Source organism: Aegilops tauschii, chromosome 4 (assembly GCF_002575655.3).
Source record: "Aegilops tauschii subsp. strangulata cultivar AL8/78 chromosome 4, Aet v6.0, whole genome shotgun sequence".
NCBI lineage: Eukaryota > Viridiplantae > Streptophyta > Magnoliopsida > Poales > Poaceae > Aegilops > Aegilops tauschii.
The window spans coordinates 49,019,526-49,090,864 of record NC_053038.3 but is presented as its reverse complement, the minus strand read 5'-3'; the positions used below and the strand labels follow the sequence as shown (position 1 = coordinate 49,090,864).

General features: G+C 46.1%; 4 protein-coding genes across 5 annotated transcripts; 3 read left to right on the top strand and 1 right to left on the bottom strand.

Annotated features, from left to right (window-relative positions):
* Nucleotides 1-30,475: 30,475 nt before the first annotated feature.
* Nucleotides 30,476-32,496, top strand: LOC109767318 (DIMBOA UDP-glucosyltransferase BX9). Its single transcript, XM_020326083.3, has 2 exons — nucleotides 30,476-31,364; nucleotides 31,527-32,496. The coding sequence occupies exons 1-2, from the start codon at nucleotides 30,848-30,850 to the stop codon at nucleotides 32,405-32,407; spliced, it is 1,398 nt and encodes a 465-aa protein (XP_020181672.1). The 5' UTR covers nucleotides 30,476-30,847; the 3' UTR covers nucleotides 32,408-32,496.
* A 2,854-nt stretch (nucleotides 32,497-35,350) lies between these two features.
* On the top strand, nucleotides 35,351-38,059 carry LOC120962732 (mitochondrial import receptor subunit TOM6 homolog). Its single transcript, XM_040386568.3, has 2 exons — nucleotides 35,351-35,683; nucleotides 37,883-38,059. The coding sequence occupies exon 1, from the start codon at nucleotides 35,482-35,484 to the stop codon at nucleotides 35,650-35,652; it is 171 nt and encodes a 56-aa protein (XP_040242502.1). The 5' UTR covers nucleotides 35,351-35,481; the 3' UTR covers nucleotides 35,653-35,683; nucleotides 37,883-38,059.
* Nucleotides 38,060-39,633: 1,574 nt separating this feature from the next.
* Nucleotides 39,634-41,825, top strand: LOC109767316 (type IV inositol polyphosphate 5-phosphatase 11). Of its 2 annotated transcripts, none has more exons than XM_020326081.4 (8): nucleotides 39,634-39,916; nucleotides 40,047-40,200; nucleotides 40,296-40,414; nucleotides 40,508-40,584; nucleotides 40,681-40,806; nucleotides 40,963-41,150; nucleotides 41,219-41,356; nucleotides 41,459-41,825. In XM_020326081.4, the coding sequence occupies exons 1-8, from the start codon at nucleotides 39,882-39,884 to the stop codon at nucleotides 41,621-41,623; spliced, it is 1,002 nt and encodes a 333-aa protein (XP_020181670.1). In that variant the 5' UTR covers nucleotides 39,634-39,881; the 3' UTR covers nucleotides 41,624-41,825. The 2 variants fall into 2 exon arrangements, with proteins under 2 accessions (XP_020181670.1, XP_020181667.1); XM_020326078.4 differs by having other exon boundaries at nucleotides 40,284-40,414.
* A 648-nt stretch (nucleotides 41,826-42,473) lies between these two features.
* Nucleotides 42,474-45,448, bottom strand: LOC109767317 (uncharacterized). The gene is made up of 9 exons (XM_020326082.4): nucleotides 45,107-45,448; nucleotides 44,915-44,976; nucleotides 44,765-44,826; nucleotides 43,828-44,671; nucleotides 43,642-43,734; nucleotides 43,444-43,545; nucleotides 43,286-43,345; nucleotides 43,028-43,194; nucleotides 42,474-42,895 (listed from the first exon to the last, which is right to left on the bottom strand). Exons 1-9 carry the CDS (start codon nucleotides 45,264-45,266, stop codon nucleotides 42,814-42,816), a joined length of 1,632 nt encoding a protein of 543 aa, XP_020181671.1. The 5' UTR covers nucleotides 45,267-45,448; the 3' UTR covers nucleotides 42,474-42,813.
* Between the last annotated feature and the right edge of the window lie 25,891 nt (nucleotides 45,449-71,339).

Genomic DNA, 71,339 nt, shown 5'->3' with positions numbered 1-71,339 from the left:
CCATGTTGCTCCACCGACGTACTTCTTCCTCCTATATATACCTACGTACCCCCAAACTACCAGATACGGAGCCAAAAACCTAATTCCACCGCCGCAACCTTCTGTACCCATGAGATCCCATCTTGGGGCCTTTTCCGGAGCTCCGCCGGAGGGGGCATCGATCACGGAGGGCTTCTACATCAACACCATAGCCTCTCCGATGATGTGTGAGTAGTTTACCTCAGACCTTCGGGTCCATAGTTATTAGCTAGATGGCTTATTTTCTCTTTTTGGATCTCAATACAATGTTCTCCTCCTCTCTTGTGGAGATATATTCGATGTAATCTTCTTTTGCGGTGTGTTTGTTGAGACCGATGAATTGTGGGTTTATGATCAAGTTTATCTATGAACAATATTTGAATCTTCTCTGAATTCTTTTATGTATGATTGGTTATCTTTGCAAGTCTCTTCGAATTATCCGTTTGGTTTGGCCTACTAGATTGATCTTTCTTGCAATGGGAGAAGTGCTTAGCTTTGGGTTCAATCTTGCGGTGTCCTTTCCCAGTGACAGTAGGGGCAGCAAGGCACGTATTGTATCGTTGCCATCGAGGATAACAAGATGGGGTTTATATCATATTGCATGAGTTCATCCCTCTACATCATGTCATCTTACTTAAGGCGTTACTCTGTTCTTTTGAACTTAATACTCTAGATGCATGCTGGATAGCGGTCGATGTGTGGAGTAATAGTAGTAGATGCAGGCAAGAGTCGGTCTACTTGTCTCGGACGTGATGCCTATATACATGATCATACCTAGATATTATCATAACTATGCTCAATTCTGTCAATTGCTCAACAGTAATTTGTTCACCCACCGTAATACTTATGCTCATGAGAGAAGCCACTAGTGAAACCTATGGCCCCCGGGTCTATTTTCCATCATATTAATCTTCCAACAACAAACTATTTTCATTGCCTTTTATTTTTCTTTTATTTTACTTTGCATCTTTATCATAAAAATACCAAAAATATTATCTTATCATATCTATCAGATCTCACTCTCGTAAATGACCGTGAAGGGATTGACAACCCCTTTATTGCGTTGGTTGCGAGGATTTATTTGTTTGTGTAGGTGCGAGGGACTTGTGCGTGGCCTCCTACTGGATTGATACCTTGGTTCTCAAAAACTAAGGGAAATACTTACGCTACTTTGCTGCATCACCCTTTCCTCTTCAAGGGAAAACCAACGCAGTGCTTAAGAGGTAGCATCGGGCAGGGCTCGGGGGCTTTCTTCTGGAGGGCCTCAGACCTTGCTCACATCACGAGGGAGGCGCTTGGGCACCACTTGGAGGCGTGCTTCGCGGCACGTTTCCCGTAGGAGGGCACAGGGCAAGGATTGCCCACCGTTCAGGAGTTCATCACCAAGACCACCCAGGAATTGCAAGACGCAAGGGCCATGCGCGGCGACCGCGGCTCACGAGGTGCAGCTTCCCATCCAGGCGAGGATGTCGGGCTGCGCGTCTGCATCGACGTTCCAGGGCTCAACAGGGCCGCTTCTCAGGAGCTTTTCTGGCCTTCGCGCGTGGGACGCTGCGAGGGCCACCGCACAGCTACGTTCGCATGCCCTTTGGCCTGCCGAGCATGTCGTCCGCCTACCAGCGTAACTTGCGGCGCATCCTAGCGGCTCAAGAGGCCAGGCACCACGCCGTCCTGACGGAGATGGAGACGGTCCTCAAGGAACCACCTGAGCCCCCAGAGCCTCCTGAGGCTCAGGGCCCCGGTGGCTCGTGAGGAGCATTCCTTTCGCCGCGCACCTTCAGCTGCCCCAACTCTCCTTCGTCAATAGAACCAGGTGACATTTTCCAAGTTCATTTAGCTGGGAGCGCCCCTCGGGATGCATCATTCCCAGGCCGCGTGAGCCCGTCCCTGTGGCATGTATCCCTTTTTTATGTCTTTAGATTACCTTGTTGGGAGCGCTCCTCGGGTTGCATCATCCCCAAGCCGCTCGGGCCTAACCCAGTGGCGTGTATCTCTCTTGCATTTACTTAAGCCTGCTACCTTCATGTTCAATCTACCTATGATTATTACCTGCTCGATCGCCACCCATCATGGGGACCGTGTGCCGACCGTCTTTCTTCAGGACCCTTCGTGTAAGTAAGTTGAGCACGGCGTCTGTGCTCGGGCCCGTCCCTGCAGCGTCGATAAATCCAACGGCTGAGCTCTGTCTGGCGGCCCGGCCCCGTTTATGTCACCTCCTGGAGCCGTTGGTGCAGGTTCGTTCGGTGCAGGTTGTCTGACCACCTCGCAGGACCAGCACAGCGAACAAGAACCAAGACCAGGCGTGACCCGCCTTGAGGTAGGGCCTCGTGAGTCCCGCGCTGGCTCATGAGTGCCCAGATACACCTCGTCTAGCCCTGTCGTGCAAGCCACGTGTCAGGGCGGGGCTGTACATGCCCCGGGGGCTGTCCGCGGAGGGAGCCCCCCTCCCACGCACAAGTGGAAGCACCATGCTTCGCGCTGGCCGTCGACACTGCCGAGGAGCGGCTATGCCCGTGCACAAGCGGAAGCACTATGCTCCACGCTGGTGATAAACAACTAAGGGTAGCTTCACGGTCGTACCAACCTCAGGGAGCCCCAGAGCTCAATGTCCGGCCTCACCACAACGCCTCCCCTCGGGAGAGCCGCACGAGGGGGCTGGGCACGGGGGCTGCGCTCGGGTCACGCCCAAGCGTACGCCACCCAACCAGGTCTCCCGGACCTGGTCGTCGCACGCCCCTCCCGAGCCAGGCCTCGGCGAGGGCAAAGGTATAGAGATTATTTGCACATCAAGGGGGACTCCTGAGCATCGCGACTCAGGAGCCCAACTGGTCACGTAGCTCCTCACTCCTTGTTCCATCCTGGTCTCCGGCCGGCCCAATGGAGGTTGAGGTATGCGCGGGGCCGGGCTCTGCCGACATAGAATGTCAACCTATCCTCGCGTATCCTTCCTATAAGCTGTTTGCGCGTCAAGGGGGACTCCTGAGCATCGCGACTCGGGAGCCTAACTGGTCACGTAGCCCCTCACTCCTTGGTCCGTCCTGGTCTCCGGTCGGCCCAACGGCGGTTGAGGTATGCGCGGGGCCGGGCTCTGCCGACGCAGAACACAAAGCAAATAGGAAGAAAATCGCAAAATCTCGAAACAAATATTACAAGACATATTGTTCTCACAATATCAAATGAAAGTTTAACGCCTCCACGAGGCCTGATGCATATTGCAGGAATGAAACAGGAAAGCAGCCGCAGGTCACCCCTGGACACCGCCATCGCCTGCAGAAGGTACTCCTCCCTTGGTAGCGTTGCCTTCACCCGCACCGCCAGCCGCAGGATCGGTGGCATCACCGGTCAAGGGCGCGAGGACGAAGCCGCGGAACTTCTTCAGCAGGGCCTCCATCTGACCTTTCACGGCTGCGGAGGCGGCCGCACAATGTTCATCAGCTACAGGCTCCAGCAGCTTGTCGAGACGAGCATTGGGGTCGCGAAGGTACAGATGGCTGAAGACACGCGTCAACGCAACTGAAGAGAGGACACGAGCCTCTGCCTCAGCCATGGGACCGATGCCCTCCACGACTTCCTCAAGCGCCTTCATCAAGTGGGGAAGCAGCTGAGCAGGGCCATCCTCGTTGGTGGTCAGCGGCTTCTCCAGGCCCTTCTCATACAGTGACATCAGCACGACGCTGGACCTCTTCTCAAGAAGCGAGAAGGCCACGCGGTCTTCGGCCAGGACCTTCGCCTTGGCGTCGAGCTCAGCCTCCCTCGCCTTCGCCTTCTGCTCCAGCTCCTCCAGTCAACTGCGCTCCGCGGCCTGCGCCTTCCTCAGCTCCCCCAGCTCGGCGTCGCGGCCCCTGATGGCGTCCTCCCGAGCCTTCATCTCCTCCTCCTTCGCTTCGCGGTCGCGTGCTTCTTTTGCACGCTCGTCGTGCAGCCTCTTCAGCTCGCCCTCTAGCTCTCGGCAACGGTCGCAGGCGGCCTCGGTGTCCTTCAGCGCCACCTCGCGGTCGGCCGCAGCTCTGGCGGCGGCCTGCTTCTCCTTCTCAGAGGCTGCTGCGGCCTGGCTCAGCGATGCTCGAACTGCCGAGTCGGAGTGAAGCCAGCCCGAGGCCAGTTCCAAGCACCCGGCCACTAGGTGCGGGTCCGCGCCTAGGAGGTCTTCCCGCAGCTTGGCCATCCCCGAGAAGACACGCTCCAAGACTGTGGAGGAGGCAGAAGAATTTGGGGCCAGAGGCGCAGCAGGAGGAGGAAGCGATGTCGTTACCAGAGCCTGGAAGATCGAGGGCTCCGGAGCCCTTGGGACCTCATCAGCCAAGCCTAAATAGGACTTGCGCTCACAAGGCTTCCATAATCAGGGTAATATCAACAAAAGACATTGCAGATTCTTTACACGCCCCCACGGGGTACTTCTTGATTCCTCGCAGGGAACAAAAGACAAGAACCTAGAAGAATCCTATCTACATACCCCCGCGGCCAACGCCATCATCAACAGTGGGCCGCGGGAGGCCGGCGCCAACCTCATCCAGATCAGCGACGGCGGCCGCCGGACGTTGCGGCCCTGCTCCGAGCACGGCGAGAGCTCGGGGGCACGTAGCTGTCGTCGCTCGTCTCCGGAGTCTCGTAGAGCTCAGGAGAGCCGCTGGACACCCAAGAGTCGCTGCTGCTGGAGCAGCCGCGAGCGGGGCGCGCCTCATCCTGGCGCTCCTCCTCGGGGCAACACTCCAAGCGGCGACCCTTTGTGTTGAAGACCTTGAAGAACAGCGTGGAGGCGCCGTCGTACTCGAAATGGATCGCGAGGGCGCCCTCCGCACGACAAACCCGCGCGACCTCGCCCCAGCTGATACGTGTCCGTCGTATCTACTTTTCCAAACACTTTTGCCCTTGTTTTGGACTCTAACTTGCATGATTTGAATGGAACTAATCCAGACTGACGCTGTTTTCAGCAGAATTGCCATGGTGTTATTTTTGTGCAGAAACAAAAGTTCTCGGAATGACCTGAAACTTCACGGAGATTATTTTTGGAAATAATAAAAATATTGGCAAAAGAATCAAGGCCAGGGGGGCCACACCCTGTCCACGAGGGTGGGAGGCGCGCCTGCCCCCCTGGGCGCGCCCCCTGCCCCGTGGCCCCCCTGGAGCTCCACCGACCTCAACTCCAACTCTATATATTCACGTTCGGGGAGAAAAAAATCAGAGAGAAGGATTCATCACATTTTACGATATGGAGCCACCGCCAAGCCCTAATCTCTCTCGGGAGGGCTGATCTGGAGTCCGTTCGGGGCTCCGGAGAGGGGAATCCGTCGCCATCGTCATCATCAACCATCCTCCATCACCAATTTCATGATGCTCACCACCATGCGTGAGTAATTCCATCGTAGGCTTGCTGGACGGTGATGGGTTGGATGAGATTTATCATGTAATCGAGTTAGTTTTCTTAGGGTTTGATCCCTAGTATCCACTATGTTCTGAGATTGATGTTGCTATGACTTTGCTATGCTTAATGCTTGTCACTAGGGCCCGGGTGCCATGATTTCAGATCTGAACCTATTATGTTTTCATGAATATATGTGAGTTCTTGATCCTATCTTGCAAGTCTATAGTCACCTACTATGTGTTATGATCTGGCAACCCCGAAGTGACAATAATCGGGACCACTCCCAGTGATGACCGTAGTTTGAGGAGTTCATGTATTCACTATGTGTTAATGCTTTGGTCCGGTACTCTATTAAAAGGAGGCCTTAATATCCCTTAGTTTCCACTAGGATCCCGCTGCCACGGGAGGGTAGGACAAAAGATGTCATGCAAGTTCTTTTCCATAAGCACGTATGACTATATTCGGAATACATGCCTACATTATATTGATGAATTGGAGCTAGTTCTGTGTCACCCTATGTTATGACTGTTACATGATGAACCGCATCCGGCATAATTCTCCATCACCGATCCAATGCCTACGAGCTTTTCACATATTGTTCTTTGCTTATTTACTTTTCTGTTTCTACTGTTACAATCACTACAAAACCCAAAAATATTACTTTTGCTACTGTTACCATTACTATCATACTACTTTGCTACTAAATACTTTACTGCAGATACTAAGTTATCCAGGTGTGGTTGAATTGACAACTCAACTGCTAATACTTGAGAATATTCTTTGGCTCCCCTTGTGTCGAATCAATAAATTTGGGTTGAATACTCTACCCTCAAAAACTATTGCGATCCCCTATACTTGTGGGTTATGAAGATCTTGCCGGTGGAGACTGCTTCAACCTCAGCTCCGGTCGCCGGAGCGTCGCAGTCGGCATGACCAGAGCTCGAGAAGCCCCCTCGGCGGTATCACGTCGGAGAAGAAGCACGGGAAGCGGATCCAGGAGCTTGGGGGCATCGCCGCCCACAGCACAAGCTCGCGTGAGGAGTCCGCGACATGGACTCCAGGAGCGACGGCGCTCGTTGTCACAGCGCGTCAACCTAGGCCACGGCGCCTGCGTCGGCGCTTGTTGCTCCTTACTCCCGAGCTCCCGGCTTGGGCATACAAGGGCAGTGGATACCCAGGAGGAGGCCACTCGCACCAAGGCCTCGTCACCACCTGCATCTCCGCGGCGTCGCGGTGGTGGACCGACCTCTTCTTTGGCGGGAGCAGCACTAGCACGTCGAGGGGAACCTTTCCCTTCTCCTCAGCTGAGAACCTACAGATCGGCACCATGGAAGTTGCTACTAGCAGTGAAGCGGAGGAGGAAGAAGCAGGCGGAACGGGAAGAAATGGGCGACGGAGGCTCCGCCCCCTCCCTCATTTATAGCAGAAGAAGGCCAACCAGCGCCTCCCACGATCACAGGTAATGATGGTTTTCCTTGCATGTCGCTGGGACTTGTCAAGTCGGGCAGTTGCCGAGGCAGCATGGGGAAGTGGAGACGCCCACGTCTAATCAACCGCCACGCGTCAACCGAGGCCGCAGGCTTTTGGGGCCCGCGGCGCTCCGTGCTTGACCTTTGGCTTCGCCTCGAAGCCAAGCCCGAGCGCACCTTGGGCCCGGGGGCTACTGCCAGCGTTCTGGGAATGGGGGTCCCCAGACTTGCCTGCCTGCGGCCCACGGCATGGCTGAGCTAGTAGACCCGTGCGGCCCATCTTCATCGACAAGGCATTCAAGACCCTCGCGAGGGGCCAAGCCTCGCGAGGCGGATGGCGCAAGACCTCCTCAGGAGCGGCCTCGCCAGGCAGGCTCACGAGGGCGAAGAGATCAAGGCAAGGCAAACCTCGCGAGGTTCTCGTGACGTGAGCCATGACGACCGAGACCAGGCAGGCGCCAGGTGGGCGCCAGCGCGCACAGCGTCCTTGTTTCCTATTTAGTGCCAAGAGGGAAAGCGCAGGCGCGGAGACCGAGGCATCAAGCAAAGGTTTCCATATCGGTGCAACGAGACCAAGACCAGCAGGACGGCAAGACGGAGGTCACCATGGAGCCCAAAACGGCGTCATCACTAGAGCCTTTTGTAGGCGAAGACCGCTTTTGTCAGGATAAGTTGTACTAGCTGTCCCCTTTCAAATTGGCCGTTGTTGGCTCCCTTCCCGCTCAATATTTGGGAAGAGGACCAGGGCCTATATAAGTAGAGCTAGCCACCACAGTAGGGGGCAACTGATTCGGGGACGGATCGAGAACTGATTCAGAGGCATCTCACCCACACAAGTTGGTCAAGCACAAGAACACCTCAACCTCAGGAGGCGGTTCTTCCCCTTGTACTGTTCATCATCAGCCCAAGAGGCAATCCACCACCACCACACTGGAGTAGGGTATTACACCACAACGGTGGCCCAAACCAGTATAAATCTTGTGTCTTTCTGTGTTGCAAGTTCGTCGAGTTCGTCCGCGAGATCTTAGAGCTAGGGCGTGGATCGGTAGGGAGGAAACCTTCGCGCGCACCCCAGTGTTCGAACCTTGAGGGTTTTGCCGGAACCCGTGATCCGACAGACTCAATCAAAGCCTGTATGAATGGAGCATAGATCAAATACTTGTTCTCCTGCACACACTGACGGACCTCATAGTACATGAAATCCAGAACATCCACTTTCTTCTTCTGATGAAGATACACAAAGACATCTAGCATGGAGCTCCGAATGTTATGAGAATCACCGGCCTTTGGAGTGAGGGTATACCTCAGGATATGGCGCATGGTGTCATAGAGGGGCAAGAGATTTTGATTGACCCAGTGACAAACGACTTCTCTTGCTTTTATGCAAAGGAAATCTCATCCTTAGTGCGCTGCCCACTCTCCCTAACTATGCCAAACTCATCAGATACAGCCTCTGCATCCATGAATGGGTAGGGAATGATCTCAGAGAACTTAGCCATAGGAGCAGAGCACCGATGTGTTCCAGACATCCACGTGAGGGTGCGAGCAGAGTAATTGGAGAAATACAAAGTGGCAAAGAACTGCATCACCAGATCTTCATTATAGGGATGATTGAATGTGACAAACGGAATGAGACCCAATCTTCCAAGAGCGGAGTACACACCGGGATACAGATGATCATTGTCACGCAAACTCTCAGTGTTGACTTGCTTGTGAGGAGCAAACTTCTTTGACTTGGTCATGAGAAGCTCATGATAGACCCTTTGCTGAAACTCGTTCTTGAAGCGGGGATCCACTCCCATACCAGTGGCAGCTGCATAAGGATGGCTCTATCTCTCAGCCCAGAGCTCTGGCTTGGTCCACTTGGCAAGAGGCATATTCCGGAGGTCACGCCCGCCCGGAATGGCTAGCTCGGGACTAGACACTTCTTCCTCCTCTTCATCCTCATCAACACGATCATCTTCTTCTTCTATCTCTGCATCATCATTGGGGTTGTCATAGTGAGCATCAACTTGCGAGTCATATTCTTCCTCAGAATCATCGGAGGCCTCAACAACCGGCCGCTTTGAGGCTGCACGGCACACACGGCCCTGCCCAGACCCAGACCCTGACCCATGCCTTCAGATGGCTGGCGACGAGCAATTGTGAATTCCTTGGATCCTCCTTTTGGGCGTTTGCGACAAAGCTCAGCCCTCTTGTCAGCGGAATCTGAAACACACGCGAACACCCAACAACACAAAGCATGAAACACAAATGAGTACAAGTGCATGATGGATGGCAAGGAGATAGACAGAAGTCAAGTAAAAAGTTCATGGATAGCCCGTGCGCACGGTACAGGACCGTGGACACGGGGGTCTCCCAGCGGTAGCCACTTCCAGATCGAGATCCGGGAGTGGGTGCAGCAGGGGGACCAGAGGATCTATGCACTTGAATTCTACCTAGATACTAGATGTGGCCAAACGAGTCTAGAGAGCAAAGAAACCCTAAAGCTAGAATACTTGATAGGAACTCAAGGAGAGAGAGCACGGGGATAGGACCAAGCGGAGGAGGACCCCATTTTGATGCAGATCCACGGAGCAAGAAGCCCGACGAAGCCCGAAGGAGCTCCGGCGAGCGGAGGTGACGGCGACGGCACTGGAGGTTTCCTGGGGAGTGGAGGGGGCGAATGGGTGGGAATGAACCCGAGCCCCCCCCCGCCCCACCTCTCAAGGGCCAGAAATCGCAGACCACGTGCGCACGGTACAGAGCCCGTGGGCATAGGGGGCCCGTGTGCACGGTACAAGCCCGTGGGCACAGGGTATTCAGGAATTTTGACATGAGTGCCTTTTTGAATATAGGCTGAGTGTAGACTCTCACCCCTTCTTCACAAGACACTCAGTCTATATTTCTGAATACGCCGCAAGGTATGTCCTATCACTACGAGAAGGGTATATGTGGAGCACTTGTACCAGAAGAGATGCGAGAAACACCCACCGGAAAAACTAGAGAGAAAAGACAAGAAAACCAACACACAACACACACGAAGCAAACACGGACACAACCCTCAAGAGCGGGCGGTGGCCGAAGCCACCATGTTTGAGTTTATTTTGGTATGGCACCACAAAGATATGAACCTTGGGCCCAAGACCAATACTCATCTTTGAAGCACAAGTACCACCTAAAGTGGCTAATGTGAAAGATTGTGTTTGAGTTATGCACTTCTAGGATAAGATAGCTCATGAGTTGAGCTAGCTCCCCCTAGACATGTGGCTACATTTAAGCAAGATAATACATGAGTATGTGTGTATGAGCAAGGATTTCATCCCAAATTACTAATGTCCACGATATTTAGCTCATGCCTTAACTTGCGGAATCTTGCTTCTTCAAGAGGCTTGGTGAAGATGTCTGCTAGTTGATTCTCGGTGTTGACATGGAGTAACTCAATGTTTCCCTTGGCCACATGATCTCTAATGAAATGATGGCGAATCTCAATATGCTTGGTCTTGCTATGTTGAACCGGATTCTCGGCGATCTTGATTGCACTTTCATTGTCACACCAAAGAGGCACTTTGTCACATTTGACACCATAATCCATCAAAGTTTGCCTCATCCATAATAATTGAGCACAACAACTTCCGGCAGCAATGTACTCGGCTTCGGCTGTGGAGAGAGATATACAATTTTGCTTCTTTGAAGACCAACTTACCAACGACCTCCCTAAGAATTGACATGAACCGGAAGTGGACTTGCGATCAACCTTGTCTCCGGCCCAATCCGAATCCGAGTAACCCATTAACTCAAATGATGATCCTTTGGGATACCAAAGGCCCAAGTTTGGGGTATGAACCAAATATCGAAGGATCCTTTTCACTGTCGAATAGTGGCTCTCCTTAGGAGCGGATTGAAATCTTGCACACATACACACACTCAACATAATATCTGGCCTAGATGCACAAAGGTAAAGCAAGGAACCGATCAGAGAGCGATATACCTTTTGATCCACTTCTTTACCATTGGGATCAAGATGAAGTTGACCATTTGTGGGCATGGGTGTCTTCATTGGCTTGACATCTTGCATTTTGAACCTCTTAAGCATGTCTTGAATATAACGTGATTGGTTGATGAAGGTTCCTCCTCTTAATTGCTTCACTTGAAAACCGAGGAAGAACTTCAACTCTCCCATCATGCTCATAGCAAATTCCTTAGTCATAAGATTCTCAAACTCAACGTTAATAGCATGGTTAGTGGACCCAAAGATAATATCATCAACATATATTTGGCAGACAAACAACTCTCCATTTACCCTCTTCGTGAAGAGAGTGGAATCTATTACCCCAATCTGGAACCCCTTCTCGCTTAGGAATGTCGTAAGGTGATCATACCAAGCACGAGGTGCTTGTTTGAGTCCGTAGAGTGCCTTATGGAGTTCATAAACGTGAGAGGGGTGATCGGGGTCCTCGAAACTGGGAGGTTGCTTGACATACACCAACTCCTTAAGAGGACCATTAAGAAATGCACTCTTCACATCCATTTGATATAATTTAAAATCATGACGAGAGGCATAAGCAGGCAAGATGCGAATGGATTCGAGACGGGCAACGGGGGCAAAAGTTTCACCAAAGTCCAAACCTTCAACTTGGGTGAAACCTTGTGCCACTAACCTTGCCTTCTTCCTTATTACTTGACCATGTTCATCTTGTTTGTTCTTGAAAATCCACTTTGTCCCAATGACATTATGATATTCCTTGGGTCTTTCCACAAGGGTCCACACTTTGTTGCGGGTGAAGTTGTTGAGTTCTTCATGCATGGCATCTATCCAATCGGGATCGTCAAGTGCATCTTCCACCTTAAGGGGCTCAACACAAGAGACAAACAAGTGATGTTCACAAAAGTTTGCCAAACGTCTACGAGTAGTTACCCCCTTTTTGATGCTTCCATAGATGTTCTCGGTGAGATGTTGAAGATGTTTTAGCTTGGCGGCCACTTTTTGCTCTTTGAGGTCAAGCTCTTCTTCACTTGGTTTTGGACTTGATGAAGAAGCTTGCCCTTGGGATTGTTTTAGCCTTGGAGACACCCTTCTCTTTGCAACCACAAGTTCTTGCTCATTAGGAAGTGATGAAGACGAAGACACTTGTGGTTGGGGTTGATCTTGATCTTGATCATGACTTTGAGCTTGATCTTGAGCCTCAATAATTGGTTCTTCATCATTTGGAAGAGCTTGCTCTTGATCTTGCTCAGGAATATGAGGGTCTTGATCTTGTTCTTGGATAGGTTCATGATCTCCCGAAGCATCATGTACAAGTGGTGTCGGTGATGACTTCCCTTGTGGAGACTCCACAAGAGGGGCTCTTACTCCTTATTCTACTTGGACATGGGGTGTTCCTTGTAGAAGAATGTGGCCTATCCCCATTGTCCTTATAGCTTGTGAAGGAGCCTCATCACCTACAACACTAGGAACAATTTGCTCCACATGGGAGCCATTATCTTCATCAAACTCCACATTTACCGTTTCCTCAATGCACCTGGTGGATTTATTGAGAACTCGGTAAGCATGAGAGTTTGATGCATATCCAACAAATATGCCCTCATAAGTTCTAGACTCAAATTTAGCTAACCGGGATTTCTTGTTTAAAATGAAACACTTACAACTGAATACCCGAAAGTATTTGACGTTAGGCTTTCTCCCGATTAGGAGCTCATACGGGGTCTTGTTTTTGAGCTTGCAAAGATAAAGCCGATTTGAAGCATGTCATGCGGTGTTGATGGCTTTGGCCCAAAGCTTGTATGGTGATTTGCACTCATCAAGCATGGTCCTAGCCATCTCAATAAGAGTCCGATTCTTCCTCTCTGCAACACCATTTTGTTGGGGAGTATATGGAGCGGCATATTGGTGCTTTATCCCCTCTTCACTCAAGAATTCATCCATTGTATAGTTCTTGAACTCGGTGCCATTGTCACTTCGAATTGCCTTGATCTCACAGTTATGTTGACGTTGAGCTTCTTTGGCAAAGTTGATGAAGGTTTCTTGAGTTTCATCTTTAGTCTTGAGAAAGAACACCCAAGTATATCTTGTGAAGTCATCAACAATGACAAGGCAATACCTCCTCCCTCCCAGACTATCATATGTTGGAGGCCCAAATAGATCCAATTAGATAAGCTCAAGGGGCCTCAAGGTGGTGATGACAGTCTTCACTTTATGAGTTTTTTCATGAAGCTTTCCGGCAATGCAAGCACTACAAGTACGATCTTTGGCAAAAGACACATTGGTTAGTCCAAGGATGTGCTCCCCCTTTAAGAGAGCTTGCAAATTTCTCATGCCCACGTGGGCTAGCCTACGGTGCCACAGCCACCCCACGTCGGGCTTGGCCATTAGGCATGTTCCAAGATGAGTTTTCTCTTTTGAGAAATCAACCACGCAAAGGTTGTCTTCAACATTCCCAACAAAGACCACTTTGAGATTGCTTCTCTTAAAGACGGTCACATGGAATTCACCAAAATGTGAATCATATCCGGCACGAGCCAATTGAATAGTTGAAAGTAAATTGTAGTGAAGGGATTGGACAAGCATGACATTTGAAAGTGACGAATCATTAGAGATTACCACCTTTCCCAAACCCAATACCTTGCCTTTGCTATTGTCACCAAAAGAGATGTTCGAGGAGGCCTTGAGTGAATCAACGAACTCCACAAGCATCTCCCTTTCTCCGGTCATATATTGGTGCATCCACTATCGATCACCCATTGAGTTCCACCGGAGACATAGTCCTACAAGAATCAAGCTTTGGTTATAGGTACCCATTTTGTAATGGGTCCTGGTGAGTTAGCAACAAGGGTCTTGGGAACCCAGATAGTCCAAGCATAATCATCATAGTTAGTCCCAACAAATTTTGCAAAGGTATAGCCATCATCTCCTCTCATGAGAACATAAGATGGATTGTTCTTGCCGGCAAAATTCTTGGGAATGGCCTTGTCCCTAATGACCTTTCCACTCCCAACACCCTCCTTTTCCTTCTCCTTCTCCTTGTGCCCTTCTTGCACAAACACTACCTTTTGGGGAGGGGAAGGAGTCGGACCGATCTTCTTCTTGTTGTTCTTCTTCTTTTTCTTACCATTCTTAGATGTGGGATCAAACCCAACTCCCTCCTTGGCAACACATTCCTTTTGGTTGCTCAAGAGGTTGTTTAGGTTTTTCTACCCTTGGATGCATGATACAAGCCCTTTCTCAATTTGGGCCTTCAACTTCTTATTCTCCTCTTGAAGGGAGGTGCAATCATGAACAAAGTTAGCCGTACAAGCATCATCATTTAAATCTATATGAGGTACGGAAGTGAGAGCCTTAATGGTTGTAGCTTTTAGTTGAGCATAAGACTCGGTGAGGGCAATGAGGTCACCTTTGACAACCTTGGAACTAGTCACAAGGAACTCATGCTCCTCAACAAGTCTTGTGTGATCAACTATAAGCTTTTCAACTCTAACGTTAAGAGCATCTTTGTTCTCAAGCGCAAGTTGCAAAGCATCATTGGTTTTAACAAAGTCAATTTGATGAGCTGCTAAGGCTTCCTCAAGTGATGCTCTCATGACACTCTCTTCATTAAGTTCGTGCTCGAGGAGATCAACTCTCTCTTTTTCCTCTATAAGGAGGTTTTCAACATTCTCAATAAAGTCATCGCGTTCGGCAAGTGACTTAAGGAGATCGCCAAAACGAGCACGAGCTTCACCATGAAGAGTTTTCATGAAAGCCATTAAGGATTCCTCATCATTATCCACGCCCTCATCACACTCATCCTCCACCATCTCACACGAGACATTGGGAGTGTAGTTGTCGAGTTTCTTGGATTTAGACTTTGTTTTTACCTCTTTGGCCATGAGGCACCGATGAGTGAAAGGCTTGTCCTCGTTTGGAGAGTTGAAGAGGCCGGTGGTGGAGGAGGAGGTAGCGGCATGCATGGCAAAGGCGGGCGTGCCCACTTGTTCATCAGCACCATCATCTTCATCTCCAGACATGTATTCTTCATGAACCAGAGCCTTGTCATCCTTCGTCTTTGCAAACTTGGTGAACTTCTTCTTCTTGAGCACAAGCTTCTCGGACTTGTCTTCACGTCTCTCATACGGACAATCATGTACAAAGTGTCTTGGGCTATCACAATTGTAGCATTTCCTTCGTCCAAAGGATCTTCCTTGAAGATTTTTTCCTTTGTTTGCCATGGTCCTGGAGTACTTCTTGACTAAGAGTGCCAAGTCTTCTGCAAAATCATTTGCCGGGCACGAGGTGTCAGTGTCCTCCTCACATATGTCTTCACTCACTTCTTCCTCCCTTGAGAGTTGGCTTATCACTTTCTTGGTCTTCAAAGCAAGATTGGAGTTCTTGGTTGCTTGAGCTAATGCAAAGGTTTTCTTGGACTTGGTTTCCAAAAGAACATGAGTAGAGAAAGTGGAAACAACTTGAGCCGCGGTCAACTTGTGATAGTCTGGACGTTGATGAACCATCATGACCATGGTATGTTCCGTGAGAACCATAGCATCTATGAACTTGTCCTTGATGAAATCATCATTTGCCCAAGTGCACCCAAAGGTTCTCAAGTTGAGCACAAGGGACTTCAACCTTCGATAAACCTCTTCTGCAGACTCACCCTCATTCCTCACAAAGAGATTGACTTCTTGCTTGAGCAAAGCCAAACGAGATCTTCGAATTGCTTCATCTCCTTTGAGAGCCTCCTCAAGGCAATCCCAAATTTCCTTTGCGGTTTTGAGAACAGCAATGGAGTCACTATAGTCTTCGGTCACAGCGGTGCGTAACATGTTGTGTGCAGTTGCATTGAGTTGGTCATCAACCGCTTCCCTTGGAGTGAGATTCATTGGGTCCTTGGGGTTGAATCCATTGACCACAATCCACCACAGTTGAGTTGAAGCACTTCGCATGTGAGACTCCATATCTAGCTTCCACTTAGCAAACGCATTAGCTTTCAAAGGGGGCAGAGGCCCAATAGGATTAATGCGAGGATGTTGCAGAGGTTGAGGAGGGTAAAAGGGTTCCATGGCATTGTACTTGGGAACTTGACTACGAGCCGGAGAAGCAAGAGGTTCCCTCGAGTCATCCGCATCATGAACGGCATTTGGATCAAACGAGTTTGATGCGGATGTTGATGGCTTCAAGCGAGCATCAATTTCCTCCTTGACCGAGGACCGAACCTCTTTCAACATAGAGGCTTTGAGGTCCGCAAACATTGAAAGAATATCGGCCGCGGTCAAGGGGGCACCCGGGTCAGTATGAGCGGCAGGAGCAACGACCGGGGCACCAAGTGACTCGTTCGCGGCGGGGGGTAGGTTTTGACCATCCCCTGCAACGGGTGCGCCACCTCCCTCATTCCCTAGATCGACCATATCCTCTAAGGTTGTAAAACCTTATATTAGAGCACGAGGCTCTGATACCAGTTGAAAGGATCGATACGGTCGACTAGAGGGGGGTGAATAGGATACTACAAATTTTAATCTTTCTTGTTGTTTTTAAGGCTTAGCGGATAAATAGAGTTCACTAGATATGCAACTAGGTGAATGCAACGTATATGACAAGCAAGCTCCAAGATAAAATGCTAGGCAACAAGCTAAGTGGCAAGCCAACAAGCATACAACAACAAAGTAAGGAGCGGGAAAGGATTAACCACAAGTGAGACGAGGACGTGGATTTTATCCCGAAGTTCACTCTTCCTTGGGGAAGAGCTACTCTCCGTTTGGAGCGGTGCCGGAGCCAAAGCTTGCGGAACGCCACTGAAGGCTCACCGTAATCTCCTTCGAGTCAACCCCAACGAATGAGCCTCGAAACCCTCGGGGTTGGTCTTGAAGGCGACCACCACACCTTTACAAACTCCTCCAGAGCACACCACAAGCAAGGAAGCTTCCGGAGGAACCTCTAGCCTCCTAGGAGCCCAAGATCCAAGAGTAACAAGTCAATGGGGAAGAAATATTGCGGGGAACGTGATTTGGTTTGGTCAAGTTGTAGATCGGGTCTTGCTCTCCCAATCCCCAAAGTTTCAACAAGTTTGAGTGGAGGGATTGAGAGTATTGAGCAAAATGGGGTGTAGCAATGGTGGAGCTCAACAAGACATTAGGGTTAGGGGTTGGAGGTGGAAGAAGAGGCTTTATATAGTGTTCTTGGCCGGGTGGGAGAATCTGCCCGTTGGACCCCGTGCGCACGGGCTAAGTCAGCCCCGTGCGCACGGGGTACTCAGAGAGTTTCACACAACCCCGTGCGCACGGGGGTCAAAAGACCCCGTGCGCACGGGGTACTCAGAGAGTTTACATAGTACCCCGTGCGCATGGGGTACTCAGAGAGTTATGCAGTACCCCGTGCGCACGGGGGTCCAAAGACCCCGTGCACACGGGGTACCCAGTAACTTTCTGTTACAAACTTTCTGAGTACCACAAGCACATTCACTAGGATTTTAGGTGGTACGAGTGGGTAGGCTAAGTGGATAAGGTTAGGCAAAGGCATTCCCACACAACTTCCATCCACACAAACCCCTCTTAATAGTGTGGTCTTTCCTATGACTCAAATCAAACCAAAAACTAAAACCTTCGAAGCGTCGGAAGACCACGCCTTTGTCCTTTTTGAAATGGGGGGGTCGCACATCTCCATCATGGAGCACTTGGAACCAATATCCTGAGATAAACTTTAGTAACCGATATTAGTTCAACTAACCACATTGTCATCAAACCAAAATATAGTATAAGTGCCACTTGCACTTTCAAACATCACTATGTTGATCATATCTACTATATGATTCACGCTCGACCTTTCGGTCTCAGTGTTCCGAGGCCATATCTGCATATGCTAGGCTCGTCAAGTTTAACCCGAGTATTTTGCGTGTGCAAAACTGGCTTACACCCGTTGTATGTGAACGTAGAGCTTATCACACCTGATCATCACGTGGTGTCTCGGCACGACGAACTATAGCAACGGTGCATACTCAGGGAGAACACTTGTACCTTGAAATTTAGTGAGAGATCATCTTATAATGCTACCGTCGTACTAAGCAAAATAAGATGCATAAAGGATAAACATCACATGCAATCAAAATAAGTGATATGATATGGCCATCATCATCTTGTGCCTTTGATCTCCATCTCCAAAGCACCGTCATGATCACTATCGTCACCGGCTTGACACCTTGATCTCCATCGTAGCATCGTTGTCGTCTCGCCAACTATTGCTTCTACGACTATCGCTACCGCTTAGTGATAAAGTAAAGCAATTACATGGCGATTGCATTTCATACAATAAAGCGACAACCATAAGGCTCCTGCCAGTTGTCGATAACTTCTACAAAACATGATCATCTCATACAACAATTTATAAATCATCACGTCTTGACCATATCACATCACAGCAAGCCCTGCAAAAACAAGTTAGACGTCCTCTACTTTGTTGTTGCAAGTTTTACGTGGTTGCTACGGGCTTCTAGCAAGAACCGTTCTTACCTACGCATCAAAACCACATCGAGTTTTCGTCAAGTGTGCTGTTTTAACCTTCAACAAGGACCGGGCGTAGGCAAACTCGATTCAACTAAAGTTGGAGATAGCCACCTGTGTGCGAAGCACGTCGGTAGAACCAGTCTCATGAACGTGGTCATGTAATGTCGGTCCATGCCGCTTCATCCAACAATACTGCCAAATCAAAGTAAGACGTTGCTGGTAAGCAGTATGACTATTATCGCCCACAACTCATTGTGTTCTACTCGTGCATATAACATCTACGCATAGACCTGGCTCTGATACCACTATTGGGGAACATAGTATTTCAAAAAAATTCCTACGATCACGCAAGATCTATATACGAGAAGCATAGCAACGAGAGGGGAGAGTGTGTCCACGTACCCTCGTAGACCGAAAGCGGAAGCGTTTAGTAATGCGGTTGATGTAGTCGAACGTCTTCACGATCCAACCGATCCAAGTACCAAACGTACGGCACCTCCGTGGTCAGCACACGTTCAGCACGATGACGTCCCTCGATCTCTTGATCCAGCAGAGGGTCAAGCGAGAGTTCCGTCAGCACGACGGCATGGTGACGGTGTTGGTGATGTGATCTGCGCAGGGCTTCGCCTAAGCACTACGACAGTATGACCGGAGGAGCAAACTGTGGAGGGGGGCACCGCACACGGCTAGGAACAATTGATGTGTGTTCTAGGGGTGCCCTCCCCACGTATATAAAGGAGGGAGAGGGAGGGAGACAGCCTAGGGCGCGCCCAAGTAGGAGGAATCCTACTTGGGCCCCTAGTCCAATTCGGCCCCCCTTACCATATTTGGAGAAGGGGGAAAGGAAGGAGGGGGAGGGGAAGGAAGTAGGAGTCCTACTTCATACTTTCCTTTTTCCTCCTCTCCTTTCCCTTTCTCCCCACGTGGCTGGCCCTATAGGGGGCGCACCAGCCCCTTGTGGGCTGGTGTGTTCCCTTACTTGGCCCATTAAGCCCATATCTTTGTCGTGGGTTGCCCGGAACCACTTCCGGTGACCCTGTATCACCCGGAACACTTACGGTGTCCAAATACCATCATCCAATATATGAATCTTTACCTCTCGACCATTTCGAGACTCCTTGTCATGTCCGTGATCTCATCCGAGACTCCGAACAAACTTCGGTCACCAAAAACACATAACTCATAATACAAATCGTCATCGAATGTTAAGCATGCGGACCCTACGGGTTCGAGAACTATGTAGACATGACCGAGACACATCTCCGATCAATAACCAATAGCGGAACCTGGATGCTCATATTAGCTCCTACATATTCTACGAAGATCTTTATCGGTCAAACCGCATAACAACATGCGTTGTTCCCTTTGTCATCGGTATGTTACTTGCCCGAGATTCGATCGTCGGTATGATCATACCTAGTTCAATCTTGTTACCGGCAAGTCTCTTTACTCGTTCTGTAATGCATCATCACGCAACTAATTCATTAGTCACACTGCTTGCAAGGCTTATAGTGATGTGCATTACCGAGAGGGCCTAAAGATACCTCTCCAATTCACGGAGTGACAAATCCTAATCTCGATCTATGCCAACTCAAAAAACACCATCGGAGACACCTGTAGAGCATCTTTATAATCACCCAGTTACGTTGTGACGTTTGATAGCACACAAGGTGTTCCTTCGGTATTCGGGAGTTGCATAATCTCATAGTCAGAGGAACATGTATAAGTCATGATGAAAGCAATATCAATAAAACTAAACGATCATTAATGCTAAGCTAACGGATGGGTCTTGTCCATCACATCATTCTCTAATGATGTGATCCCGTTCATCAAATGACACACATGTCTATGGTCAGGAAACTTAACCATCTTTGATTAACGAGCTAGTCTAGTAGAGGCACACTAGGGACACTCTGTTTTGTCTATGTATTCACACATGTACTAATTTTCCGGTTAATACAATTCCAGCCTGAATAATAAACTATTATCATGATATAAGGAAATATAAATAACAACTTTATTATTGCCTCTAGGGCATATTTCCTTCATCGTATTCCCTCTATTTCCTTTCCTCCTCCCCTTTTCCTTTCTCCACTTAGATCGGCCCATATGGGGGCGCGCCAGCCCACAAGGGGCTGGTCTGTCCCGCCCTAGGCCCAATAAGGCCCATATCTTTGCCGGGGGGGTGCCCGGAACCCCTTCCGGTGACCCGATACATACCCGGTACCCCCGGAACACTTTCGGTGTCCGAATACTATCGTACTGTATATGAATCTTTACCTCTCGACCATTTAGAGACTCCTCGTCATGTCTGTGATCTCATCCGGGACTCCGAACAACATTCGGTCACCAAATCATATAACTCATATAATACAAAATCGTCATCGAACGTTAAGCGTGCGGACCCTACGGGTTCGAGAACTATGTAGACATGACCGAGACACCTCTCCGGTCAATAACGAACAGCGGACCCTGGATGCTAATATTGGTTCCCACAAGATCTTTATCGATCGTACCGTAATGACAACATACGTTATCCCTTTGTCATCGGTATGTTACTTGCCCGAGATTCGATCGTCGGTATCTTCATACCTAGTTCAATCTCGTTACCGGCAAGTCTCTTTACTCGTTCCATAATGCATCATCCCGCAACTAACTCATTAGTCACATTGCTTGCAAGGCTTATTATGATGTGCATTACCGAGAGGGCCCAAAGATACCTCTCCGATACTCGGGGTGACAAATCCTAATCTTGATCTATGCCAACCCAACAAACACCTTCGGAGATACCTGTAGAGCATCTTTATAATCACCCAGTTACGTTGTGACGTTTGACAGCACACAAGGCATTCCTCCGGTATCCGGGAGTTGCATAATCTCATAGTCAAAGGAATATGTATATGACTTGAAGAAAGCTATAGCAATAAAACTGAACGATCATTACGCTAAGCTAACGGATGGGTCTTGTCCATCACATCATTCTCCTAATGATGTGATCCCGTTCATCAAATGACAACACATATCTATGGTTAGGAAACTTAACTATCTTCGATTAACGAGCTAGTCTAGTAGAGGCTTACTAGGGACATGATGTTTTGTCTATGTATCGACACATGTATCAAGTTTCCGGTTAATACAATTCTAGCATGAATAATAAACATTTATCATGATATAAGGAAATATAAAATAACAACTTTATTATTACCTCTAGGGCATATTTCCTTCACTTCATCACAATTTTCAGATTCACGGATTTCAAGCAAAACCTCATAAAGAAAATCCAATGCACTCAAATCACTAGGAATTGGTTCATCATAATTGGATCTCTTAAAAAGATTTAGAAGTGGGGGAGAGGAAAACGAGAGACGAATGGCAAATAATGTAACGCGAGAGATGAGAGTTTATGATGGGTACTTGGTATGTCTTGGCTTGATGTAGATCTCCTCGGCAACAGCGCCAGAATTTCTTCCTGCTACCTCTTGAGCTTGCGTTGGTTTTTCCCTTTAAGAGGAAAGGGTGATGCAGCAAAGTAGAGTAAGTATTTCCCTCAGTTTTTGAGAAGCAAGGTATCAATCCAGTAGGAGACTACGCTCAAGTCACCGAATACCTGCACAAACAAACACCAACCTTGCACCCAACGCGATAAGGGGTTGTCAATCCCTTCACGGTTATTTTTAGTATATGGAACGGAAAGTAAAGATTGCAAAGTAAAAGAACGGCGATGGAAATTAGCAAGTTGACGGGAAACTAATATGATGTAAAATAGACCCGGGGGCCATAGGTTTCACTAGAGGCTTCTCTCGAGATAGAATTTATTACGGTGGGTGAACAAATTACTGTCGAGCAATTGATAGAAAAGCGCAAAGTTATGACGATATCTAAGGCAATGATCATGAATATAGGCATCACGTCCATGTCAAGTAGACCGAAACGATTCTGCATCTACTACTATTACTCCACACATCGACCGCTATCCAGCATGCATCTAGAGTATTAAGTTCATAAAGAACGGAGTAACGCATTAGGCAAGATGACATGATGTGGAGGAATTAACTCAAGCAATATGATGAAAACCCCATCTTTTTATCCTCGATGGCAACAATATAATACGTGTCTTGCTGCCCCTGTTGTCACTGGGAAAGGACACCGCAAGATTGAACCAAAGCTAAGCACTTCTCCCATTGCAAGAAAAACCAATCTAGTTGGCCAAACCAAATCGATAGTTCGAAGAGACTTGCAAAGATATCAAACCATGCATATAAGAATTCAGAGAAGATTCAAATAATATTCATAGATAAACTTGATCATAAATCCACAATTCATCGGATCTTGGCAAACACACCGCAAACGAGTATTACGTCAAATAGATCTCCAAGAACATTGAGGAGAACTTTGTATTGAGAATCAAAGAGAGATAAGAAGTCATCTAGCTACTAGCTATGGACCCGTATGTTTGTGGTAAACTACTCACGCTTCATCGGAGAGGCAATGGTGCTGATGTAGAAGCCCTCCGTGATCGAATCCCCATCCGACAGGACGCCCGAAAAGGCCCCAAGATGGGATCTCACGGGTACAGAAGGTTGCGGTGGTGGAAAAGTGGTTTCGTGGCTCCCGTGGATGTTTTTAGGGTATAAGTGTGACGCCCCCGATTTGACCGTACACTAATCATGCACGCAAATGTGTACGATCAAGATCAGGGACTCACGGGAAGATATCACAACACAACTCTAAAACAAAAATAAGTCATACAAGCATTATAATACAAGCCAGGGGCCTCGAGGGCTCGAATACAAGTGCTCGATCACAGACGAGTCAGCGGAAGCAACAATATCTGAGTACAGACATAAGTTAAACAAGTTTGCCTTAAGAAGGCTAGCACAAAGTAGCAACGATCGAAAAGGCAAGGCCTCCTGCCTGGGACCTCCTAACTACTCCTCGAAGCTGAACTCCATGTAGAATCATCCTCGGGATCTCTAGCTCCTGGACTCCAGCATCTGGTTGCGACAATCAGGTATAGAAAGGGGAAAAGAGGGAGAAAAGCAACCGTGAGTACTCATCCAAAGTACTCGCAAGCAAGGAGCTACACTACATATGCATGGGTATATGTGTAAAGGGGCATATCAATGGACTGAACTGCAGAATGCCAGAATAAGAGGGGGATAGCTAGTCCTGTCGAAGACTACGCTTCTGGCCATCTCCATCTTGCAGCATGTAGGAGAGAGTAGATTGAAGTCCTCCAAGTAGCATCGCATAGCATAATCCTACCCGGCAATCCCCTCCTCGTCGCCCTGTTAGAGAGCGATCACCGGTTTATATCTGGCACTTGGAAGGGTGTATTTTATTCAGTATCCAGTTCTAGTTGTCATAAGGTCAAGGTACAACTCCGGGTCGTCCTTTTACCGAGGGACACGGCTATTCGAATAGATAAAATTCCCTGCAGGGGTGCACCACATAACCCAACACGCTCGATCCCATTTGGCCGGACACACTTTTCTGGGTCATGCCCGGCCTCGTAAGATCAACGCGTCGCAGCCCCACCTAAGCACAACAGAGAGGTCAGCACGCCGGTCTAACCCTATGCGCGCAGGGGTCTGGGCCCATCGCCCTATGCACACCTGCACGTTGCGTACGCGGCCGGAAGCAGACCTAGCCTAGTGGCGTTCCAGTCCAATCCGGCGCGCGCCACTCAGTCGCTGACGTCAAGAAGGCTTCGGCTGATACCATGACGCCGGGATACCCATAACTACTCCCGCGTAGATGGTTAATGCGTATAGACCAAATGGCCAGACTCAGATCAAATACCCAGAACTCGTTAAGCGTGTTATTTATCCGCGAACGCCGACCAGGGGCCAGGCCCACCTCTCTCCTAGGTGGTCTCAACCTGCCCTGTCGCTCCGCCATAAGTAACAGTCGGGGCCGTCAGGAACCCAGGCCCACCTCTACCGGGGTGGAGCCACCTGTCCTTTCAGCCCCCTCATCAGAATCACTTGCGGGTACTCAACGAGCCGACCCGACGTTAATCACCACATGTGTCATGTATATAATGTATATAGTATATACCCGTGATCACCTCCCGAAGTGATCACGGCCCAGTAGTATAGCATGGCAGACGGACAAGAGTGTAGGGCCACTGATGGAGCACTAGCATCCTATACTAAGCAATAGGATAGCAGGTAAGGGTAACAATTGTAGCAACAATGACAGGCTATGCATCGGATAGGATTAACGGAAAGCAGTAAGATGCTACACTACTCTAATGCAAGCAGTATAGAGAAGAATAGGCGATATCTGGTGATCAAGGGGGGGGCTTGCCTGGTTGCTCTGGCAAGTAGGAGGGGTCGTCGACTCCGTAGTCGAACTGGGCAGCAGCAGTGTCGGTCTCGTAGTCTACCGGAGAGAAGAGGGGGAAGAAACAGTAAATACAATGCAAACATAAGCATGACGATGCGTGACATGACAACGAGCGGTACTAGGTGTGTCCTAACGCGACAGTAGGTGGTACCGACGAAGGGGGGGAACAGCCGGGAAAGCATTCCCGATGTTTTGCGTTTTCGCACAGACGGACCGGAGGGGGCAAGTTGCGAGTTCGATAGGTTAGGGAGGTGTGGTGGACGAACGGACTGCGTATCCAGATTCGTCTCGTCATTCTGAGCAACTTTCATGTTGAAAATATTTTAATCCGAGTTACGGATTAAAAGATATGATTTTCTAAAGATTTTATTAATTTCTGGAATTTAATTAATTATTTAATTTAATTCGAAAATGGATTTATGACATCAGCATGATGTCATGCTGACATCAGCAGTCAACTGGGGTTGACTAAATCAAACTGACATGTGGGTCCAGTGGGACCCACCTGTCATTCTCTGATTAGGTTAATTTAATTAACTAATTAGATTAGTCTAAACAGGATTAATTAACTTAATTAATTTAGTTAATTAATTAATTAATTAATTAAAATTATTTTTATTTTTATTTTCTTTATTTATTTATTTATTAATTTATTAATTTTTATTAATTAACTTATTATTATTATTTGTTTATTTATTTTTAATTAATGATTTTTATTTTTATTTATTTATTTATTAATTAATTAGCTTATTATTATTATTATTATTACTATTTTTATTTTTATTTTTATTTATTTTTATTTTATTTTTTTTATTTTTTTTATTTCATTTTTTTAACACGTTCTCTGGGCTGGGCCCCGTTTGTCATAGGCCCACGGGGTTCGGGCCCAGTGGGCAGTGGCTCAGGTGGGGCGAGGCCCACCTGGCAGTGGCCCAGAGGGGCGATGCGGGTGCGGGTTACGGGCGCGCCCCGTTCGGGCGCACGCCCAGTGGCACGCGGGCGTGGGCGCTGGCGGCCACGGCGGGGCACGGCGCCGGCCATGGCCGGAGCTGGGCGAGGCCGCGGTGGTGTGGGGCCAGCCGCCGGAGGTGGTGCAGAGGGGCGAGGCCACCGTGGCGACGGGGCAGAGATCGGCGGAGGAGAGGCAAACGACGGCGATGGCCGTGCGGGCACGCGTGTGTTTGCGGGTTGGGAGGGACGAGCGCGGCGAGCGGCTGGAGCGGGCGAGCACGGTGCGCGCGCGTGCGTGGAAGGGGAACAGGGCGGCAGAGGCGCGGTCGACGGGCGTGCGGGTTCGGGGCGCGGGCGCGCACCGCGAGCAGGGGCGCAGCACGGGCGGGCGGCACGCACAGGGTGCGGCGAGCAGGAGCAGACGGGCGCTGGGGCGCTGCGCGTACGCGCGTGCGGCGGTGATGCACGGGGCAGAGGAGAAAGGGGGGGAGGAAGGTGCGGCTCACTGGGGCCGTAGGGATGTGGCAGCGGTGCGTGGGGAGGACGATGGGGATGACGGCGGCGTAGGGGAGGCAGTCCGGCGGGGGAGAGCGCTCCGGCGAGGCGGCGTCCAACGGTGACGGTGGGGACCGAGGTCGGGGTCGGGTCGACGACGAAGGGGACGACGGCGATGGCGTCGGTGAAGGGCGACGGGTGTCGATGGCGAGGGGGTCGGGCGAGTCTGAGCGATGGGCACCGGCGGGGACGGGCGTCGGCGTCGGCGCACGGCGTCGGGGGTCAGCCCGATCCAGTTCTGGATCGGGGGGGTCGGGATGGGGAGCGAGAGGGAGAGTGGGGGGGTTACGGGTTAGGGTTTGCCCCAGAGTGGGGATATGGAGGAGGGGAGTGGGCGCCGGCTGGGCCGGCCTGGCTAGCCCAGTGGCCAGCTGGGCCGAGGCCCAGCGGGGGGAGGGCTTTATTTTCTTTTGTTCCTTTTTGATTGTCTTCTGTTTTTTTTGTGTTTTCTTTTATTTATTTTCCTTTACTGTTTTATTTTATTTCTTTAATAGTTATAGTTTTGTAATAAGTTAAAGCCCACACCTAAATCGGAGTTGTAAAAAGTTTTTAGTGACTATATAAACTAGTTTAATATTTGTTTATATTTAATAACACTTATATAATTGTTTTTGCTACTGTTTTATTCATCTCATAGTATTTAAACATTTTATAAAGGTGTGGTTTCTCCACCATAATTATCTGCGCAATATTTGGTTCACTCCGAACATTTTTGTTTCAATGTTTGAAAACTTTTGTTGTTTGCCATATTTTGAATTGATTTTTGAATCGGTTTTGAACTAACGAAGGAGTAGAAACAGTAACGGAGGTGACGTGTCATCATTAGCAGAGTTTTACTGTAGCTTGATTATCCGGGCGTCACAATAAGAGTATATATAGGAGGAAGATCTAGGTCGGGGGACTCGAGGGGCCCACAAGGTTGGGGGCGCGCCCTCCACCCTTGTGGCCGCCTCGAAGGTTCTCTGACTTGTACTCCAAGTCTCCTGGGTGTCTTCTGGTCCAAGAAAAATCATGGCGCAAGTTTTATTCCGTTTGAACTCCGTTTGGTATTCCTTTTCTGCGAAACTCTAAAACAAGAAAAAAAACAGAAACTGGCATTGGGCTCTAGGTTAATAGGTTAGTCCCAAAAATCATATAAAATAGCATATTAATGCATATAAAACATCTAAAATAGATAATATAATAGTATGGAACAATCAAAAAATATAGATACGTTGGAGACGTATCAGGGCACGGGAATTACAGGCGGTGGCACGAACCTGAGCGCACTATTCATTGTAGCAGTGTCGGCCTTGATCCGACGGCCCGGATCTCTCCATCTGACGATCCGACGGTTGCGATAGTTTTGGAAACGCAATCCAACGGCCCAGATCCAGACCCCCTGAGAAGGCTTCATTTTGCTCCACACTCTAACAATGGGATGCCAAAAGTCATAGCATACTGCGAAAATCCTAGACTCTAATCTTCCAAAGATTTTTGCACAAAGATGCAAGCACTCGAATGCAAAGACACAACATAGGTAAATACCTCCACTCTTCTGTTCATCATATCTTCGATGTCCTTCTCCCAAAATTCTTTTGCAACGGTTGAAAAGATCCCTTGCTTATTTCAATGTTCAAGATCGTTAACTGCGGAATCAATGGCATGTAAGAATTTATCTCTCTTGACTAAAGCATTGACAACAAATGAAAAATATTTCTTTTTGTACAATACCTAATCCAACTTCAAGCATGTCCAAATAAACTCTTAATACTAACTCTAATTTTTCTCCCTCTGACCACTTCTGAAGTATTTGATAGCATGAGGCCGAAGGAATCAAACATGTGGACTTTGCACAACTAAAAAATAGCAACTGATTTGATGAGCTGGCCTGTTTGTAAATACATCTGAATAATCAGACTTGACCAGTCCACTCGCGTCGGTCATAGTAGCCTCATCATCATCCAGCAAGACAAGGAATGATTCATAATAAGGGCATCTCCAACGCGGACCCCAACCGGGCACCGCATCCGTCCGCGGCCTTAGCCCAAGAACTATCGGCTGAACGGGTTTGTATTGTGCTTAATTTTGTGTTAGGAACTCAAAATGAAATCCATATGCTAATCGATTTTGCAATTCTTCAGTCACCTGAAATCTCTCAGTTTCAGTCGACTTTCTTGTCTGGCTTGAAGCAGCACGTAATCCACGTACAAAAGAGACTAGCTTGGCAGTATTGCACTAGAGCAGCCTATAGTCAAATGCTTGATCGATTAATTAACCAAAATGCTTGACCAAATCCACCTACAAGGAATGCTTGATCAATTCCGCTGGAAGAAATTTGTGGTCAGTATCTGACCAAAAAACAAAAACCGGTCAACTTTGCCTGTAATCGATCCCTTAGGTTAAAAATAATGGAAGGTACGTACATTGCTTACAAGTAAGCGCAAAACAAAGGATATAGAGTTTCTTAGCTCGGGCTCAAATGAGCCCGGAATCAAAAAGTAAGAAAGTTCACAAAAATCTGACTTTGTTTGTGGAAAACATTAAGAAATGTTTTGAGTGTTTTCAATTTTTTCATCATAGAATCATATTGGTGGAAGTCGTGGCAAAAAAAAATTTGATGCTCTGAAGATGCTACTTTCAGAAGCATTTTGGAGTGCTGATTTTATCTTTTTTGCCACGACTTCCATGATTGTGATATGATGATGAAAATTTGCAAGCACTAAAAAAATTTCTCAATGTTTACCAAAAAATTCAGAATTTTTTACTGTTCATTTTGTTTTTGAGACACCAAGAGCATTTGAGCTCGAGCTCGGAATAGGACTTCCGCAAAACAAGTGTCATCTGTGACGAAAAGGAAACGAAAATAGCAGCCAGACTGCAAAGCAAAGTGCCTACGTTTGCCGGCCGGACTTCCTTCTCGCCCCTCATATTTTATCTCAAACAGTCCTTGTAGCATCATTCACTGCACACCAACTTCCCTCCACATGTGTAGAAGGGCATTTTTAATCAATCCCTTAAAAATAGTGAAATCTTCGGTGAAGTAAACCTTTAGTGAAGTAAATTTACTTCACTAAATTTTGATCGTATCTAATCGATCCCTAAATATAACGGAGTAAAGCTTATATATGGCTCAGATATTTCATCATCGAACGCTTGCTATGTGTCTCCGCGGCTAGCGGCGTCGACGGGGACCAGGCCGGCAACACTGTGGCTAGGGGTGTCGATGGTGTTGATGATGTCGACAGCGCAACGACACAGCCGCCGCCGCTGACGTGAGCTCATGCAAACAACGTGCGCATGAGCACGCCGGTTGTAGCCTTGTTTTTGTAGTGAAGAAATGCATCGTATAGCCGATACCTTGTTTTTGTACTGAAGAAACGCATCGTATAGACTTGTTTTTGTACCGAAGAAATGCATCGTATAGCCATGAGCAACGGGGCGAACCTCTGGGCGCCGGTGAACACCACCAGGCGTTGCTGAAGCGAATCGCTGCGCCACTGAACTAGTACATCGAGGTGCAGATACACTGTAGGTGCTTCCATCCAAGTTTGACCTGATTTCAAATTTCCATGCTTCCCAATCTTGGAGGTAATATTAGTTTTTGACCTAATTTCAAATTTCCATGCTTCCATCCAAGTTTAGATCTTTCCCAACTACTATGTTGGTGCTTCTTAGTTTCATAGCACCAACGGAGACGTACCTCCCCCTAAAGGTGTCGAGGGAGCGGTCTCGTCTCCTCTCATTGTCCGGATGGATTGAGACGAAGATGGTAGTGCCTGGGAACCTCATGGCAAGTCCGGCGGCCACCGCCATCCGACACGGTGTCGCGGAGCGGCATCCTCTCATCATTGCCGTCGCCGGTCGTCCAAGCCCCAAGTCCAAGTTGCATGCACACCCTGCACGTGGATGGATCGCTATTACTAGTATATATAGAGACAGAGATGATTTTAAAATGTTGGTTTTGTACATGGGAGTTAGAACAAGGAGGGTGTGGTCTATGGCCAAAGGAAGGCCGTGCCGCGGATCAGTGACCTGGCACAAGACAGGCCGCGGATCAGTGAGGTGGCACTAGCCAGGGCACCCCGGCTAGGGTCTGCATTGGATGAGGCGGCCCTCTGCACAATGCAGAAGGAAGCGGTGCGGCTCCTCCGCGAGCGGCAGGCGGCTGCCGGGCAGGGCTGTCGAGCCCCCATGCCCTTCCGCCGCTAGAAGCACTACTCCAACGATGACAACATGGATGAAGACGGCGGTGCCACTGGCCAGGCAGCCACGCGTACGAGATCATCATCCGCTCCAAGATAGTTTTTTTTATGTTTTAGTTAAACAGATGACATATCATTTTATGTCCAAACTTAGGTTTATTCCGTCATGTTTGTATGAAATTCATCATGCTTGTTCAAATCCGATTTGAATTGCACGAGGACATGGTTGGATGGCCGGCTTTCTTATTGCTGTCGGCCGACAAGTGTCCATTTTTTCGCTTCATCTTTCCCCTTCCGTATAACTGTAGCATGGTGGGGTGTAGCCACTACTTTCCCTTATGGTAGGTGATCACTCCACAGTCCACACCAACTCCCCTCCCGTGTTTAAGAAGTCAGAACATGTGTGTAAGAACTAAGAAGTGAGAACTGCGAGTGTTTATAAAAACCCATGGAGATTTTGGCAGTTCCAGCTTGCTAAGATCGGATCAAACCGCCCGAGCATCAGCAAAATGGCCGGCGTCCAAGAAGCATCCCGTGGCGACGTTAGCCGGCGACAACACGCGCACCGCCGGGTGCTAGTGTTCCCGCTGCCGTTCCAGGGTCACATCAACCCGATGCTGCAGCTCGCCGATGTGCTCCACGGCCGGGGCCTCGCCGTCACCGTCCTCCACACCCAGTTCAACGCGCTGGACCCCGCGCTCCACCCTGAGTTCACCTTCGTCGCGGTGCCCGACGGCGTCCCCGCCGACGTCGCCGCCTCGGGGAGCATCATCCCCATCATCCTCGCCATGAACGCCGCCATGGAGGCGTCGCCGGCCGTCCGCGACGTCCTCGCGTCGGTCCTCGCGGACGACGGTCAGCCCCCCGCCGCGTGCCTGTTCATCGACGCCAACCTCCTCGCCGTGCAGAAGGCCGCCTCGGCACTCGGGCTCCCCACGATGGTGCTGCGTACCGGCAGCGCCGCCTGCTTCAGCTGCTTCCTGGCCTATCCCATGCTCCACCACAACGGTTATCTACCTCCAAAAGGTCAGTAAACAAATACGTACAGCCAATATAATCACCACGTAATTAGGATGAGATCTGCGCCTAATCATGTATTGTGATCCATGCATGCATGGTCTGCACCTTGAGATTTTGCTGATTGTTTGTTATGTCAATCTTCTATATAAAAATATCCATGTGTTTCAGAATCACAGCTCTACACGCCGGTGAAAGAGCTGCCGCCGCTGCGTGTCAGGGACCTGTTCCGCACGAGCACCAGCGACCACAAAATGGTGCGCAAAGTTCTAGCCCGAGCCTCTGAAACCGTGAGGAACTCCTTCGGACTCGTCGTCAACACGTTCGACGCTCTGGAGACCGCTGAACTGGACAGGATACGCCGCGAACTGGACGTGGCCTTCGTGCTCGCCGCCGGCCCGCTCCACAAGCTCTCCTCCCGGAGCACCGGGAGCAGCCTGCTGCGCGAGGACCGTAGCTGCATGGAGTGGTTGGACAAGCAGGTCCCGGGGTCCGTGCTGTATGTGAGCTTCGGGAGCTTGGCATCCATGGATGGCGGCGAGCTCTCGGAGATCGCGTGGGGTTTGGCCAACAGTGGCCAACCTTTTCTGTGGGTTGTCCGCCGTGACCTCGTGCGGGGATCCGACGGGCCAGGCCTGCCGGAAGGATTTGATCGTGCGGTGGAGGGCAGAGGCAAGGTGATCCCGTGGGCCCCGCAGCAGGAGGTGCTGGCCCACTTTGCAGTGGGTGGGTTCTGGACCCACAACGGCTGGAACTCGACACTGGAGAGCATCAGTGAGGGTCTCCCGATGATCTGCATGCCTCACTTTGCGGATCAAATGATGAACACAAGGTACGTGGAGGCAGTGTGGGGCGTAGGGTTTGAGCTCGAGGGCAAGCCAGAGAGAAACAAAATCGCCAAGGCAATTCAAAAGCTTATGAATGAGAGGGAAGGAGAAGTGGCTAGGGAAAAAGCAAGAGAACTTAAGAAAAAAGTAGTGTCGTGCTTGAAAAGTGGTGGGTCTTCTCTGCTAGCTATTGATAAACTTGTCGAGCATATATCGTCTTTGTAATATTTGTGTTGTGTTGATGTATGAAATACTATATTGTAACTTGGAACTGGATAAGTGGTGTTACTGGCATTGATGTTCCACAATTGATCTTGAAGTGACGTTGTTTGCATGCATGAAAAGGTAAAATCTAAGACTTTTTTTTTGTGTGTGAATTGAACTTTCATTAATTAAATGGGATCACTACAGTCACAAGGACTTGACTTCTGCAGGTGTAATACGAATCCACACCGAGTAAGGTGAGATGGTTTTGCTCCCTACTCACATGCGATATAACAAACTCCCTACCTAGCCATAGTAAAAGCTTCGTCTCACCAACAAGATGCCACTTGGGGATCTATCGGGGGCTAGGTAGGCTATCATGTCAACAACAATGATGAGTCTATTTTGAGGATGAAGGTGTCTAAGCTCCACTCAAGGGTCGGCGCAACGCCCTCCATGCATGCAACCATCTCCACCTCCAGAGCACTCGAGTAGGTCTACAGGAAACGACATGAAGTGATTGGTTGTTACGGAAAATCAACCTACCACCCCCCGGTCCCATCTTCTTTGAGGTATGCACCATCTATAGTGAGTTTAGTCCAACTTGGGGGAGGGGGGTTAGTCCATCTACGATGGTGTGAGCAGCAATTTCTGCGGCATTTTTGGGCCTTCTCATCTACAACATGATCGTAGGTCACCACCGACTTCCCTTTAGGTGGATCGGTATCGGGGTTTTGGCGGATTTCTAGAAGCGTGTAGTCGATGTAGCTTGAAGGAAATCATCAAGACAATTTAGTCGTTGGAGCTAGCTTCAGGTGCGTGATTTCGTTGCGGACCTGTCATGTACGCCACATTTTCATAAGCATCGAAAGGCGCTCGTCGGCAGTGCGCCCTTTGAGGAGATATAGTACCCAACCTGGCCCTATGTTGGTGGTGATGTCCACGGCCGATATTCTCCAAACTTCACTCATGGCGTTTCAGAGGTCACGTGACCGAGGGCATCTATAGAATACATGAAAGGTTTCCTCTCAGTTCACCCCACAAAAGAGTATATATGTCAGAGTTTTCGATCTTCCTCTTTGCTTTATTTTTCACAGTAGACAAAGCTTTTATCACAATTCGCCATGCAAAAACTCATACATTAGGGGAAGTGGGGCACCCCCATGACATGTCCCAGACATCGGAAACCGTTCGGTGCTCTGCTCATGGTGCATGAAGACGTGCAATTATGTTCCTTGAGGTCGAGATGAGACGCACCGCAGACGCTGAAGATACCCCTCAGATCGGGCGCCCATGCTACCCTAAAAAAAAAGATCGGGCGCCCATGCGAACATTTTCTTAAACTCACGAGCATTTTCCTCAAATTTTGCAACCCTTCTCAGATTCGCGGATATTTTTTCAACATTTTTCAAACTCATTTAAGTTTTTTGAAGTAGCTGCACTAAAAAATTCTCCAATATTTTTCTTTTCGTAAAACTGGCTCAAAACTACGAGAGATTCTTTGCTATTGTGATTGAGCGGTTCAAATCAATGACCGGAGAAAAAAATGACCGAAACGTGGTATTGGGCAAGCCCAAGTAGTAAGCACAAGCGCTTGTTTGCTTGGTACTCAGTGTGTATAACACGCCGAAAGCAAATCCTTTTCGCCTCCTGCAGGTAAGCCGAATTGGGTTAGCCTAGTTCGGGGTTTTTGTCCTTGATTTTTTGCTCACTGATTTTGCTACAATTTTTCTGTTGGTATTTTTTATGTTTTTATTTATTTTCTTTCTTTTGTTTTTTAATACACTGCCAATGATTCTTTAATATACGATGAACATTGTTTGAATACACACTAATTTTTTATATAATATATATTCATTGAGTCATTTTAATATACGATGAACTTTCTAGTTACTTGATAAACATTTTAAATACATATTTAATATTTTTATATATATGGTGATTCTTTTAATATATACCAAACTGTTTTTAAAACATGCATTGAACAATTTTCTGATTTTTATTTTTATGAGTGTTTTAAATATCTTGCTCTGTAAAAACAACAACAGTATTTTTTGCAAAAAAACCCCGACTATAAAAACAAATGGAACAAAGACTCGCTCACTGCATAGTGGTCCTGCCCATTTTCTCTGGCTTTCAGGCGGAGCCTGTCCTATTGGACGACTACATGTTTCTCAGAAATAAAAAAGATTGACACTAACGGCGGGCGTCCAAAGGGGAGCAACTAATTGAGGACCGCTTGTTCAGGAGCCTTTCCAAGGGTTATTTGGGATGTGCTGAGAGCGCACCACGTGTCGCACTCCCTCCGGATTTTGTTTTTACTTTTATTTTTTGCATGCATTTTCGTTTTTTAGATTATTTTCCTCATTTTTTCAGCTTTTCGACAAAAAGAAATTTGGAAACTTTTTTCCCATGAAAAACACATTTATTTTTGCTTTCATGGGAGGCACGGTTTTGTTTCTGCGAGAGGCACGACCGTGCCTCTCGGAAATAAAGAAACACATTTACTCTTTTTTTCCTTCCGTGAGATTTTGCTTCCGCGAGAGGCACCTCTCGAAACGAAAAAAATATTTTTTTTCTTTCACGAGAGGCACAGATTTGCCTCCGCGAGAGTCACGAGCGTGCCTTTCGGAAACAGCTTTTGAAAAAGAAAAAACGTGCTCCCGGTGTGCTTTTTTGTCTGGTTTTTTCGTGAAAAAAATTCGTCAAAATGTTTTTTATAAGAGATCTCGACGTGAAAACGGTTCGAGATTTGGGCGCACGATTTATAAGAGATAAAAACGTTTTTTATAACCGGATCTACCAAAAAAGGAAAAAACTCGCAGGACTCCTATTTCGGTTCAAAGGAGGTCTCCGCGCCGAATAGGGGCACTCCTGATTTCGTGGTAATTGGGCCGGGCCCAACGTGCGTGGCAATACGCAGTTCCCCCAGGGTCACGGTCGTAAATACGACCCGTTTCCTCTCGAGAGCCACCGCAATCGCATCGTGCTAGGGTTTAAGCAGCAGCAGCAGCAGCCTCGCCGCCTCCAGATCCCCAACCCAAACCCTCGAACCCTCGAATCCGGAGAGGAACTCGCCGCCGACGACAGCCAAGATGTTTCTCGGCGCGATGCCCCGGAAGCCGAGCAAGGAGGCGGCGTACAAGGAGCTGCGCTTGCACCTCAGCATCATGGCGGGCTGCATCGCCGTCATCCGCGCCGCCCCCTACATCCTCCACTACCTCACCCGCGAGCCCGGCATGACGGAGCTCAAGCTCGAGCTCTAGGGCGGCCCCGCTGCCCCCCCCGCCCCCTGAGGTGATTCCTCCCGCCCACGCTCTTCCTTCTCTAGGGTTAGGTCGATTCGGGTGCAGTGCGCGTGTGATCCCGTTTTCGGATCGATCGTCGTGCGGCCCCTCCGTTTGTTACGGTGTCGTAGGGTTTCGTGGCCGTAGATCGGATTCTATGTGAGCTTGCGCGGTTGGACTACTCGCGGCTATCCCCGCTGTGTTATCTGGGCACCGTGGTTTCCAATCAGTTTATGTTTGCTGTGTTGAATTTAGTTAGATTCATGGTCGTTTGTTGGGAGCCAGAGTTATTGTTTCATGATGCTTGATGCACTCCGCTTTACTGGTGTGTTTCTGCAAGTTAATTGAGGTCGATTTCCCAACAGAAATAGTGGTGAATTATGCTGGCACCGTTTTATTCGGTTTACATGATGGGTGTCCTTATTGACAGGGTTGGTAATGCTTGTAATTCTATGATTTCGTGTGTAAAGCAGGTGATCTGTTGTTTGTTTATTATCTTGAAGTTTGGGAATGCTGATTTGCAAACTGAGAAATTATGGAACCCGACTAATGACCTACAACAAGGTAGATAGAAAGGAAAAGTTTTGTTTCATAACAACCTACGTATAGCGTAAAAAGACAAAAAAAGCTGTTTGGCTCAATAAGATTATATCATGTTTTAAAGAGTCCAACTAGCTTTTAGATAGGTTGTGATATTGAATTGGTTATCATCTTTAGCTGATGGGTGTGGCTAGGTCTCAGTCGACTGAGACTTAACCAAGTCTCAGGCAAGTGAGATAACAATGTACAAAGAAAAACAGAAAAAACTGAAAAGAAAATTTTGCATGGATCTCAATGTAAGAAAATTTTGCATCGACTTGAGACATAACAAAGTCTCGGTCGACTGAGATTTAGCAAGACTGTTAGCGGATTTACCATTCTCAAACTGTGTTATGATGTCTTGTTTTAGCAGTATCATTAGTGTGTGATTGGAAGATTGATTTATTGGTTTATATACCTTTCTTAAATGCACATCTAGATGTGCCCTAATTATTGCACATCTAAGTGCTCTATCAAACTAGAAAGAAAAAGGAAGAAAGACAAAAGAAAATGCTTGCACGAACCTTAGTGTAAAACCAATGATATAGGACTTAGATGTGCAATACTTATAGCACATCTAGATGTGCTTTAGCAAAACTGCTTAAATAAATGCAGTAAGATTGAGATTTTATCTGTTTTGATCACAGCTACACCTCTTGCTGTTATCTGTTAGTATCTTGTTTAATTTTGGCCAATGGATCAAGAAGTATTAATGTTTTAGATGATAACTACATCTGTTGATCTTTAAATCGGTGGTACTTGACTCCTTGCTGAGTACAAGGATAGCTGTATTTTTTATGGTTCATGGAAGCAGTATGCAGTATGTTCTGAATTTTAATTTTCTTATTTAGCGTTATATATTACTCCATAATGCTGAGTACATTGTTCTACTTGTGGTCCATAGCTGAGTCTTCCATAATGCTTGCTATTTCTTGAGATTGCTTCTGAAGAAGGAATGGTGGAATTGTGTCAGTTCTTCATTATTTTTTGGTGTGGCTTATATAGAATAATAGTCATAATGTTATCTTAGGATTGTGATTAGCTTTTGCTCCCCCCGTTCCTAAATATTTGTCTTTCTAGAGATTTCAATAAGTGACTACATACGGAGCAAAATGAGTGAATCTACACTCTAAAATATGTCTATATACATCCGTATGTAGTAGTCCATTTGAAATCACTAAAAAGACAAATATTTAGGAACGGAGGGAGTATTTAATTGACCATTGCAATTAGAATGACCCATGCATATGTTTTGAATGATCTTTAACATTGTAACCAGACCATTATAATACTAGGAACACAGCACCTGCATTATAATACTAGTAACACAGCACCTGCAGTGATCTGCTGTGTAAATTGCTGAGATTTTGTTAATTTTTCATTATATTATTCATGGTAGGAAGTTATGTGGACAAACACAAACTACTCAGTTCTAGCACCGCTTGCAGGTTTAATAGCCTTTTATCTCTTGGTACAAGTCATTGCTAACTCAGTAGCAGTTGGTTCCATCGCACGGCAAGATTTTGTTCTGGTTTTTTATAGTTGCATTAACCTATTTGAATTGTTATTATGTTTTGCCTGCTACAGATTGCAGTAAGCCACTTGCTGATTATTTGTTTTATCCTCTTAGGTGCGACTGGGATGTTGAAGTTGCTCTCAGGATCAGGCTTTGAAGTACCTTGTGAAACATGAAATTAGTTTTCCTTTAGTATTTCGTCTTTCTATAGCGTGAGAATTCAATGACAGTGTCTGCATAAACTCGGTTGGTAATGATTACCACTGCCCTGGCAACTTTGTGGATTTTTAACAGCAGCGATGTGTGTCTTACATACTCCCTCTTTATCAACTATGACTGTCAAAAAACGTCTTATATTTTGATACGGAGGGAGTATTTTTTATGGCTGGGATGTGATTTGTCGTTGCTATATTGAGTGTGCTCCAGTTGTTCCCTCTTGCCACTAGTAGCCCTGGCTAAGTAGCATCTTTGCAATCTTGATTCTCGAGGCATGATCGTTTCATTTGTCTGCTGGAAACACGCACCAATATGCACCGTTGCCTCGAGTTTTCAGCCACAATTAAGAAACAAATTATCACATGACGGAATGTGAATAAACATATGCTTATATTTGTAAATCTGGAACAAAAGAATTTCTTCCCTCCTTTTCTCTTCCCCCACTTCCCTACCCATCTCACAGATCTGCCTCCTCTGGGCGTTTGCCTCAGTGGAGAAACACGCTGTTAAGTCCTGTAGAAACTCCGAAGACCACAAAAGTCGGTAGAATCAATATAGATCCATTGAAAACCTAAACTGATTGTATCTTGGAAGATCCGTCGGAGATATAGCTTCACATGCCCTTTGACGGTGATAAGTACGCCAACAAAACAGGGACAGAGCATGGAGATTTGTACATTGACACAACGGCGCCACCTGCCCAAACCAAACTCGAAGACTCACTAAAGAAAACCTGAAAAGAATCAGTCGTGCTGTCACACAACAGGTCCGGATTTGATGTCGAGCTCGCTGCTGTCCAGGACCATGCACCGACTCCCTCTTCTCCGGTGACCTAGCCAGGCCAGCCCGCCGTTGAGGATCACCAATGCTGCCGTAGAGCACCACGGAGACCACCACTCAGTGCACACATCTCCTTTGGCATCCCACCGCAACCCTCCAACGCCTCCACATGCAGGCCGCCCTCCTTGTATGTATTTTTCCCCCTTTTTTTGGGGTTATAGTCGATCAAGTTTTAGATAAACCTGAGATTCTTCACACTTTACCTAAGAAGTGGGTTTCATATGCTGTTTCTCAGATGCACTTCCTGCAAATATAGTTATTTCATGGTAAATGGTGCAATACTATTCAGAATACTGAAGTTTCATGTCTTCATCTTGCAGTCCATCTGATTTAACTTCATTGAGGGTACTACTGACTTACTGGGAAACCTGTTCTGACATGCATTGCTGTTGTTTTGAAAACTGAAACAATAATACAATGTCAGGGCACTGCATTTCTGCTCATTAAAAATACGCATGCCACCGGATAAAACGAGAAAAACAAAATGAGAGAGATGTCACTTTCACAACATGGTTGCTTTTCCTGGCTATACGGTTCAGTGATGCACAAGGCTCCCATGGTGAAACTTCAGGAACACAGCAAGTCCAACATGTTCCCCAATTGAACTTCTCCATCAGAGAGCTCATGTTCAACCAAGTTACTTGCTAAGCAAAACTGTGGCCCTGTTTTTCGCCAAGCATTATTGGCAGCAATTCTACTGGTCCTCTGTATGTGTCTAGTCAATTTCACATGTGCGCCCTTTGTAATGATGCGACGACAAAGGCGATCTTGTTGTCACATCAAAGCTATCCAGTACCCAACTACCCAATCCATACATTCCAAGTGGTTGGTCTTCAGCATTCCACTTGTCCTTTTCTCTGCTGCTATGTTGAAACTTTGCACCAGAATTGCTGACCACGAAAACGTGATGACCAGAAGCATCTCAAAATCAAAATCTGATCAATTTGGTTTCTGCGAAGAAATGTCGAACTTTCGGAATAGATCTGTATAAAAAGTCCCCTTTTGTAATCTCCTCCTTGTAAGATAATCGGAAAGGAAGGGCTCAGCCAACATAGACATGGGCAACTGCAGCAGCTTCAGTCTTCCAAAATGGTATATTATCTGTTTGAGATAACAAAGTTATATACATGTCCAGTCTTATTAAAAGTTACTTTCCATATGATTGATCTTTTTTTTTGAGAAATTCCATATGATTGATGTATATATACTAATGGGACCGCAGGATATTCGGTGATCTGCTCAGCAATGGCATGGTTTCCATTGAAGAGGATGGAACTCATGACGGCATAAAGACGATCCGGATTCAGAAAGCCTGTGAGTTCACAGCCAGCTCTGTGCTCTGTGTCTGCATTATCACATGGAACATGAACGGCAAGGTGCGTCGTATTCTTGGCTGGGTTCTTCTTGATGGTGGTCTGGCCATTTCCTTTGGTTTAATAATATCTGTTCTTTCGCGAAGATGTCTGTGCAGGACATAAGAAAGCTGGTGAGCTCCACCAGGAAGTTCGACTTGCTGGTTGTTGGGCTGCAAGAAGTCCCGAAATGCGGCGTCGAACAGGTTCTGCAAGAAGCCATGGCTGATACACACATGTGAGGAATCTTCAAGGTTAACCTTTTTTTATGAAAACATTCTGAAGGTTTTCACCATATTCTGAAATACGGCAATTGTTGTTGAAATTTCAGCTTGTTATGCCAGAAAGCCATGCAGTCTATTCAGATGTTTCTTTTCGGGGCAAAGAGTTCGGAAGCGTACATCAAAGGTGATCTTGTTATTGTATAGCTGAGTATTCTTGATGTTGAAAGAGCATTTCTAATCTGATTGAGTAAGTTTTGTTTAAATTCCTAAATTTGGACAGAAATGAAGGTGGATAAACATGCGGTTGGAGGCTGCGGTGGCGTAATTGGGAGGAAGAAAGGAGCTGTGGCCATGTACATAAATTTCAGTGGCATCCGGATGGTGTTTGTGTCCTGCCATCTTGCAGGTTGATCTCCAGCTTCTGGCAATCCATTTCTTATTAGTATCACCAATATTGTTGGGTCTTATTACCTCAGTGCTAACACTGAAAGCAACACTAATATAACTGTTGTCTTTCAAATGTTATTACGAATAACTAACAAGCTATCTTATTAAAGTGTAGCTCATGAACACAAGGTGGAGAAGAGGAACTCTGAATGCCGGCATATTTCGCACTCGCTGTTCTCCAAGAATGACATACATTATGCCAAATCTGCCGACATAACAGTGTGGCTCGGTGACTTGAATTACAGATTAGAAGGAATAAGCTCGATGCCAGCAAGGAAGATGATCGAGGAGAATCGCCAAAGTGTAAGTGTATGCTCGAACTATTCATATTTTACATGACATAAATGCCTGACATATATGCGCTGTTTCAGAAGCTAAGAGACAGAGACCAGCTGCTGCAAGAAGCCGAGAAGGGTCAAGTGTTCAATGGGTACTGCGAAGGGACCTTGTCTTTTAAGCCGACATACAAATATAATGTCGGAAGTAGCAACTACGACTCAAGTTACAAGGTACCTTCAGTTAGTATCATGTTAAGATGTCAATTTGTCTGAAAGAAATTGTACATATTCTGGAAACTTAATGTCTTCTGCATATGCTCTTCACTTCCTCAGATCAGAGTGCCATCTTGGACAGATAGGATATTGTTCAAGGTTGACCATTCTTCTGGCTTGGATGCGGTCTTAAGTTCATATGAAGCACTTGATTGTGTTAGCAGCTCTGATCACAAGCCTGTGAAAGCTCATCTCTGTCTGAAAGTACGTGGTGGCAATACATAGATTTATGTTACAATTGACAATCACAAGTATATTTAGGTGACTTATTTTTTTGTAACAACAATTGTAAAGGCAAATAGCACAGATCATTATCTGTCCTCTTAAAATGATTTCGCTAGATGTAATTTGGTAAAGTCAAAATGTCAACCGTGTATTCATGTTGTTGTGTACCTCTCATGATGTTATATGGTGACGCGGTTTTTTCGAACCGGTAGGCAGGTGTTCTACAAACAACTTCTGATGTGTTCTTATAGTAAGGAAAAAGAAATACCCAGCATATACAGATACCAAACTTTGGTTAACATGCATAGTACCATGTCAATATGGCATTGACATAGCAGGGCAGATTCTTTATTACGACACACCTTATTTCCCATTGATACCCGGCCTGAAATTTGTTACACCAACTAGCAATCATTTGATCAATTGTGATAGTGTGCTACTTGTGTGCAAAATTTGTAAATCAGCAATATTGTTCATATCGGTGCTATTGTGTGCAGTTATTATAAAAATGAACCATGAAAAAAAAATCGATATCCATGTTTATATCCAGGTATGGAGTTTAAGGCTCAAATTGAATGGGACCTCCATATTAGGAATTTTCGCTTTCAAGAACAGTTATTGTGTTTGGATTTCACAATTTCTAACTAAGGAACACAATTCTTAACTTCCTTGTACTTTTGTGTTTCACTACAGATTTTCAATACAGATTTGCATTTGGAATAAACGTCTAGTAAGGGTGTACCAAAACAAAAGAATTTCACCTATCTCACAAAATTCATGGTACAGAAACAAGGAAACTCGACGGAACACTGACGGTTTGAGTACAGAAACAGACGGTACACACTTCCAGTTAACAAAACTCAGAAAACCAATTCAATGCCATAGATACACATTTCACCACTGAATTAAATCTCTTCTGGGCTTTCAGCTACAAAAGAATGTCTAGTAAAGATGGTACAGAACAAAAGAGTTTTACTCATCACACCAATTTCATGGACAAAAACAGGGAAACTTGACAGAACCCTGTTGGTGTGAGAGTGAGTTCCTGGCCAACCCCCTCCCCTTAGTGTACACTTCTAGTTGACAAAACTCACAAAACCAGTTCGACGCCATAGATACACACTCTGTCTTTTGGATGGAGCAGACAATATAATCGTTGTCTTCTTTCTTTTTTTTGCCACATGTTCTAGTCAAGCTGCTGCTACTTGGATCCTGGATGTTTTCACCGAGGCCTTCCTCTTTTCTCCAGTTCGAGAGGGTGCTGTGAAATCACTGAACAAAGGGAAATGAAAAGATATCACGATGTGCTAAAATGAAAAGATATCATGATGTGCTAAAATTCAGAAATCAATGTGTAAATTCAGAAATTCAGAAAGGGACAGGAACTGATTTGGTTTTGCAAACCTTGTAATTTTGGCTGTTCTTGTTGATGACGCTGCCCTCTGTGATTTCTCTACGGTTTTGCCTTTAGTCAGCGCAGGCGCAGGCCTCACATTGTTGGGCCGGATGCTACTCAAAACCGTTTTAGATTCACCAAGCCGACTCGTGGCGGTGTATGTAATTTGTTTCCTCTGAATATGCAACATGGGCAGACAAACAATTCAGCATGTGTGTTTCTAAATTGTACCACCATTAAATTGATCTGGACCTGGAAATGCTCACCTGCTTCTCGCCACAAGCCAGTTTTTCTCTTTCCTTTCCATCAGGGCATCTTCCAGTTTGCTGCATCACATCACAGTAGCACATAGAACAATGAGTAACCACAGGTGGTAGTCGAAGAAATCTGAAATCTAACGTTGTGCACTCCTGATTCAACTTACCATCATCACTCGTCTATTTTCGTCCTTCAGTACTGGCATGGCGTTCTTCTCGGCGACCGTCGGTTTTCTTTCTGGAATTGCATCTTTCAACACCTGTCTTTCCTAAATGCAGCACAAAGAGTAAAGGCCTTTCAGCAACTGAGTGAAAAACCTTCACAAAAACAAGCAATGGGGGGATGCAATGCAATCATAACTCACATCAGTCCTTAGCCTGAATGGCCTTAGGATGGTATTCTTCTTAAGCTTTCCTCCCTGCTCCGCATTCACTACCTTGTTCTGCCTTTTAAGCACCTGCATTTAGTCATGGCAGCATTTCAGGTTCACCATATGCTACCCACAGCTAAACCATGGCAAACCACATCACTAACGTCAGAGTTTCAGTACCTTCTGAGGAGCATTCTCATTGTTCTCCTCCGACTGCTTGCTGTTTTCATCTTCTTCTTCCCGATTCAAGGCTTGCTCGGCGAGCTGATCACCGCACGGCGCATTCTCCTTGTCGTCGCCGTGAATGTCGGGCTGCAATGGTTCCGCCACCTCAACCCGTGATCCCTGCAGCACCTCCTTGGGTTCTTGCCCCCAATTGCGCCTTGCAGTTCGTTTGCACGAGTTCTCATCCGCGTTGATGTTCTCACGGCCACTTCGGTTCCCCCCATCTGTTTCGGCATTGGCGCATTTCGCCGAACAGCCTAAGATCATCATCTTCTTCCCACTCCTTGGCTCCTGCACTCTCTTCGCCGCCGCCGTCTCCTCGCACTTCTTGGCGATCTTCGGCGTGGGCAGCTGCGACAGGTACCTGCTAGGCACCTCCCGGCACGCCAGGTTGAGCTTCTTCATCTTGGAGCAGACCTCGGCCACGGGAGGAGCCTGGCTCTTCGCCGGCGTCTCCTTCTTGGGCGTGGTCATGAACAGCGCCTTCACCACCGTCCCCTTGATCTCCGCCGCCGCCGTGGCGACCGGCCCCTTCTGGTACTTCACGCTGAGGAAGGGCTCCTGCCTCGGCCGCACGGTCTTGCTCCTGGGCGTGGTCAGAGCCTTCTTCCTCGCGCTGGACGCGTCGACCCTCGCCGCCTTGGTCCGGACCGGGTAATCCCTCAGGCCGCGAATCCGGTGGCCCTGCAGCCTGTCCCTCGCCGCCTTCTCGGCCGCCCCCGTCGCCAGGCTCAGCCTGGTCATCCGCGTCCTCGGCGGCTTCGCCGGCGCAGAGTGGGGGCATTTCGGCAGCATCGAGCTGCACGGGGTCAACAAATCCGATCTAAATAACAGTCCAATTCAGGCCGGCGGCCGGCGAGAAAGGAAATAAATTCACATCAGAGACGCGCACCTCTGGTTTCTCCTGCTGATGGCCTTCTGCAGCCGCACGTTGGGGCTCCTCGCCGCCATGACCTGCGGGGGGAACGGATCAGAACTCGGTTCCGTCAGCCGTCGAATTCAGTCACACATCAATCAAACACGAGAATTAGCAGTGAATGACCCGCATGACGAAGCTCCTGTGCAGCGCCTCCGGGTCGACGTGCTCATGACTCTGGTCGCAGCCTGCATATCGTACGGGTACGGATTACGGATCAGCGCCGAGGCGAATTTGGTGTCTTTGCGTCTCAGATCCGATAGCGAACGCCGGCGGTGAGGGGCTGTGCTTGTGAAAGGGTAGAGGATGATTGCGTACCTACGCGGAGGCAGAACCAGGAGGGGTCGTCGGCGGGGCAGGCGGCGTCGGGCGCGGTGAGGTCGACGAACTTGGGCGCCTCGATGTCCTCGTAGAAGACGCTGTCGTACTCCTCCTCCTCCTCGTTGTCCTGGACGCCGAGGCTGCGGGGGATCTCCATCTGCGCCCGGTGGGATCGACGATCTAGCTAGCTAGCTCGCGAGAGCGGCGGGCGGCGTCGGAGATGGTGTTCTGCGGCGAGGCTGTGGGCTGTGGCTGCTCTGGCTGGCTGTGGCGAGTTGGGCGATGGATTTTTGAGTCCGATCCGGGAGCGGCTGTGGGGAACTAGCCGTTGGAGCGGCGGCGTTTCCCTTTTTTCTTTTTTGAAACCGTGGGCCGTTGGTGATGTGGCAGTAAATAAAGAGATGCTGTAAAGTAGCACCGGGCGTGAAGGTGAAAGTGAAACCCGGCCGTGCGGAGTAGAAGGCGGCTAGATGTGCACGCACAAAGTTACGGAGTACCGGATTTACATGGAGTATATTTATAGTATGAACCTAGATTACCCAAACCGACTATGACGTGTACACTACACGGACACGCATACGATACACGGGATTAACTCGTAAGGGTGACTCCAATGCACGACCACAAACGAGCCGTTTCGTTTGGATTTTGTCCATATAAGGATGGCAAACGGACATGTCCGTTCGCTTGCGACCGTGTGACCGCCGGTGCGCCCAAGTGACCCGCCACATCCCAAACTGTCCGTTTATTCAGACTTCAAATTTAACAAAAAAACCAAATAAATATTGCAAATAATAAAAAAACATTAAAACGTCCACAATAGCCGAGTTCACCACATTAATATAAACAAAAACTTAAAAAGAACATTAAAAAAACTAGATAAGGGTCGTCGCCGTCGATGCCGCCATTGACTTCCGTAGCAGCCGTCCTACTCGTCCTCGTTGTCGTCGCCGGTGAGGTCGACGTATCGAGGTGGCTGCTAGAGGTGGGCTGGCGGCCCCTGCCAGGCCGGAGGCGTCTGCTGTGGCGGTTGCGGTGGCACCTACACAACCTCTTCCCGTGGCGGGGAACGGGCCGGCGTCCACCTCAGGCGTGCACGACACAATCTCCGTCCAAGTCCCGGACTGCCCAACCAAGGCCAGGTTCCATCCCATCGGCTCCTCCTCCCTAGGCGCCTCTGCCCGCACGTCCTCCAGGCCTCCTCCTTGACGTAGGCGTCGAGCTTTGGGAAGCGATGTCGGCAGCCGCTGACAGGGCCATTATCTCCGTGAGGCCCTGCCATTGGCGCTCATCGTGGGTGTGGAGGGAGTCCTCCATCACCTGCCTCATGAGGCCCTCCTCCTCCTCGACCGTCATTGGCTCGGGTCGTGACGGCGACGACATAGTAGTCAGGCCGCGAATCAACCTATGCCCGCGGCGCTGGGGCAGGCTGAGAGCGCGCGCGGGGCGGACAGAGCGCGCCCGCTGTGGGCTCGAAGGACGGCCGACAAAGAAAGATTGCCGACAGATGTCATGCTCGTCACAGAGCCATGTATCCCAGAGCGGCGAGTCGATGGCGCACCTCCAGTCGTCGATGAGGTCCGACGGCAGGCGGGCGCAGCGTCGATTGATCTCCTCCCGTCGGGCGCGGCCGCTCACCGGGACCGGTGGGATGGGCACCCGATTCATGGAGAGGTGCCAGTTGTTGGGAAGGTGCACGTCGCCCCACGGCAGTGGCGTGCGCATCTCCTAGTACCTCTTGCAGATCCCGCCTTGATGTACAACAGCTGACGAGGTGGGGCGCCGACCGGCGATATATGGAATGCGGGCAGTGGAGGTGGAGGTGGAGTGGGGGAGCGACGACAATGGTCGGACAACGACCCGACCTCGTGCCTCGTCTTGCGGCCGGGGAGGCACGCGTCACTGCGGGTGGAAGTCTGGAATCCCACTGGTCCACGACTTCCACACTAAAAAAGACGACGACCGCTCGCCCGGGGTGGCTGGTAGGTGGGTTCGCCCAAGCTTGCACCGTAAACGTGGACGGTGGGAGGTAGATGGGCGGCTGCCACGCGGGCCCGAGGCGGACATGGAGCGGGCGCGTGGGCGTCTGATACATCCCAAACGCATCTACTTTTTCAAACACTTTCACTCTTATTTTGGACTCTAATTTGCATGATTTGAATGGAACCCGGATTGACGCTGTTTTCAGCAGAATTGCCATGGTGTTGTTTTTTTTGCAGAAATAAAAGTTCTCGGATTGACATTGAAACTTTACGGAGAATTATTCCAGAATATATAAAAAATACTAGCAAAGAGAAATACCAGAGGGGGTCCACCAGGGCGCCAAAAGCCCAGGGGGCGTGCCCTAGGGCGCGCTGGGCAGGCTTGTGGGCCCCTAACAGCTCCCGCAACCATAACTCCAACTCCATATGTACCTATTCATCTAGCAAAAACCTAGAGAGAAGGAATCATCATGTTTTACAATACGGAGCCACCGCCACCTCCTGTTCTTCATCGGGAGGGCTGATCTGGAGTCCGTTCTGGGCTCCGGAGTCATCATCAACCATCCGTCATTAATACGTCTCCAACGTATCTATAATTTTTGATTGTTCCATGCTAATATATTATCTGTTTTGGATGTTTTATATGCATTAATATTCTATTTTATATGATTTTTGGGACTAACATATTAACCTAGAGCCCAGTGCCAGTTCCTGTTTTTTTCCTTGTTTTAGAGTTTCGCAGAAAAGGAATACCAAACGGAGTCTAAACGGAATAAAACTTCCGCGATGAATTTTCTTGGACCAGAAGACACCCAGGAGACTTGGAGTGCAAGTCAGAAGAGCCACGAGGCGGCCACAAGGGTGGAGGGCGTGCCCAGGGGGTAGGGCGCGCTGCCCCGACCTTGTGGGCCCCTCGGTGACCCCCTGACCTAGATCTTCCTCCTATATATTCTCAAATGTCCCAAAAACTTCCATGGGAGCTACAAAACCACTTTTCCACCGCCGCAACTTTCTGTACCCATGAGATCCCATCTAGGGGCCTTTTCCGGCATCCTGTCGGAGGGGGATTCGATCATGGAGGGCTTCTACATCAACACCATTGCCTCTCCGATGAAGCGTGAGTAGTTTACCACAGACCTACGGGTCCATAGCTAGTAGCTGGATGGCTTCTTCTCTCTCTTTGATTCTCAATACAAAGTTCTCCTCGATGTTCTTGGAGATCTATTCGATGTAATACTCTTTTGCGGTGTGTTTGCCGAGATCCGATGAATTGTGGATTTATGATCAGCTTATCTATGAATATTATTGGATCTCCTCTGAATTCTTATATGCATAATTTGATATCTTTGCAAGTATCTTCGAACTATCGATTTGGTTTGGCCAACTAGATTGGTTTTTCTTGCAATGGGAGAAGTGCTTAGCTTTGGGTTCAATCTTGCGGTGTACTTTCCCAGTGACAGTAGGGGCTGCAAGGCACGTATTGTATTGTTGCCATCGAGGATAACAAGATGGGGTTTTCATCATATTGCTTGAGTTAATCCCGCTACATCATGTCATCTTACTTAATGCATTTCTCTGTTTTTATGAACTTAATACTCTAGATGCAGGCAGGAGTCGGTCGATGTATGGAGTAATAGTAGTAGATGCAGAATCGTTTCGGTCTACTTGACACGGACTTGATGCCTATATTCATGATCATTACCTTAGATATCATCATAACTTTGCGCTTTTCTATCAATTTCTCGGCAGTAATTTGTTCACCCACCGTATTAATTCCTATGTTGAGAGAAGCCTCTAGTGAAACCTATGGCCCCCGGGTCTATCTTCCATCATATAAGTTTCCGATCTACAATTTTAGTTTCCTATTTACTTTCTTTGCAATCTTTTACTTTCTGTTCCATAAAGCAAAAATACCAAAAATATCACTTTACCGTTTATCCATCTATATCAGGTCTCACTTTGCAAATAACCGTGAAGGGATGGACAACCCCTTTATCGCGTTGGGTGCAAGTTGGTGTTTGTTTGTGCAGGTATTCGGTGGCTTGTTGCGTTGTCTCCTACTGGATTGATACCTTGGTTCTCAAAAGCTAAGGGAAATACTTACTCTACTTTGCTGCATCACCCTTTCCTCTTCAAGGGAAAAACCAACGCAAGCTCAAGAGGTAGCAGGAAGAATTTCTGGCACCGTTGCCGGGGAGATCTACGCCAAGCCGAGGCATACCAAGTACCCATCATAAACTCTCATCCCTCGCATTACATTATTCGCCATTCGCCTCTCGTTTTCCTCTCCCCCACTTCTAAAACAATTTTAGAAAAGATTCGCCTTTTCGTCGCCCCTCTTCCGTTCGTCTTCTTTGCATGCTTTTTGCGTGCTGGTGTGTTAGATTGCTTGCTTTGTCGCAATGACTCCTCCAAAAAACGTTGACCCTCACCTTAGGAGGTTAGAGGAAATTGAAAATAATGTTAGAAGCTTCATGTCCTTGCAATTTGAGCATAACAATTTCTTTAGAAACGAGCTCAAGGAGCAGAAAAGTTTTATGGAATACATGAATAAAGAGCTTGATGATATGTCTAAGGAATTTTATGGTTTGAGATCTCAGTTTGCGCATCTTGAAAATTTGGTAGGTCAAATTTCTGATAAACAAGCTACTTTAGTAAACAAAATGGCCGCCAAACCAGAGGCTGAAAATAATGATGAAGATTTTAAAGTGATTGATGTGACTCATATTGAAACTTTGTTTTCCAATGTAAATCTTGATAAAGATGGGACTGGAGATGAGTCAACTTTAGTTAAAAGGCGTCCCAACGATTCGGAGTTTTTAGATCTTGATGCAAAAATTGATAAAAGTGGGATTGGAGAGGTCAAAACTTTAAATAGCAATGAACCCACTCTTTTGGATTTCAAGGGTTTTAATTATGATAAATGTTCTTTGATAGATTGTATTTACTTGTTGCAATCCATGTTGAATTCTCCTCATGCTTATAATCAAAACAAAGCTTTTACTAAACATATTGTTGATGCTATGATGCAATCTTTTGAAGAAAAGCTTGAATTGGAAGTTTCTATTCCTAGAAAACTTTATGATGACTGGGAACCTACTATTAAGATTAAGATTAAAGATTGTGAATGATATGCTTTGTGTGATTTGGGTGCTAGTGTTTCCACGATTCCGAAAACTTTATGTGATGTGTTAGGTTTCCGTGAATTTGATGATTGTTCCTGAAATTTGCATCCTTCGGATTTCACTATGAAGAAACCTAGGCATTTCCATAGCCATTCCGAGATATATTGCCATGCAACTTTCCACCGTTCCGTTTATTATGACACGCATCATCATTGTCATATTGCTTTGCATGATCATGTAGTTGACATCGTATTTGTGGCTAAGCCACCGTTCATCATTTTTTATACATGTCACTCTTGATTCATTGCACATCCCGGTACACCGCCGGAGGCATTCACATAGAGTCATATTTTGTTCTAAGTATCGATTTGTAATTTTTGAGTTGTAAGTAAATAAAAGTGTGATGATCTTCATTATTAGAGCATTGTCCCATGTGAGCAAAGGATGATGGAGACTATGATTCCCCCACAAGTCGGGATGAGACTCCGGACGAAAAAAAGTGGCCAAAAAAATGAGAGAAGGCCCAAAAAATAATGAGAGAAAAGAGAGAAGGGGCAATGCTACTATCCTTTTACCACACTTGTGCTTCAAAGTAGCACCATGATCTACATGATAGAGAGTCTCCTATGATATCACTTCCATATACTAGTGGGAATTTTCATTATAGAACTTGGCTTGTATATTCCAAAGATGGGCTTCCGCAAAATGCCCTAGGTCTTCGTGAGCAAGCGAGTTGGATGCACACCCACTTAGTTTTCTTTCGAGCTTTCATAAACTTATAGCTCTAGTGCATCCGTTGCATGGCAATCCCTACTCACTCACATTGATATCTATTAATGGGCATCTCCATAGCCCGTTGATACGCCTAGTTGATGTGAGACTATCTTCTCCCTTTTTGTCTTCTCCACAACCACCATATTCTATTCCACATATAGTGCTATGTCCATGGCTCACGCTCATGTATTGCGTGAAGATTGAAAAAGTTTGAGAACACTAAAAGTATGAAACAATTGCTTGGCTTGTCATCGGGGTTGTGCATGATTTAAATATTTTGTGTGATGAAGATGGAGCATAGCCAGACTATATGATTTTGTAGGGATAAACTTTCTTTGGCCATGTTATTTTGAGAAGACATAATTATTTTGTTAGTATGCTTGAAGTATTATTGTTTTTATGTTAATATTAAACTTTTGTTTTGAATCATATGGATCTGAACATTCATGCCACAATAAAGAGAATTACATGGATAAATATGTTAGGTAGCATTCCACATCAAAAATTCTGTTTTCATCATTTACCTAATCGAGGTCGAGCAGGAATTAAGCTCGGGGATGCTTGATACGTCTCCAATGTATCTATAATTTTTGATTGTTCCATGATATTATATTATCTATTTTGGATGTTTTATATGCATTAATATGCTATTTTATATGATTTATGGGACCAACCTACTAACCTAGAGTCCAGTGCCAGTTCCTATTTTTCCTTGTTTTAGAGTTTCACAGAAAACGAATACCAAACGGAGTCTAAACGGAATAAAACTTTTGCGATGATTTTTCTTGGACCAGAAGACACCCAGGAGACTTGGAGTGCAAAGTCAGAAGAGCCATGAGGCGGTCACAAGGGTGGAGGGCGCGCCCCCGACCTTGTGGTTCCCTCGGTGACCCCCTGACCTAAATCTTCCTCCTATATATATTCTCAAATATCCCAAAAATTTCCAGGGGAGCCACAAAACCACTTTTCCACCGCCGCAACCTTCTGTACCCATGAGATGCCATCTAGGGGCCTTTTCCGGCATCCTGCCGGAGGGGGATTCGATCATGGAGGGCTTCTACAGGAACACCATTGCCTCTCCGATGAAGCGTGAGTAGTTTACCACACAACTACGGGTCCATAGCTAGTAGCTAGATGGCTTCTTCTCTCTCTCTTTGATTCTCAATACAAAGTTCTCCTCGATGTTCTTGGAGATCTATTCGATGTAATACTCTTTTGCGGTGTGTTTGCCGAGATCTGATGAATTGTGGATTTATGATCAGTTTATCTATGAATATTATTTGAATCTCCTCTAAATTCTTATATGCATGATTTGATATCTTTGCAAGTCTCTTTGAACTATCGATTTGGTTTGGCCAACTAGATTGGGTTTTCATACAATGGGAGAAGTGCTTAGCTTTGGATTCAATCTTGCGGTGTACTTTCCCAGTGACAGTAGGGGCAGCAAGGCACGTATTGTATCGTTGCCATCGAGGATAACACGATGGGGTTCTCATCATATTGCTTGAGTTAATCCCGCTACATCATGTCATCTTACTTAATGCGTTACTCTGTTCTTATGAACTTAATACTCTACATGCATGCAGGTGTCGGTCGATGTGTGGAGTAATAGTAGTAGACGCATAATCGTTTCGATTTACTTGACACAGACATGATGCCTATATTCATGATCATTGCCTTAGGTATCGTCATAACTTTGCGCTTTTCTATCAATTGCTCGGCAGTAATTTGTTCACCCACCATATTAATTCCTATCTTGAGATAAGCCTCTAGTGAAACATATGGCCCCCGGGTCTATTTTCCATCATATAAGTTTCCGATCTACAATTTTAGTTTCCTATTTACTTTCTTTGCAATCTTTTGCTTTCCGTTCCATAAACCAAAAATATTACTTTATCGTTTATCCATCTATATTAGATCTCACTTTGCAAATAATCGTGAAGGGATTGACAACCCCTTTATCGCGTTGGGTGCAAGTTGGTGTTTGTTTGTGGAGGTATTCAGTGGCTTGTTGCGTTGTCTCCTACTGGATTGTTACCTTGGTTCTCAAAAGCTGAGGGAAATACTTACTCTACTTTGCTGCATCACTCTTTCCTCTTCAAGGGAAAAACCAATGCAAGCTCAAGAGGTAGCAACCATCACCAGTTTCATGATGCTCATTGTCAGGAGTGAGTAATTCCTTCGTAGGCTTGGTGGAAGGTGATGAGCTAGATGAGATTTATCATGTAATCGAGTTAGTTTGTTAGGGCTTGATCCCTAGTATCCACTATGTTCTGAGATTGATACTGCTATTACTTTGCTATGCTTAATGCTTATCACTGGGCCAAGTGCCATGATTTCATATCTGGACCCTTTATGTTTTCATGAATATATTTGTGTTCTTGATCCTATCTTACAAGTTGTATGCACCTATTAGGTCTTATGATCTGCATACCCAAGGTGTCAATAATTGGGATTCTTTCCAGTGATTACCATAGTTTGACAAGTTCATGTATTCGCTATGTGCTAATGCTTTGTTCCAGATCTTTATTAAAAGGAGACCTTATATCACTACAAAAAAACACTTCCGTGATGATAGGTGTTTGTCACAGTAGGTCGCGTTTTTTGTCATGCATGTACATCCATGACGATTTTATGACAGACTCAAGATAGTCATACCTGTGCTGTCGTAGAAGTGTTCCATGACATTACCAAAATTATCATCACGGAAGTGTCCACTTCCATGACGATAAATCGCGCGTCACAGAAGTGCTTTCGTCAAGGGTGACCGACACGTGGCATCCACCATAACGGAACGCCGTTAAGCTATCGGGTCCGGTTTTGGATCCGATAACCCGTTAACAGCCCGGACCAATGGGGATTTTCCACGTGTAAAGTCATCATTGGCCGGAGGAAACACGTGTTGCCTCACCATTGGGACAGATGTCATCCACTCATTGGACAGGAGGCGCCTATGATATGTCGACACGTGGCACGGCCCAACAGTGGCCCATTCCGGTGAAAAAGGCCGGCCCAGTAAAAAATAGCAGGCCGGCCCATATAAGGCCTACTTGTGTCAGGTCCATTTAAGCCTACGGCCCATACGAGATGTGCCAATTCGGCCCGTGAACGGCCGGTTAAAGATTTGACACCATTGTAGCCCATCGTCAGTTCGAGCCCGTTAACAGCCCGCTATATATTTGGGCTCAATATCGGCCCGATGAGATTTCGGCCTGTTAACGACCCATTCAGTGGATGGGCCAATACTACCTCTTGAGCACTGCGTTGGTTTTCCCTTGAAGAGGAAAGGGTGATGCAATAAAGTAGCGTAAGTATTTCCCTCAGTTTTTGAGAACCAAGGTATCAATCCAGTAGGAGACCACGCTCGAGTCCCATGCACCTACACAAACAAATAAGAACCTCGCAACCAACGCGATAAAGGGGTTGTCAATCCCTTCACGGTCACTTACAAGAGTGAGATCTGATAGATATGATAAGATAATGTTTTTGGTATTTTTATGGTAAAGAGTAAAAGTAAAGAAAGCAAAATAAACGGCGCCGGAAATAGCTTGTTGACGAGAGATTAATATGATGGAAAATAGATCCGGGGGCCATAGGTTTCACTAGTGGCTTCTCTCAAGATAGCATAAGTATTACAGTGGGTAAACGAATTACTGTCGAGCAATTGATAGAATTGAGCATAGTTATGAGAATATCTAGGTATGATCATGTATATAGGCATCACATCCGCGACAAGTAGACCGAAACGATTCTGCATCTACTACTATTACTCCACACATCGACCGCTATCCAGCATGCATCTAGAGTATTAAGTTCATAAGAACAGAGTAATGCTTTAAGTAAGATGACATGATGTAGAGGGATAAACTCATGCAACATGATATAAACCCCATCTTTTTATCCTCGATGGCAACAATACAATACGTGCCTTGATGCCCCTGCTGTCACTGGGAAAGGACACCGTAAGATTGAACCCAAAGCTAAGCACCTCTCCCATTGCAAGAAAGATCAATCTAGTAGGCCAAACCAAACTGATAATTCGAAGAGACTTGCAAAGATAACCAATCATACATAAAAGAATTCAGAGGAGATTCAAATATTGTTCATAGATAAACTTGATCATAAACCCACAATTCATCGGATCTCGACAAACACACCGCAAAAGAAGATTACATCGAATAGATCTCCAAGAGAATCGAGGAGAACTTTGTATTGAGATCCAAAGAGAGAGAAGAAGCCATCTAGCTAATAACTATGGACCCGAAGGTCTGAGGTAAACTACTCACACATCATCGGAGAGGCTATGGTGTTGATGTAGAAGCCCTCCGTGATCAATGCCCCCTCCGGCGGAGCACGGGAAAAGGCCCCAAGATGGGATCTCACGGGTAAAGAAGGTTGCGGCGGTGGAAATAGGGTTTTGGCTCCGTATATGATGTTTACAGGGTATATGGGTATATATAGGAGGAAGAAGTACGTCGGTGGAGCAACGAGGGCCCCATGAGGGTGGAGGGCGCGCCTGGGGGAGGTGGGCGCGCCCCCCTGCCTCGTGCCCTCCTCGTTGATTGCTTTACGTAGACTCCAAGTCCTCTGGATCAGGCTTGTTCCGGAAATCACGTTCCCGAAGGTTTCATTCCGTTTGGACTCTGTTTTATATCTTTTTCCTTCGAAACACTGAATTAGGCAAAAAACAACACTTTGGGCTGGGCCTCCGGTTAATAGGTTAGTCCCAAAAATAATATAAAAGTGTATAATAAAGCCCAATAAACATCCAAAATAGAATATAATATAGCATGGAACAATAAAAAATTATAGATACGTTGGAGACGTATCAGCCAATTTTCACGATGTACATCTTTCGGCCTTTTAGCGACCCATTTAAATGTTGGGCTAATTTCCGGCCCGGTGTGTCTTTCAGCCTGTTGACGGCCCATAAATCAGTTGGGCCATTTGTAGTCGGACCTGAGTTTCGGCCTTTTAGTGACCCATTTAAGTGTTGGGTCAATTGCCGGCCCGGTGTGTCTTTCACCCTGGTGACGGCCCATATATCTGTTGGGCCATTTGTAGTCGGACCTGAGTTTTGGCCTTTTAGCGACCCATTTAAGTGTTGGGCCGATTCCCAGCCCTGTGTGCCTTTCAACCTGTTAACGGACCATAAATGAGTTGGGCCATTTGTAGTCGGACCTGAGTTTTGGCCTTTTAACGGCCCATGCCCTTCATGCTCCAATACCAACCCGGTTTCTCTTTCGGCCTGCTAAAGGCCCACAACACAGTTGGGCCATTTACAATACGACCTGACTTTCGGCCTCTTAGCGGCCCATTCTCTTCATGGTCCAGTACAAGCCCGCTGTCTCTTTCGGCCTGCTAAAGGCCCACAGTATAGTTGGGCCATATGTAGCCCGAACTTAGTAACAGCCTGTTAACGGCCCGTGAAATCAATTGGGCCCACCTGTTGCCCGCTTCGATGTCAGCCTATTAACGACCCGAGAGTTAAGAGGACCGACCATTAACTTTCGGCCTAGTAACGGCCCATTAACTTAATGGGCCCACTAAAGTTCGTACATGTCTTTAGGCCAAATTAGATAATTTGAGCCCATTACGACGAGCAATTATGCACAGGACCAAAACCGATCAAGCAAAGGTACGGCATACAGGGAAAAACGTTGCACATCCAGCATATATTACAGGAAATTACATCCACTGGGCAATCAAAGATTGATGCCAGTGCAAATAAATGAACAGAACCTAACGATCTACAACGTCACAATCTGCAACCTCAGCACGGATGACGCCCATAAGCATGTGGGCAAGTTCTTGCTGCTTTGCTACACTGTCTCTGAAAACATTGATCAATTGTTGTGTCGCGCGACTCTGCACCTATGATTCCTCCACCATTTCCATCATTCCTTCAGCCATTAATTGGTTCACAAACATACATTTTTTCCGTTGCATTCGAGACAGAGGATACTGAACAGATTCAGATGGCGATTTTGGCAGGCTTGTATTATTGATAGTGGAGAGTGTCTTGACCACTGCATCATAACATAAATTAGGAGGGGAACTAAACAGATTAATCATGAGTTATTGGCATATTACCTGGCCTAGATTTATTGGAAAGAAACAATGGGGCTGCCTTGCTGTTTTCAGAGTTTGTCTTCTTATCTTCAGCAGCCTGCACCAAATTAAGACACTAGCATTGCTATCATTGGCCAAGTCAGATAATAGGAAAGCAACATTGGCACAACGAACGTTTGGGCAACTAGCCAACACCAAATTAACACAATATGGCACAGCTATCATCAGCCAGGTAAGGTAATACGAAAGCAACATTGACACAATGAATGAATGGGCAACCAGAGCAGCACTACAATTCAGTAATGTGCATGATATGAGATAGTACACTCATGCAGCTCAGTATGCAAAACTACCAGGCAGTTTTCTTTACAAAAATCATCATTGGCGCCTTTAACATTTTGCTACAACTAATTTTAGATCAGATAAAGGTTGGATTCACGCCGATTAACAAAATACATGCTCATGTAAAAATATAGTGATATACAACAGGTACTTACATCAGCATTGGAGCATAGAGAATTCCCGCAAGATATTTTCCTCGAATACAATCCCAATGAAGAAGTCTTCTATCATTTAACCTTATTTTCTAAAAGAGAGATGGGTAAGAAACATGTAGAAAATATGATCAGAATGCTATAAAATTTCATGATGCGAGGATACGCACACGCTTCTTAGAATGGAGTTGACATTCTTTTGCTGGACTAGAGCGGACTAGTTCTTTGGCCACTGGAATCTGCTTATTATCAGTGGGAGTTGGGTTTCTCTGTGCTGGAGCAGTATCTATGAAAAATGGAGTTGGTTTATTATCTCCTGGTGTTTGGATCTTTTGCAAAGACCTGGTTTGTAACCCTTCAGATTCTAACATAGCCGTCTTCCCCTTGCATGCCTTATATAGAAGAATGGTGCTTCAATTATAAAACATGCTACAACAGAGATGGAATAGGTACTGAAGAATAGAAAGGCATGACATATTGACATGTATTCCCTCCATCCGGAAATAAATGGATGGGTCTAGGCGTATTTCAATTCTAGATACATTCAGTTTTATCCATTTCTGCGACATGTAATCCGGACGGAGGGAGTATGATCTAAGAGCTAGGGATACGACAGGACAACACAGTAAAAAAACACTGAAAACCCACTGCAGAACCAAAGTAATCAAACCCACTGATATGAGATAGTACACTCATGCAGCTCAGGATGCAAAACTACCAGGCAATTTTCCTTACAAAAATCAACATTGTGGCCTTTAATCATACATTTTGCAACAACTAAATTTAGATCAGATAAAGGTTGGATTCACACCGATTAACAAAATACATGCTGATGTAAAAATATAGTGATATACAACAGGTACTTACATCTGCATTGGAGCATAGAGAATTCCTGCAAGAATCTTTCCTCACAGACGATACCAGTGCAGAAATTCTTCTATCCGTTAAGCTTATTTTCTAAAAGAGAGATGGGTAAGAAACATGTAGAAAATATGATCAGCATGCTATAAAATTTCATGATGCAAGGATACACACACGCTTCTTAGAATGGAGTTGACATATTTTTGCTGGACTGGAGCGGACTAGTTCTTTGGCCACTGGAATCTTCTTATTATTAGTAGGAGTTGGGTTTCTCTATGCTGGAGCGGTATCTATAAAAACTGGAGTTGGTTTATTATCTCCTAGCATTTGGATCTTTTTCAAAGACCTGGTTTTTAACCCTTCAGATTCTAACATAGTCGTCTTCCCCTTGCATGCCTTGTATAGAAGAATGGTGCTTCAATTATAGAACATGCTACAACAGAGAGATGGAATAGGTACTGAAGAATAGAAAGGCATGACATATTGACATGTATTCCCTCCATCCGGAAAAAAATGGATGGGTCTAGGCGTATTTCAGTTCTAGATACATCCTTTTTATCCATTTCGGCAACATGTAATCCGGACGGAGGGAGTATGGTGTAAGAGCTAGGGATACGACATGACAACACAGTAAAAAAACACTAGTTGAATGTAAAACTGTATGCTAGCGGAATACGTACAGAAAAAACTAAGGCAACATACACGTGTATGATTGGGAAACTAAGATGGCATTGCAATAGAGCACTAGAACAGCACTTCAATATAAAAAAAACATGGTATGGTAGACAGATGAAGTACATACTGATGAATAACAATGCATAAGATATTCAGAAGCATGATGTCCAAATTAAGCAGATGGCATTGCGATAGAGTAGAATGACAGTACTTGAATTTGAAAACATGTTATCATGAATGGAATAGGTACTGAAAAACAGGAAGGCATGACATATTTACATGCATGATCAGCATGCTAAGCACATGGCATTGCAACAGAGTAGATACACTCCAGGACATTATATGCATGTTGTACCCATATCACGTGCCAAGTTAGAGCAAGGACCTTGTGGGGTGAAGAGGATTCAGCATCTTTCTGCAAGTCTTCTAAAGAACTGCCTTTACATGTTCCATCATATTGGGTATGATACGTCTCCAACGTATCTATAGTTTTTTATTGTTCCATGCTATTATATTATCTATTTTGGATGTTTATGGGCTTTATTCTACACTTTTATATTATTTTTTGGGACTAACCTATTAACCCAGAGCCCAGTGCCAGTTTCTGTTTTTTCCCTTCTTTCAGTGTTTCACAGAAAAAGAATATCAAACGAAGTCCAAACGGAATGAAACCTTCGGGAGAGTTATTTTTGGAACGGAAGCAATCCAGAAGACTTGGAGTGTACGTAAGGGAAGCAACGAGGAAGGCACGAGGCAGGGGGCACGCACACCCCCTGGGCGCGCCCTCCACCCTCGTGGGCCCCTCGTGGCTCCCCTGACCGACTTCTTTCGCCTATATATATCCATATACCCTAAAACCATCTAGGAACAGAATAGATCAGGAGTTCCGCCGCCGCAAGCCTCTGTAGCCACCAAAAACCAATAGGGACCCTGTTCCGGCACTCTGCCGGAGGGGGGAACCCTCACCGGTGGCCATCTTCATCATCCTGGCGCTCTCCATGGCGAGGAGGGAGTAGTTCACCCTCGGGGCTGAGGGTATGTACCAGTAGCTATGTGTTTGATCTCTCTCTCTCTCTCTCTCTCTCTCGTGTTCTCGAGGTGATACGATCTTGATGTATCGCGAGCTTTGCTATTATAGTTGGATCTTATGATGTTTCTCCCCCTCTACTCTCTTGTAATGGATTGAGTTTTCCCTTTGAAGTTATCTTATCGGATTGAGTCTTTAAGGATTTGAGAACACTTGATGTATGTCTTGCCGTGCTTATCTGTGGTGACAATGGGATATCACGTGATCCACTTGATGTATGTTTTGGTGATCAACTAGCGGGTTCCGCCCATGAACTTATGTATAGGGGTTGGCACACGTTTTTGTCTTGACTCTCCGGTAGAAACTTTGGGGCACTCTTTGAAGTACTTTGTGTTGGTTTGAATAGATGAATCTGAGATTGTGTGATGCATATCGTATAATCATACCCACAGATACTTGAGGTGACATTGGAGTATCTTGGTGACATTAGGGTTTTGGTTGATTTGTGTCTTAAGGTGTTATTCTAGTACGAACTCTATGATAGATCGAATGGAAAGAATAGCTTCGTGTTATTTTACTACGGACTCTTGAATAGATCGATCAGAAAGAATAACTTTGAGGTGGTTTCGTACCCTACCATAATCTCTTTGTTTGGTCTCCGCTATTAGTGACTTTGGAGTGACTCTTTGTTGCATGTTGAGAGATAGCTATATGATCCAATTACGTTATTATTGTTGAGAGAACTTGCACTAGTGAAAGTATGAACCCTAGGCCTTGTTTCCTAGTATTGCAATATCCTTTGTGCTCACTTTTATCACTTGTTACCTTGCCGTTTTTATATTTTCAGATTACAAAAACCTATATCTACCATCCATATTGCACTCGTATTACCATCTCTTCGCCGAACTAGTGCACCTATACAATTTACCATTGTATTGGGTGTGTTGGGGACACAAGAGACTCTTATTTGGTTGCAGGGTTGCTTGAGAGAGACCATGTTCATCCTACACCTCCCACGGATTGATAAACCTTACGTCATCCACTTGAGGGAAATTTGCTACTGTCCTACAAACCTCTGCACTTGGAGACCAAACAACGTCTACAAGAAGAAGGTTGTGTAGTAGACATCAAGCTCTTTTCCGGCGCCGTTGCCGGGGAGGCTAGGTAAGCGGCACTCAAACCCCGTCAACTAAGCTCTTTTCTAGCACCGTTGCCGGGGAGGTGAGTGCTTGAAGGTATATCTTTAGATCTTGCAATCGAATCTTTTAGTTTCTTGTTTTATCACTAGTTTAGTCTATAAAAGAAAACTACAAAAAAATGGAATTGGGTTTGCCTCATACGCTTCATCTTTTTAATATCTTTCGTGAGTATGATGGAAAGGAAAATTGTGCCAAAGTACTAGAAGAAGAAGTCTATAAAATGTTTGGCACTAAATCTCTGAATGATTAGCATGATTGCAATGTTGTTAGTATGAATTCTTTGAATACCCATGATGCTAATGATATGCAAAGCCACAAGCTTGGGGATGTTATGTTTGATGAAGATGATATGTTTAGTCCCCCAAGTTTTGATGAGCAAATTTATTATGATGAAAGCATGCCTCCTATCTATGATGATTATTGTGATGACACGTATGCTATAAAGAATAATGATAACCATGAAACTTGTCATCTTGATATTAATTTTCAATCACATGATAGTTATTTTGTTGAGTTTGCTCCCACTATTCCGAATGAGAATTTTTTTGCTTATGTGGAGAGTAGTAAAAATTCTATACTTGTAGATCATGAAAAGAATGCTTTAGGTGCTGGTTATATGGTTGAATCCATTCATGGTGCTACTGAAAATTATTATGAGAGAGGATCATATGCTTCTACATATTGCAATAATATCAAGTTTCCTCTCTATGTGTTGAGAATTTTGAAGTTATGCTTGTTTTGCCTTCCTATGCTAGTTGATTATTGTTCCCATAAGTTGTTTGCTCACAAAATCCCTATGCATAGGAAGTGGGTTAGACTTAAATGTGCTAGTCATATTCTTCATGATGCTCTCTTTATGTTTCAATTCTTATCTTTTAGGTGAGCATCATTGAAATTATCATGCCTAGCTAGGGGCGTTAAACGATAGCGCTTGTTGGGAGGCAACCCAATTTTTATTTTTGTTCTTTCTTTTTGGTTCTGTTTAGTAATAAATATTTGATCTAGCCTCTGGTTAGATGTGGTTTCATGTTTTATTTAGTGTTTGTGCCAAGTAAGACCTATAGGATCTTCTTGGATGATAATTATTTGATCTTGCTGAAAATTCCAGAAACTTTCTGTTCGCGAAAAAATTGTTAAAAATCACCAGAACATGATAAAATAATTATTCCAATTGCAGTAGATCAATAAACAAATTATCTAGGTCGTCCTATTTTGGTAGTTTTTTCTGAGTTCCAGAAGTTTGCGTTAGTTACAGATTACTACAGACTGTTCTGTTTTTGACAGATTCTGTTTTTCGTGTGTTGTTTGCTTATTTTGATGACTCTATGGCTAGTAAAATAGTTTATAAACCATAGAGAAGTTGGAATACAGTAGGTTTAACACCAATATAAATAAATAATGAGTTCATTACAGTACCTTGAAGTGGTGTTTTGTTTTCTTTCGCTAACGGAGCTCACGAGATTTTCTGTTAAGTTTTGTGTTGTGAAGTTTTCAAGTTTTGGGTAAAGATTCGATGGACTATGGAATAAGGAGTGGCAAGAGCCTAAGATTGGGGATGCCCAAGGCACCCCAAGGTAATATTCAAGGACAACCAAAAGCCTAAGCTTGGGGATGCCCCGGAAGGCATCCCCTCTTTCGTCTTCGTTCATCGGTAACTTTACTTGGAGCTATATTTTTATTCACCACATGATATGTGTTTTGCTTGGAGCGTCATTTTATTTTCTTTTGTTTTGCTTGCTTTTTGAATAAAATACCAAGATCTGAAATTATTAAATGTTAGAGAGTCTTCACATAGTTGCATAATTATTAAACTACTCATTGATCTTCACTTATATCTTTCGGAGTAGTTTGTCGGTTGCTCTAGTGCTTCACTTATATCTTTTAGAGCACGCCGGTGGTTTTATTTTGAAAAAATAGATGAACTCTCGTGCTTCACTTATATTATTTTGAGAGTCCTAAACAGCATGGTAATTTGCTTTGGTTATGAAACTAGTCCTAATATGATAGGCATCCAAGATGGGTATAATAAAAACTTTGATATAAAGTGCATTGAATACTATGAGAAGTTTGATTCCTTATGATTGTTTTGAGATATGAGGATGGTAATATTAGAGTCATTCTAGTGGAGTAGTTGTGAATTTGAGAAATACTTGTGTTAAAGTTTGTGATTCCCGTAGCATGCACGTATGGTGAACCGTTATATGATGAAGTCGGAGCATGATTTATTTATTGATTGTCTTCCTTATGAGTGGCGGTCGGGGACAAGCGATGGTCTTTTCCTACCAATCTATCCCTCTAGGAGCATGCGCGTAGTACTTTGTTTCGATAACTAATAGATTTTTCAATAAGTATGTGAGTTCTTTATGACTAAGGTTGAGTCCATGGATTATACGCACTCTCACCCTTCCACCATTGCTAGCCTCTCTAATACCGCGCACCTTTTGCTGGTATCATACACCCACCATATACCTTCCTCAAAACAGCCACCATGCCTACCTATCATGGCATTTCCATAGCCATTCCGAGATATATTGCCATGCAACTTTCCACCGTTCCGTTTATTATGACACGCTCCATCATTGTCATATTGCTTTGCATGATCATGTAGTTGACATTGTATTTGTGGCAAAGCCACCATTCATAATTCTTTCATACATGTCACTCATGAGTCATTGCACACCCCGGTACACCGCCGGAGGCATTCTTATAGAGTAATATTTTGTTCTAAGTATCGAGTTGTAATTCTCGAGTTGTAAGTAAATAAAAGTGTGATGATCATCATTATTAGAGCATTGTCCCAGTGAGGAAAGGATGATGGAGACTATGATTCCCCCACAAGTTGGGATGAGACTCCGGACGAAAAAAATAAAAAAAGAGAGGCCAAAGAAGCCCAAATAAAAAAAATAAAAAAGAGGCCATAAAAAAGAGAAGGCGCAAAAAAAATGAAAGAAAAAGAGAGAAGGGGCAATGCTACTATCCTTTTACCACACTTGTGCTTCAAAGTAGCATCATGATCTTCATGATAGAGAGTCTCCTATGTTGTCACTTTCATATACTAGTGGGAATTTTTCATTATAGAACTTGGCTTGTATATTCCAATGATGGGCTTCCTCAAATTGCCCTAGGTCTTCGTGAGCAAGCGAGTTGGATGCACACCCACTTAGTTTCTTTTGTTGAGCTTTCATACACTTATAGCTCTAGTGCATCCGTTGCATGGAAATCCCTACTCACTCACATTGATATCTATTGATGGGCATCTTCATAGCCCGTTGATACGCCTAGTTGATGTGAGACTATCTTCTCCTTTTTGTCTTCTCCACAACCACCATTCTATTCCACCTATAGTGCTATGTCCATGGCTCACGCTCATGTATTGCGTGAAAGTTGAAAAAGTTTGAGAATATCAAAAGTATGAAACAATTGCTTGGCTTGTCATCGGGGTTGTGCATGATTTAAATACTTTGTGTGATGAAGATAGAGCATAGCCAGACTATATGATTTTGTAGGGATAGCTTTCTTTGGCCATGTTATTTTGAGAAGACATGATTACTTTGTTAGTATGCTTGAAGTATTATTATTTTTATGTCAATAATAAACTTTTGTCATGAATCTTATGGATCTGAATATTCTTGCCACAATAAAGAAAATTACATTGAGAATTATGTTAGGTAGCATTCCACATCAAAAATTCTGTTTTTATCATTTACCTACTCGAGGACGAGCAGGAATTAAGCTTGGGGATGCTGTCCAACGTATCTATAATTTTTTATTGTTCCATGTTATTATATTATCTATTTTGGATGTTTATGGGCTTCATTATACACTTTTATATTATTTTTGGGACTAACCTATTAACCCAGAGCCCAGTGCCAGTTTCTGTTTTTTTTCCCTTGTTTTAGTGTTCCGCAGAAAAAGAATATCAAATGAAGTCCAAACGGAATGAAACCTTCGGGAGAGTTATTTTAGGAACGGAAGCAATCCAGAAGACTTGGAGTGTACCTAAGGGAAGCAACGAGGAATGCACGAGGCAGGGGGGCGCGCCCACCCCCTGGGCGCGCCCTCCACCCTCGTGGCTCCCCTGACCGACTTCTTTCGCCTATATATATCCATATACCCTAAAACCATCGAGGAATAGAATAGATCGGGAGTTCCGCCGCCGCAAGCCTCTGTAGCCACCAAAAACCAATCGGGACCCTGTTCCGGCACTCTGTCGGAGGGGGGAACCCTCACCGGTGGCCATCTTCATCATCCCGATGCTCTCCATGACGAGGAGGGAGTAGCTCACCCTCGGGGCTGAGGGTATGTACCAGTAGCTATGTGTTTGATCTCTCTCTCTCTCTCTCTTGTGTTCTTCAGGTGATACGATCTTGGTGTATCGCGAGCTTTGCTATTATAGTTGGATCTTATGATGTTTCTCCCCCTCTACTCTCTTGTAATGGATTGAGTTTTCCCTTTGAAGTTATCTTATCTGATTGAGTCTTTAAGGATTTGAGAACACTTGATGTATGTCTTGCCGTGCTTATCTGTGGTGACAATGGGATATCACGTGATCCACTTGATGTATGTTTTGGTGATCAACTTGCGGGTTCCGCCCATGAACTTATGCATAGGGGTTGGCACACGTTTTCGTCTTGACTCTCCGGTAGAAACTTTGGGGCACTCTTTGAAGTACTTTGTGCTGGTTTGAATAGATGAATCTGAGATTGTGTGATGCATATCGTATAATCATACCCACGGATACTTGAGGTGACATTAGGGTTTTGGTTGATTTGTGTCTTAAGGTGTTATTCTAGTACAAACTCTATGATAGATCGAACGGAAAGAATAGCTTCGTGTTATTTTACTACGGACTCTTGAATAGATCGATCAAAAAGAATAACTTTGAGGTGGTTTCGTACCCTACCATCATCTCTTCATTTGTTCTCCGCTAGTAGTGAGTTTAGAGTGACTCTTTCTTGCATGTTGAGGGATAGCTATATGATCCAATTATGTTATTATTGTTGAGAGAACTTGCACTAGTGAAAGTATGAACCCTAGGCCTTGTTTCCTAGCATTGCAATATCGTTTGTGCTCACTTTTATCACTTGTTACCTTGCTGTTTTTATATTTTCAGATTACAAAAACCTATATCTACCATCCATATTGCGCTAGTATTACCATCTCTTCGCCGAACTAGTGCACCTATACAATTTACCATTGTATTGGGTGTGTTGGGGACACACGAGACTCTTTGTTATTTGGTTGCAGGGTTGCTTGAGAGAGACCATCTTCATCCTACACCTCCCACTGATTGATAAACCTTAGGTCATCCACTTGAGGGAAATTTGCTACTGTCCTACAAACCTCTGCACTTGGAGGCCCAACAACGTCTACAAGAAGAAGGTTGTGTAGTAGACATCAGGGTATCATTGACATTAAGTTTATTGGCCTTTACATTGTTCCGTGAGGTTCTTGTGGATATATCAGTGTGTGCAATTATATCTGACATGCATGGAAGACAACTAGTAATTAGATTTATGTAATGAGTGCCTGTAGGAGACGACATAAATAGTAGGACTAGGGTTAACTAGCAGCAACATGTCTCAAAAACTAAAGGGAGAACACAGATGAAAGCTATAGAATATGTATCGTTTGTACTCGAGATTAACTAGATGGCACACAAAAGTATTAAAGAACAACATAGGAAATACTAGAAGTGGTATAATACTATAATCACCAGCCTGTGGGATAGCATTGGCTGATGGATGATAACTATGGAACGGGCGTTACCTAAGGAACAAGTATCTTAGCTGAACTATGGAACAACGTTAACTCCTGAACAAGACCCGTAAGAGATCAGCATGAATATACAGTGAAATGTGATAATCTATTTTCCATGCTTAGATGAATAACAAAGCCATAAATGTTGCACACAAGTAAGATGAGGGTACAACCTATCTGGCCGCCATCCATAGGAGTGAGCATCATGTGCTGACTTGTCGATGGCCCTGCAGTTGCTGTGGTTGTCCATGTCGGGCACACGCATTCGATGCAGGGAACTGTTGAGTGGGGACTATAGCTCCCTTCTGGTGTATGCTTCCCTTGTTGGAGCAGCTGCGGTGAGTCGAAAGACGGTGTGGCTGAAGATGCAGATAACGCATAATGTTAAGAACGACACATCTCTTTGATCTGAAGAAATACACTAAGAGATCAACAGCAAGGTACGAGAGTGGTCACACGTCTGTTGACTGAAGACTAAATTGGGGTCACATGATTTTATTTTATTTTGGTACTGTCCGATCTACGCCGGATGGCTTGATGGCCGTCTTGTGCCTCCCGGCTGACACTATTAGGAATCTTCCCCGAAGAGCCAGCGACCAACGGTAGAGCAGCTTGCCTCTGTCGTCCGTGGCCCTGGCCAAAACCCCGCTCCCCGCCCCACCGCACTGTCGTGGTTGCGCCGCCCCCGGGCCAATCCACAACGACTCCCCGTCATCCAGATCCGGCGGCGGCAGTACCTTCAACCCACGCAACTATAAGATAGCCATCTAAGCGCTGCTTCCGCGGCGAACTTGCGGCCCCGCACCCTTACGTTAGACACCAGCCAACCGGCAGCCTAGGAGCTCCGCCGCCTAGAGGGGTGCTGCTTCCCATTGGGAATCGATTGGCCCAGAATAAAAATTCAGACAACTGACGCCTAAAGAAAGTGATTTGAGATGAGGGTGTGACCTATCTGGCGGCATGGTGAAGTAGGCAGGTCCAGCTGCCGAGTCGGTGAGGCCGGCGCGGTTGTGGTGGCTACCGGCGGCAGGGAAACAGCGATGTCGCGACGGTCGACGGCTACGGGGAAGCAGCACCAGGACTTTGGACGGATCCGAAGTTGGAGCCGCTCCAGCGCTGTGAACAACGGCGGGGGTGAATCAGCTCCGGTACGGTCCACGCGACCGTCGTCGAGGCAGCTCCAGCAGCACGGAGTAAGAGGCACATGGCCCAGTGCACGACGACAAATGGACATCATCTCCGGCATTAGGGAGGAGGGCGGCTGTGAAATTGGTGTGGTGGGGGCGCCATGGAGGAGGGGCTGAGGTTTCGCGACTCGGGAGAAGGGAGCTTCCGGGGAGAAGGTGATTTGGCGCCCACGAGGTATGAATGGGGGGGGATTGGGAGGGGAGTGGAACCATGTTTTACGGACGCATTTGTCTGAAATGTGAGGGGGAGTTACAGTTCTACCCCTGCCTTTAGGCTTCTCGGCTTGGGTCTGTGTACTAAGGGTCGGGGATAGTAGAGTAACTTTGCTTCTCCCCAAATAGTGGGCGGGAGCGATTTCGGGCGAGGAGGGCGTGTTTTCAAATATAGTGGGCGCAAGCGATTTCGGGCAAGGAGAGCGTGTTTTGAAATAGTGGGCGCGAGCTATTTCGGGCGAGGAGAGCGTGTTTTGCCGACCATGGTTTATGAATTATTCGGCACATGTCATTTCGGCCGAGGAGAAGGCACGCTTGGATGAAGTTACGAACCTACCCTCGATGTACAACGGGCCAATTAATGCGTCTCCCACATAGGACGGTAATTTCGCGTCTCCCATTTATTTGCTCGGGCGAATTCCACCGAGCAGAGGATGTTTAACGGTTTGTTCAAAATTTGGGAGAACGAGCATCCACGTCTACCTTACCAAGTCGATTCGAATCAAATTTTGAAATATTAGCTTGCCACTTCTTTTTTAGATGGAGAGATGATGCTCGGGAGTAATATGTTTTTACATGCTCGTTGCTAGCGATTTACTATATGACAAATAGTTGACCCACTAAAAAACGGGAATCAAACCCAAAATGAAATATCTCGATTCAATGAAATAGCTCATTCACCAGGTCAAAATAGTGAACTAAATCCAAAATTGAACACCTCAATTGAATAGCATGTTGTACAATATTATAGTACTCCATGAACATGTTGAAAGTCAAGTTAATGAACTTGTTTGATATACGCATATATCTGTTCATGTGTGGATTGCAGACAACATGTTCTCCAATTTAAATATTTGAATGCAAGTTTATATCGAAACATGGTTTATATCAGTCTTTGATGCATAAAACGCGACCTCCCCCTCTCCCGGACTCCTTCTCTCTCTCTCTCTCGCCGACAATCTTCAATTCTGTCGCACGCATCCAACACACAAACCTTGTTGGTCCCTCTCGCTTTCTCTCCATCTCTCTCTCTCTCTCTCTCTTTGTGTGTGCGTGGGGGGGGGGGGTCTTTCTAGTTCGCATGCATATATACTCCATCTATAGGTCTCTCTTGCACACTATGTATGATTCTCTAGTCTAAGCTAGATATCTTGGGTGCACTCATCGTACGCACACAAATTCCTTGGCTCGTTGCCCGTAACTCTCTCACGCACCACTCTGTCGTCTCGGAGCTCTTCCCCCTCTCTCTCAAACTCTCCATCTACCTGGGTCACACATACACATGCATATCTCACTCACACTCGATAGGCCCATCTAAAACTCTATCTCTCTCCCTCGTTCTCTCTCCATCTCACACGCACACACACACACAATCTCATGCCTAGCTAGCCAAGTATGATGGTCTCTCACTCAATTGTAGGCACACGCAGTCCCCCTATATGTATATGACTAGCTAATCTTAGTCTCCATCACAAACATGTGCATGGTCTATCTCGATTTCTCTCAGGGCATCTTTCTATCGCGCACGCACCTCCCTCGATCTCCCACCCATATAGTCCCCTCACGATCTCGAGGGGGTCTCTCTATCACAAACACACCCTCTCACCCTCCCCATGCGTCCATGTTCTCCATGTGTCCCTCTCAACCTTTGTTCCTTGTTGGCCAGACCTCTATTGGACATGTGCTATATGGGTGCTCTATCCGTTGCAAACAATCACACACTAGCTATCTTCGTGTATCTCCTCGCCTCACTTTTCTATCTCGGGGATGCATGCGTGATATGTTCGCCTAAGAAACAAAAAAACACACACTCTCTCTAATTTATCGTTTGTTGTCACTTTCTCTTTCACACACATACTCTTTTTGCACACTTACTCATTCTCCTTCACACGCACTTGATCCCTCTTGACTTAGGCACTCTCCTCGGTCCATAGCATATTGATTTATTGAAAAGTCAAACATCACAAAGTTTGACCATGTACGTGGAGAAAAACAATTACATCTAGAACGGCAAACATATACCATTAGATTCACCATGAGATGTAGTTTCGTATGATGTATCTTTGGTATTGAAGATATAAATAACATTTGTGTAAACCTGATCAAAGTTTCCAAAGTTTGACTTCTAAAAAAATTACATGCACTGCATTATCGAGCAGATGGAATATCTCTTTCCCCCTCTCAGCTATCTGACACACCACTCAGCCTTATCGGGGCTCCTCAATCTCTCTCAAACTTTATATCTCCCTGGTTCACACATACACATGTCTCGCTCACGCTATACATATAGACCCATCTAACACTCTCCGCCCTTGTTCTCTCTCGATGTGACACGCACCCCCCTAATAAGTACCATAATCCCTCACTCCATCATAGGCGCAAGCACTGCCCCCTCCCCTAAGGATGATTATCTCTCACTACCCATCAGGAACACACGTATTGTCTCCTTCCATCCATACGTCTATCTCGATATCTCTCGGGGTATCTTCTATCGCACACACACCTTGTCACTCAATCTCCCACCCATGTAGTCCCATCACGATCTCCAGGGGATCTCTCTATGACAAACATACACTCTCTCCTCCCCATGTCTGCATTTTCTCCGTACGTCTCTCTCGACCTCTCTCCCTTGTTTGTCAGACCCCTCTTGGCCACGTGCTAGGGGTCTTACTCTCTCAGTTGCAAACAACCACACACTATCTCCTCACCTTGCTTCCATTGTCGAAGATGCATATGTGATATGTTTGCATAAGACACACACGTTTTTCTCAACTTTTATCGAGTGTTGTCCATGTCTCTTTCACACACGCACACACACTTTTTTCACTCACTCTTTCTATTTCACCCTCTCTCTCTCTAGT

Excerpts from the sequence above, each read along its gene's own strand:
- LOC109767318 (XM_020326083.3), top strand. The coding sequence starts at position 30,848 with ATGGCCGGCGTCCAAGAAGCATCCCGTGGCGACGTTAGCCGGCGACAA. Across the intron at positions 31,365-31,526 it reads CGGTTATCTACCTCCAAAAG|AATCACAGCTCTACACGCCG; the intron begins GTCAGTAAACAA and ends CATGTGTTTCAG.
- LOC120962732 (XM_040386568.3), top strand. The coding sequence starts at position 35,482 with ATGTTTCTCGGCGCGATGCCCCGGAAGCCGAGCAAGGAGGCGGCGTAC.
- LOC109767316 (XM_020326078.4), top strand. The coding sequence starts at position 39,882 with ATGGGCAACTGCAGCAGCTTCAGTCTTCCAAAATG. Across the intron at positions 40,807-40,962 it reads TGTGTCCTGCCATCTTGCAG|CTCATGAACACAAGGTGGAG; the intron begins GTTGATCTCCAG and ends ATTAAAGTGTAG. Across the intron at positions 41,357-41,458 it reads ACTACGACTCAAGTTACAAG|ATCAGAGTGCCATCTTGGAC; the intron begins GTACCTTCAGTT and ends TCACTTCCTCAG.
- LOC109767317 (XM_020326082.4), bottom strand. The coding sequence starts at position 45,266 with ATGGAGATCCCCCGCAGCCTCGGCGTCCAGGACAACGAGGAGGAGGAG. Across the intron at positions 44,827-44,914 it reads ACAGGAGCTTCGTCATGCGG|GTCATGGCGGCGAGGAGCCC; the intron begins GTCATTCACTGC and ends TTCCCCCCGCAG. Across the intron at positions 42,896-43,027 it reads AGAACAGCCAAAATTACAAG|TGATTTCACAGCACCCTCTC; the intron begins GTTTGCAAAACC and ends CCCTTTGTTCAG.